At 45.2% G+C, this 72,089-nt stretch overlaps 1 protein-coding gene across 1 annotated transcript; it reads left to right on the plus strand.

The window, feature by feature from the left end:
- Positions 1–52,242: 52,242 nt before the first annotated feature.
- On the plus strand, positions 52,243–53,129 carry LOC112604977 (histone H3.3-like). Its single transcript, XM_025354521.1, has one exon. It carries the CDS (start codon positions 52,441–52,443, stop codon positions 52,783–52,785), a length of 345 nt encoding a protein of 114 aa, XP_025210306.1. The 5' UTR covers positions 52,243–52,440; the 3' UTR covers positions 52,786–53,129.
- Positions 53,130–72,089: the final 18,960 nt, after the last annotated feature.

Consider the following 72,089-nt stretch of genomic DNA (forward strand, 5'->3'; position numbering starts at 1 on the left):
TGCCAACCTGCTGAATCCATAGCCAGCCTACAGTTGTAACTGACAAATGAACGTAGTTCCAACATGAATGTTAACTGATATTTTTTTTTGTACCAACTAGCAAGAAAAAAGTGAAACCAGAAAGACAGATGTTGGAACTTCACTTGTTTTTTTTTAAAGAATGGGTTGCCCAGACCTTGGAGTGCAGTGGAATGATCATAGCTCACTGTAACCTCAGACTCCTGGGCTCAAGAGATCCTCCTGCCTCAGCCAGTGCACACCACGCCCAGCTAACTTTTTTATTTTTTGTAAAGAACTGGTTTAGTTATGTTGCCCAGGCTGGTCTTGGACTCCTGGCCTCGAACAATCCTCCCGCCTGGACCTCCCAAAATGCTGGGATTACAGGCAAAAGCCACTGCACCTGACCAGAACTTCACTTGTTTGTCAATGCTGTTAGCAATTTCTTTACTGAAGCAGAGAATAGTTTTTGAATACTGGAAGAATATTTGCTTCATTTTTCTGTGCCATTCACAATGCAATGGCCATTGGCAAAACATACATTTAAGTTTAACGTGCATTATTAGCATTTTCTCCATAACTTTCTTAAGTCTAGATAGTCAACCAAATAATGAATAAAGCCCTGATTTGTGGTGGTTGCTGCCCATTTCTGTGGTGTAAGTATTCCCACTATGGCTGATTTCAATCCACCAATATGATGTCACTGAATGCAGACTTGGGGAAAAAGCACAGTAACACAATATTATGTAGTATTTCTACAGACATAATAGATGTACATAATCTTAAAAGAATAAAGAATAATAAAATATATAATTATTGCCAGCCATGGTGGCTCATGCCTGTAATCCCAGCACTTTGGGAGACCGAGGTGGGTGGATCACCTGAGGTCGGGAGTTCGAGACCAGCCTGACCTACATGGAGAAACCCTGTCTCTAATAACAATACAAAATTAGCCAGGCATGGTGGTGCATGCCTGTAATTCCAGCTACTTGGGAGGCTGAGGCAGGAGACTCCCTTGGACCCAGGAGGCAGAGGCTGCAGTGAGCCGAGATTGCACCATTGCACTCCAGCCTGGGCAACAAGAATGAAACTCTGTTTCAAAAAAAAAAAAATCATTAGGAAGTGATGGTTTTTGAAAATGTATTATTTTTGCCTTAATATAATTAATTTAATGGTAAGTTTATATAATTTAATTTAAAATTTAGTTTTTCATAATGTCTGGGTTTAACCATTGGTTCACGAAATTCCTGAAGATTTAACAATCAGCTCATAGGAACTGTTATGATCTGTGCACACCTGGATCTGAACCCCGACCCCAGCTCTGCCATGAGCAGGGCCTCAAAAGGCTCTCCAAACACCTGATGGCCCTGCCCAATGTATACTTTTCAGATCTGATCAGCGAAACGGAACTCATTTTCCTTCTCTCCAGTTTGCTCCTTTGTGGGCTGCCACGTTGGTGGAGGGCTTTGCCATTCACCCTGGGGTGGCAAGAGTTGCGGATGAGAACTCTGGACAGGAAGAAGGCTGGGATCAGAGGATGGGGATTTTGGAATTGTTTAGAGCAGAGGTGAAATAGTTTTGGGTAATGACAATGTTGGGTGGGTAAAGAGTCCCTGGGCTGAGGAGGGCACAGAACCGTAAGGCTAGGCTGTTCCTGGAGGTCGGGGCATGGGCTGATGGCACGTTCACACTCCTGTTAAACATCTTCTGTCAACTATCTTCCCTGCAACAAGTTATGTCTGACAGCCCTCCAGAGCTCCTGGGGCAGGGGTCCCAGAGGAGACTGTGAGTCACACGCCTGACAACCTCCCACACTCATACTCTTCTGGGATCGCTCCAGGCTAAGGTTGGATCCTCAGGCAGGAGGAAGGAGGATCAGCCTTGACTAGAGGCACAGAAAGCTACAAAGCCCCTAGCCCCTTCCTTGAAGGGCAGAGCTCCTTCTGAGGACAGAGAAGGGTCTGGAGGGGATGTGGAGGCAGGTGTTTAATGAAGGACTTGACCGTATCTGGGCTTTCCATGGCGGTGATGCCTGGAGGGAGGCCAGAGTGTCCTAGGTGAAGTGGGGGATTCTGAATGGAGCCCACAGAGAACAAGAGCCCAGCCTGCAACCCACCTTTCCTTGCACGTCATCTAACTTCCCATCTGTACTGCTGCCCCTCAGCCTCCCTGCTGGTGCCGCTCCTCCCCCGAGAAGCTTCCCTGCCTCCTCCCATGTACTTCAGGAAATTGGTAAGTTTGGAATGCACCCAGAATTACTTGAGGAAAAGACTGTAGCAAGTACAATTTGAATTTGCCAACAGACTTTACCACCAACTTCACTCGCCTAGGGAGAGAGGCCAAGTCCATGGGTTTCTCCCTGTGGTTCTGTGACTTCACTGGGAAAATGTAGGCCTTGCTGAGCCATGGAGGAAAAAGGAGTGGAGTGTGACGGAGACAGGAGACAGAAGTCCCTCACAGTGCCCAGCGTGCTGAATGACGGGCCTCATGGCCACGTGAGTGGAAGGCCGGGCAGAGCTGCTTGTTTCATGTTCCCTACTCTTTCCCCCGTGGTCAGTGAATTTGCTTTGGCTGAACCAGGGACGATTTCTACATGGCCTTGAGGCCACAGGCATATGTAGGCAACTGCACACCTCAGGGTGCAAGGGGTTACACCTGTCCCTTGCTCAAAAGTCATGGGAAGTTGCTAAACAGACCAAAAGAAGAACCAGCACGCTTACTGCTCTCCGTCCTCCCCTTTCCCACCCCACCCTCAGCTGTTAGCTCACAGAGGGTCAAAACAAGCAAGATAAAATCTGTCCAACTCACAGCTTCAAAGGAACACAAGTTAGACATGTGACCCAACCGCACCCAGCCTTGTCCCTCCCAGGTGTGTGGCTCTGGAAGACCCAACCCTCCGGCCGCGTGGCCCATGTAGACGCCGGGTGGGCAAAGGCTTTCATTCCAGACCCAGTGCTGCCCTCCCACAAGATCCCAGTCTGAGTTTGGTCTTCCTGTGGTTCTCCTTGGAAGCCAGGCCCAGCTCCACAGTGCCTCCTCCTCAACCTCACCTGGCTCCCTCCAATTCGATCTGGGGCAGGAGGTGATGCGGACCGCAGTCTTCATGGCAACTTCAACCCTGAGGGCCCAGAGTCAGTGCTGGAGCCACCTACCAGGAGTCACTTCCACAGCCCTTGAGGCTGAATGAGAGCCTTTGGGTTCCTGGATAGCGGAGAACACAACCCAGACATGGCCCTGGGTATGAAACAAATCCTTTCTGAACCTGACACCAGACTTTTCCCCAGAGGTGATTTTTAAAAATTAATTTTTGAATGTTTTCCAGATTTGAGTGAATGAATGAATGGGTGACAATGACCCTAAGTCATGGCCTTCAAGGCCTGTACACTTGTGGGTTAAGAAAGCCCCTTCCCAGCCTGGCATCGCTGGCCCCCTCCCTCTCCCCCTCCAGGCACAGAGTGTCCTGGAAGGGATAATGGCACAATACGGCCTCTCCACGCCTTATTCCCACCATCTCCCATCGCTGTGCCCCCATCAAAGCACAGAGTCCCAAATCAGACCAACCTATAGGAACAGAGTGCCCCCCACAAAACACACACACTCATACACTGAGGAGATACAGATTGGGCAAAAATGGGACAGGCAAGGTGACTCATGCCTGTAATTCCAGCACTTTGGGAGGCCGTGGCAAGTGGATCGCCTGAGGTCAGGAGTTTGAGACTAGCCTGGCCAACATGGTGAAACCCTGTCTCTACTAAAAATACAAAACTTGACCGGGCATGGTGGCGCACACCTGTAGTCCCAGCAACTCGGGAGGCTGAGGCAGGAGAATCATTTGAATACGGGAGGAGGAGGTTGCAGTGAGCAGAGATCAAGCCACTTCACTCCAGCCTGGGCTACAGAGTGAGACTCTGTCTCAAAAAAAAAAAAAAAAAAAAGGAAAAAAAAAGGGGCAAAAATGTAGAAATTTAGTTTTACTGAACTTTTTTGTAAAATTATGGGAATTCCCAGTGTCTCAAAAGAAAATGACAACCTCCAGACAAGCACATTTAAGTAAACAACGTAAAGGCACTGGCAGCCACTGTGGGTGGGAAGTCATCAGCAGCGGGAGCCCTGCCCCCTCAGGGTTCCGCCATTGTTTTGCAGGTGTGATTCCTGCTTCCTCCACCATTCTGTAAGTTGTGTAAGATGCTGTTGAAAGAGCACGGGACTGAAAGGCAGGAACCTCACGTTCCAAACCCAAGACTGGCCAGGTAGCTGCGTGACCTTGGGCGAGGTCCTCTACATCTCTGGGTTATCATGTCTCCATCTGTAAAATGAAGGTTGACCTTCTTGTATAATTTCATGTCTTGGGTTTCTACTGTACTCTCACTCTACCTGGCCCATTACCACCTAGGAGGGGCCTAATAAATACAAATGAAAAGTGGCGCCAAATGATTTTTTAGTCAATATAACCCCAAATCTGGTTTCAGCTAAGATTTGGATACAGAAAGTACCATTTCCCCACGAGTTCAATCGGAAAGTTGGGTGGAATGCATCTTTGCAGGGCCACAAGGTGGAAATTAAAAGAGTAACTCTAGAGGAGGGAGTGAAGAAAAGGAGGTGACAAGGTGGCCAGTGGGACCTGTTGGTGTCACCCTGAGTTGTATCATTCCAGGCTGTCTGGCCCGTCCTCTAGGTCATGAGCCCCAGAAGTGGGTCCCTGCCCTTGGGTGGTGAATGACAAGTGTGGGTATGGATCCCCCAGACACTAAATTCAAACTCAGATATCCCTTACCCTGCCCCAGCCCATAAAGGAAGCAGGCTGGGGCTCCATGGGCTTCCTTTGCACAAATGCAACTGGCCAGGTGCCTGTTTCTGGCTACAACTCTCTGCAGGGCGGGCATGCTGGCAGTCTTGGGCCTTAAGGCCAGCCAGTGATCCCAGCACTCTGAGAAATGCTTGCTCCAGCTCCCAGAGAAGCCTCTTCCCCAGGGGCTCTGTGCTCTCCCAACACTCTCTCCACCCCTCCAGGCCTCTGGGGGAGTCTCCTTGGGGAAAGTTTTCTCAGGCTGGTTCTGAGCATGGTCACACACTCATCCCTGGATAGTTGCCCCACAGAGGGGACACAACCCGGAGGGCCAGGGAGCTCAGTCTGAGAATGGGACCAGCACTGCCTCACCCACCAGGCCACCGTGGGAAAACAACTTTGGGCCCCATTTTCCCCTTCATAAAATGAAAACAACAAGCGCAGCCCATCAAGCAGTTATGTGGATTAAAGGAGATAACGCATCAGGGCCTTAGGTCAAACCCAGAGCTAGCTCCCATTCACCCTGATGATTAGGCAGAGCTACAAAAGCCCTCACAGATTACACCAACCACAGGCCACAGCAAGGCATGACAAGGTTAAGAAAGCCCTTTCCCAGCTTGACATGGGTGAGGGTGTCCTGGTGAGGCAGTGACTGGGAAAGGCCCCGAACACCGGAAGCAAACCTCGCGCCCTCCAAGGTGGTAGCAGCCCGTGGACAGGAGAGCCGGGCTGCTTCAGAGGTCATAGAACCTTCCCCTTCATTGCACAACTGAGTAAACTCCTAGACGATGAGTGACTTCTCAGAGGCCACACGGCAGGTCTGTGCCATTTGGACAAGAGGCTGTATCTTCTTCGTATTTCTTCTCTGTGTGGCCAGATTATTTCCTTGGATACTCATGTGTGTTTCAATGGTTGCATTTTTCCTCCTCCTCCCATTCCAAGGTGGTCTTGGACCTGTCCTCTTTTGGGTGTCCCTGCTGCAGGAGACATGTTGTTTGTTTGTTTTTGTTTTTTTGAGGCAGAGGCTCATTCTGTCACCAGGCTGGAGTGCAGTGGTGCGATCTCACCTCACTGCAACCTCTGCCTCCCAGATTCAAGTGATTCTCCTGCCTCAGCCTCCTGAGTAGCTGGGACTACATGTGCGCACCACCATACCCAGTTAATTTTTGTATTTTTAGTAGAGATGGGGTTTCACCATGTTGGCCAGGATGGTCTCAATCTCCTGACGTCATGATCCACCTGTCTCAGCCTCCCAAAGTGCTGGGATTATAGGCGTGAGCCACCGCACCCAGCCAGGGATGTTTGAGTTTCAGGACCAGGTAGAAGCCACCCCAGGCCCTTCTCTCCTTTGCCTCTTTGTTCCAGTATCTGGGCTCCTTGTAGACTCTCAGGGAAGAGTCTTGGGAGAAAATGAGAATGCAGAGGGGAGGAGGAACTGGGGACTGGGAAGAGGGCAGAGGCCTGTACTATGTCTCTCTGGGAGGGGCAGGACACAGAGGTGAGGAGGCCAGCCCTGGACATGGGACCCCCCTCAAACTGGGCACAAAGGCCCCCAAAATGGCCTGGGGCCAGAGTCTCAGCCTCATGAGGCCCTTGAGACTGACAGGCCCCTTGTCTGCCCACATTTCTGGGCAGCCTCCTGGATTCTGGGGTGACCCTCACTGGATGGGGCCTAATAATGACCAAGATGAAGTTTCCGCCTCCTCAGGCACCATGGGAGCTCAGAGTTGGAACTGAGTTGATTTCAGGAACGTTTCCTGCCACCTGGGTTGGTGGACTGAGCTCCACGCTCTCCATATGAGGCATTGCTCGGTCCCCTTCACCACACTGCTCTCTACAACACCATCACCCACTTGTACGATGCTTTACACGGTGACTTCACGACCATCCATCCAGTACCTGAACAGGCCTAAATTGTGCCCGTTTAATGGATGAAAAAACTAGGGCTCAGAATAGAATGAGTTTTCTCCCTGCCACTGGCCTGCCGTAGCGAGCAGGGAGCCTCATTGTGAGTTCCACCGCCCTGGGCAGGCCTCCGAGGGAGAAACCAAGTCTGTACAGGGAGCACGTGGGCAGCCTGCCTTCCCCCATGGCCCCTTCAGTGACTTAGTAGGATGCAGTACCAGTCACAGCTTCTAGATGCTCACCTGACTCTGGCTGTGTGTCACCTTGAGTGGAAGCTAAAGATCTAAACACTGACAAAAATTCCTGTAGGTGATTGAGAAATCAAAAACAAAGAAAACCGACTGGCTACCAAACAGATGAAAAAATCCGTAAACTCATTAGCAATGAATTAATGCCCACTAAAGTCACATTGTTATTATCGCTGTTTCTCTTTTAAGTTGGCAAAGTCTTTTTCTCATCCCCTGCAATCAATGCTATTTGTGGGAATATACATTTATAATTTTCATGTATACATGAACACACATACATACATATGTGTGTATGTGTGTATTTATCTAAGAAGCCTCACAAATATTCACACCCTAAATACAACATGCTATCTTGGAATGTATCCCAGAACAGTAAAGGACATTCATGGAAAAAAAATCAGTGAAATCCCAAAATATCTGGAGTTTACTTAACAGTATCATACCAATATTAGTTTATTAGTTTTAGCAAATGTACCCTGGTTAGGTAAGACAGGAACGTTAGAGGAAGCTGGATAAAAGATATATGGGAACTCTCTCTACTATCTTTGCAACTTTCTATAAATCTAAAATTATTTTATTTATTTACTTATTTAAGACGGAGTTTCGCTCTTGTCGCCCAGGCCGGAGTGCAATGGAGATATCTCAGCTCACTGCAATCTCCCCTTCCTGGATTCAAGTGATTCTCCAGCCTCAGCCTCCTGAGTAGTTGGGATTACAGGCACCCGCCACCACACCCAGCTAATTTTTGTATTTTTGGTAGAGATGGGGTTTCTCCATTTTGGCCAGGCTGGTCTCAAACTCCTGACTTCAGATGATCTGCCCACCTTGGCCTTCCAGAGTGCTGGGATTACAAGCGTGAGCCATTGCACCTGGCCTAAAATTATTTTAAAATAAAAAGTTGTTTTTAAAGTTCACATTCTTTTACCCAGAATTTCACTTCTCAGATTTTATCTAAAACTTATCAGAGAAATAGATCAGAGAAAGGCCATCCTTTACTTACAAGGATATTGCACCACTTGTGATAATCACAAAAAAGTATGAAAATTATCTACATGTCCAAGAACAGTAAGTAGATTAAATAAATTATGCTGTATCTAATCATGATAGAATGTGACCAGAAAGTATTATATTATAATATTTATTGATGTGGCAAATGCTTACAATAGAAGGTTAAGTGAAATAATTAGGACACAAAACTAGATACACTTTAAGCTCAATAAAAATTTTTTAAACTATGTACTATATATTAATAGTTACAAATGGATCATATAATTAGAGTGAATCATATTTTCTTCTAAATGCATTTATACATTTTTACACAAAGAAATATGTTTTTAATCAGGAAAAAATGGTGTTTGTTTATTTTGAGATGGAGTCTTGCTCTGTTACCCAGGCTGGAGTGCAGTGGCGTGATCTCAGCTCACTGCAACCTCCGCCTCCTGGGTTCAAGCCTCGGCCTTGAGTAGCTGGGTTTACAGGCACATGCCACAATGCTCGGCTAATTATTTTGTATTTTTAGTAGAGATGAGGTTTCATCATGTTGGCCAGGCTGGTCTTGAACTCCTGACCTTAAGTGATCTTCCCGCCTTGGTCTCTCAAAGTGCTAGGATTACAGGCGTGAACCACCATGCCTGGCTATTTGCTCTACTTTTAAATGATGCACAGGTTGGTAGAGCCCAGTTGCCTGTACCCCCAGAGCCAGGTCTATGTAGGCAGAGCAGGTGGCCATCTGCAAGACGGAAGGGGCCCTGAGGAAGTGATCATAACTGCAAATCTCTCCCTGTGAGTACCTTCCTCTCTCCCTCCCTCTCATCTATCCATCCATCCATCCATCCATCCATCCATCCATCCATCCATCCCTTAGGGACAAGAGCTGCAATGATCAGGAGGCCTTACAACAGGGATCTACTCTTCAGAGCTACCCTTTGAAGTGGACACTCTGTGATTAAATCTCTTTTATTGAGGCTAAGCATGGTGGCTCACGCCTGTAAAGGAGGATCATTTGAGCCCAGGCGTTTGAGACCAGCCTGGGCAAGAGAGAGAGACCTCATCCCTACTAAAAATTAAAAAAATTTAAAAAAAAATAGCCAGGCCCCTTGGCACATGCCTGTTGACCCAGCTACTTGGGAGGCTGAGGTGAGAGGATCACTCAAGCCCAGAAGTTCAAGGCTGGAATGAGTTGTGATCCAGTCATTGCATTCCAGCCTGGGTGACAGAGCAAGACCCTGTCTCAAAAAATAAGTTTTCTAAGATTTTTAAATTGACCACTTATGTGGAAATTAATTGATCAGAGCTTTCTAGCCATATGGGTAGCTGAAAGGGGAGGAGGCACAGGAGGTACCAGCTTTACTAAAGAAAAGAGAAAGGGAGAGGTTGGCAGCAAGCAGCGCCTCATGGAACAGATGCATCTGGGTGAGGACAGGAGGACACTGGACACTAGGAGTCATCAAGCAGAGCAGGGAAGACAGAGTCATGCAGGCTGGGCAGTCCTGGGGGCTGCTTCCCCCACTTCTCAGGCCTGCAGCTGGTCACCACGAAACCTCAGGCCTCTGAAGTGTGGCCCCTCAGACCTGAAAGCCCTTTAAGATGCCCTGAGCAGATGCCATCGCTGTGTCAGAACCCTGGAGCAGAAAGGGCTGGCAAGGCTGGCAGGTGGACCCCTCTCCTCACCCTGTGGGGGCCTCTGGAACCCTCAGCATTTCTTTATTTTTTTGAGATGGAGTCTTGCCCTGTCACCCAGGCTGGAGTGCAGTGGTGTGATCTTGGCTCACTGCAACCTCCATCTCCCAGGTTCAAGTGATTCTCCTGCTCCAGCCTCTCAAGTAGCTGGGATTACAGGTGTGCACCACCACACCTGGCTAATTCTTGTATCTTTAGTAGAGACAGGGTTTCACCATGTTGGCCAGGTCGGTCTTGAACTCCTGAGCTCAGGCAATCTGCCCACTGCGGCCTCCCAAAGTGCTGGGATTCCAGGCATGAGCCACCGTGCCTGGCTGGAACCCTGGGTATTTCTGTCTTCCTCTCATTGGAGCCTCTTGTACTCAATGCTGAAGGTCTCCTAGTGGCCTCCCCATGAACACATTTTTGCAGGATTTGGCCAAGAGCGAAGTAAAAAGAAGAGCTGGTTTTGAAAAGGCAGAAGTAGGAAGAAGCAAATGGGGATTTCAGCACTGGCCTGAGTTCTGTTTCCTAGGGCATAGGGAATTCTGTGAAGAGCAGGTGAGGATTTGGCCTGGGATTCTCAGGGAGGGACCAGAAGGCAGGAGGCCTCAGAGCAGGGCAACCCTTTGGGCAAAGCTGCCACCTCCTGCTCAGGCCCGGCTAGGCTGGGCTGGGCTGGGTGCGGCAGGCAGGGAGATGGTGTGTTGAAATTAAAATTGGTGGAGGAATTTGAGGAATGGGGGAGGGTGGGGGAACAGTAATTACACAGTTCTGTGCATGAGGGCTGACCTGGAGGGCCTAATCAGGCACTGGCGTGGAGGTGGGAAGGTGGGGGATTCTCATGTGCGGTGGTCAACGGTTATGCTTGTCCAGCAACTTCTGCTTCCCTTCTTCTGGACAGCACCTCACTTTTCTGAGGGGGAACTACATCTCCCGCAGTTCCATCATGGTCCCGGTGGGGCTGTCAGCACAGGATCCCAGCCAGCCAGTAAGACTGTCTGAGAGATTTGAACCTGGAGGTCACACAAGGAGGCTGGCACCACATCTGCCCAGTGGCAGTCTTCCTATTCCTGAAACCCCAGTCCCTCCTTTCCCAGCATTCCTGAGGTCTTGGGATTCAACCCCAACTCTATGAACTAGGAAGTTTTATTTTCATTTTTATTTTTATTTGAGACGGAGTCTCACACTCTGTTGCCCACCACTGGAGTGCAGTGGTGCAATCTCAGCTCACTGAAACTTCCACCTTCCAGGTTTAAGCAATTCTCCTGCCTTAGCCTCCTGAGTAGCTGGGATTACAGGCGTGCACCACCACACCCAGCTAATTTTTGTATTTTTAGTAGAGACAAGGTTTCACCCTGTTGGCCAGGCTGGTCTCAAATTCCTGACCTCAGGTGATCTACCTGCCTGAGCTTCCCAAAGTGGTGGGATTACAGGCGTGAGCCACCATGCCCGGCCAGAAGTTTTCAAATAAATGCTCTTTTTGGCTTAAGTTCATTAAATCCAAACTGACACCTCATGCAAAACCTGAGCTATGGTAACAATAATCCCCATTATTTGCAGCATGAATACACTAAGTGAGTTCTACCCTGTGCCGAGAATAGTGTGGGACACATCATATACATTAATCTGATCCTTCTTGTACAGATGCAGCGACTAGGACATAGAGATAGAGATCGTGTCTAGAGAGCCACATTTAAAAGAGATAGAAAGGGGATTCAGGTCCAGCTTTTTTTTTTTTTTTTTTTTTTTTTGAGATGGAGTCTTGCCCTGTCATCCAGGCTAGAGTGCAATGGTGCAATCTTGGCTCACTGCAACCTCCGCCTCCCAGGTTCAAGTGATTCTCCTGCCTCAGCCTCCCAAGCAGCTGGGATTGCTGGCGCCCACCACCACACCCAGCTAATTTTTTGTATCTTTAGTAGAGACGGGTCTTCACCTTGTTGGCCAGGCTGGTCTCGAACTCCTGTCAGGTCCAGCTTTATCTAGCTTCCAAACCTACGCTCTCTTTCTTTCTTTTCTTTGCTCTTCCCTCTCTTCCTTCCTTCCTTCTCTCCTTCCCTTCTTTCCTTCCTTCCCTTTTTTCTCTTTCTTTTGGAATCAGACCTCAGGGACAGATTTCTGAGTTAGCCACACTCCTCATTTCCTGGCACCTGATCGCCATTGGTTCACGCCAAGTCCTTTCCTTGTTTCATGATGCACATTCTTCCCATCTCACCAAACCCCCTTCCCATGGCCCCATGATCATGGCTCACATGTGATGGGGCCTGGCCTTTCACCAACAGGCACTCCAGATACTTGGTTGAGTCAAGCCTTTGGGTTTCTTTGTGTCCTTGGGGATCAAAATCCACTTTTGACTTAGGAAACTTTTCAGCAGTCCCATCCATTGGCCAACCCATCAGCCCTGTTATGGGCTCACCTCCAGGCTGGGCTGAGATATAGAATTGGTAAGAAAGGGAAACTTCAAGAAGTTTAAAATTCCTTCCATTCAACAAATGCATATGGGCCACTGACTTCCTGTGCAGGTCCGGGATAGAAAGATGAATACAACTTTCTGGCCCCTGAAAGCCACGAACCTAGTAGACAATTAAGCAATTACTACCTTGGGTCACAGACTGCTGTAGACAAGGTGGTCGAGATCTCAGACAGACATGGAACCCAGCCCTGGACATGAAGCAGATGGCAGTGTTAGCCGCAGAAATCAGAAAGAACCATGCACCTACATAAGCACAACTGTTTCTGCTCACCCGTCTCGGCATTGTGCAATCACAGTGGGCAGACTGCTCATCAAATTTGGAGGGGAAATTTGGAATGGCCAGACTTAAAACACAGACTATGTGGCAAGCAGTAATAAAAACTCACCGTCGGGACCAGGGGAATACCTCAGAGAAGGAAGCAGTCATCCTTGACCTATGGAGACTCAGAGTAGGGGGCCTGGCAGACTGTCAAGTGGGACACAGATGTCCCCATCCATAGATGCCTGCCCAGGAGCAAGCAAGGCATTTAACATGAATCCCAATCAAAAGACAAGTGCAGAAAGCTCTGCCCTCAGGTAGATTCATAGCTGAGCCTGCTTCCTGCACGGGCAACTCTATCTACATGAGGCCCAGGACATGTGGCGGTGGGTAGTTTAGCTAATGGGGGGAACGGTCCTCCCCAGCAGCCCCTCTGCTCAGCAGCTGAGAAGGCAGCAGTGAGCACTCCCCTCACCCAGAGACACATAAGTGTGCCCAGAACGGAATCTGCTCATGAGGGGCTGCCCTCTGGGGTAGGTCAAGGCATCCCAAACCAGCACATCCACGTGGCGACACCTACAAAGGCTCTATAACTCAGGTCTGTGTCCCCAGCCCAGCAGGGCTGAGCAGGAGGGAGCCCACACTGGAAGTGGAATGACAACTTCCCAGACCCTCAGCCATGAAGCAGACCACAGGCGCTGCCCTGAGTTCTGATAGCAGTCCCAGTTCCTCTTCAGGACCTGGGGACCCTTTAATCCAGATGGTGGGGGGCAAGAGAACCTTAAGATCCCTTTCTGGGGGGCCCTCACTGCTACCTTGCTGGGCCAGGCATCACCTTGATGTGTCTGATTTGATCACACCCACTGGGACACCATTTGGGGTTCCAGCTGTGCACACCTCTCACGGTGCGCCAGGAGAGTGGCAGAGGACTGGGAGGCCACTTAGTGGGCAGACTCTCAGCCTGCTCTGGCTGGAGCTGAAGAGGCATCCTGTCGCACAGTACACAGCACATACTGTGCAATGCTGTCCACCCCACCCTTGCCTTGTGGGGTCTGAGGCCTGGCAGAGAGGGGGCTTAGAACTGTGGAGAAAGCCCTGCAGAGGATGTGCACCTTCCTCTGGGCTTTGAGAAATGAGCCACCTTGGGTTAGGAAGAAAGGAGAAGAAGTAGGAATGCTGCTCCTGGGGACGGGATCAGGGAATAGCCGGAACGAAGATGCAGGGGTGGGAATGGGTGAGAAGTCTGGCCTGAGTGAGGAGAAGGCACTGGGAGGAGGAGTTCTGAAACACAGCAAACCCCTAGGCCAATTGCCAGCCCCTCCTGGTTCCTTCACTGCAGCACCAGGCACAGAAGCCGCGATGTTCCCCAAGGCTATGTCCTTCTCAACATCTCCTGTCTCCCTTCCCCTATCCCTCACCCCTGGTCCAAGTAGCCAAGCCCCAGGATCACAGGAAACCCACGGTGGGCTGTCCTTGGCCCCTGACACTTCAGTCCCATTCTTCTGGGCCTCTTGACTCTTATCTTTGCCCTGGATGGACTTTTACATTCGGCTCGGGGTGGTGGCTCACATCTGTAATCCCAGGGCTTTGGGAGGCCAAGGCAGGAGGATCACTTGAGGCCAGGAGCTCTAGACCAGCGTGGGCAACAAAGTGAGATCTCATCTCTACCAAAAAAAAAAAAAATTTAGCCAGGCGGCATATGCCTGTAGTCCCAGCTACTTGGGAGGCTGAGGTGGGAAGATCACTTGAGCCCAGGAGTTCGAGGCTATAGTGAGCTATGATCTTGCCACTGCACTCCAGCCTGCACCACAGTGAAACCCTGTTTCAATAAATAAATAAGTAACAAATAAATGGTTGTCTCAGAGCTGAACAGGGACTGGAATGGGAAGGTCTTGGGACCCCGTGTAGGTAGGACACTTACTGACTGGGTGCCACCTTCAGGTAGCAGAGTTCCCAGGTACAGCTGCTCTGAGGCCAAGGCCTCCCATTCATTCATCCAACAAATACTTATCAAGCACCTACAATGTGCCAGGCACTGCCCTAGTCTCTGGGGGTACACTATGACGAAGAGATTTAAAACTTCTGCCACACTGGGGAGAATGTGGAGAAACTGGAACCTGTGTGCATTGCCAGTGGGTATGTAAAGTGGTATACAGCCACTGTGGAAAATGATATGGTGGTTCCCCAAGAAGTTAAACATAGAATTACCATATGATGCAGCAATTTCACTTATTTAGGTATAGACCCAAAAGAACTGCAAGCAGGGATTCAAACAAATATTTGCACACCCATGTTCACAGCAGCATTATTGGTTTGCAGTAGCTGAAAGGAAGAAACAACCCAAGCGCCCACGCATGGCTGAACAGATGAACATGTGGTACAGTTACACAATGGAATGCTATTCAGCCGTAAAAAGGAATGAAGTTCTGACACATGCTACAACATGGATGAATCTTGAAAACATTATGCTAAGTGAAAGAACTAGACATAAAAGGACAAATACTCTATGATTCTACTTACATAAGGTATCTAGAGTAGTTAAGTTCATAGAGACAGAAAGTAGAGTGGTGGTTGCCAGAGGTGCAGGGAGGGAAATGTTTAGTGGGTAGTGGGAGTTAGTGTTTAGTGGGTAGAGGGTTTCAGTTTGGGAAGATGAAGAAGTTCTGAAGAGGAATGGTGTTGATGGTTACATGATGTTGTAAATATACTTAATGTCACTGAATTATACACTCAAAAACCGTTAAAATAGTCAATTTTATGTTATATATATTTTACCACAATTAGAAACAAATAAAAACCTTCCCCATGGAACTTATGTTCTTCTGAGTTGCCCCAGATAAGAGCTTATAATGAAGAGTGGTGTTAACTCTGCCACCTCAAAGCAGGGGTCAACATGGGGTTCTGCAGAATAGTCTGGAGTAGGGTGGGAGGGGTCAGGAAGCCTGAGGTCACAAACAGGTTCCTCTCACTCTCTGTACCCAGAACAGCTCTCCTGTTACCAATTTTGAACGTATTCTGATAAAATTTTATTTGAAAAAAATGCTGCCACCACTAAAGAACTTTTTTTTTTCCTAAACCATTGCCTTCCTTCTCTAAAACAACCACTGACTGAGAGATGCTTCCATGAAGAGTGAGCAGGCAGGGGCCACTTTGCAAGAATCTGCATGGGCAGGGGATAGGGCCCAGAGGGCAGGGCTCTCACAGCCCTGCCACCCTTCCTCTGGGCTGCAGGGTCAGTTATCAGATTTCTGGCTCCATCTCCTCCTGGAGGGCAGGGTTCTCGGCTGACTCACCTCTGGTCTTGCCCAGGGTGGTGTATGGAAACGGCACCTGATTTTGGCATTGGAAACCTTGGCTCCAAGTCCTGGCTGGGCCTTTTATAAGACATTTAATGTCCCAGCCTGTTTTCTTAGCTGTAAAATGAGAATAACCCTGACACCACCCATCTCCCAGGATCAGACACAACACCACAGCACACCACAACACGGTGCTTGGCACAGAGGGGGTGCATGTACACGGGGGGCCTCAGTGTTCAGGCCCTAAGGCCCAGGAATGGGGGGCTGTGGGCCCCAGCTGTGCCCAGGAGGCCCTGGGGTGGGTCCCTGAGCCCTTGGAACTGCCCAGCCAGCCCTGCCAGTCCTGGCCAGTCCCGGCGCTCATTTGGGGCGTGGAGGGGGCACTGAGTGCACAGCCGCCCCCAGAGTAAACAGCCTGATGAGCACGGGACAAGAAGATGCTGAAATGCTTCTGAGCCACGTCATGGTTTCAGAGGCCCTGGCCTGCCACCCCTGGGAGCCTTCCTGGGTCCCACCCAGGTGATGTGACCACACCCTGTGCTGCCCCTAACCTATCTCTGCATGTGACAATTCTGTGCCTTCTACGCTGGGCCATGACTTCTGGAAGGTGGGGACCCACCCTACTGGTCTTTACTCCCCTGGCACATAGACCGGGTTCAGTAACTGCATTTTGAATCGGCGGTGATGATGATGATGGTGACAATGACAGTTGCAGCAACTATTCAGCACATGGCCCTTGCCATGGGTGTGGCCACAGTGCTAAGAAACTTCATTTAACTCTTTTAACCTTCACGGAAATCCTCACAGGTGTGTCCTGTTGCCATGATCCTCATTTTTAATGAAGGCACTGAGGTGCAGAGAGCTTAAGTACCTTGCCAAAGGTCACACAAAGTGACAGAGGCAGGGCTTGAACCCCAGTGTCTTGGTTTGCCCTCTTTATTTTTGTTTTTATTTTTATTTTTTTGAAACGGAGTCTCACTCTATTGTCCAGGCTGGAGCGCAATGGCAAGATCTTGGCTCACTGCAACCTCCACCTCCTGGGTTCAAGTGATTCTCATTCCTCAGCCTCCCAAGTAGCTGGGATTACAGGCCCCTGCCACCATGCCCAGCTAATTTTTGTATTTATATTAGAGACAGGGTTTCACCATGTTGGCCTGGCTGATCTTGAACTCCTGACCTCAAATGATCCACCCACCTCAGCCTCCCAAAGTGCTTGGATTACAGGCGTGAGCCACTGTGCCCAGCCTGTTTATTTACGTAGAGACAGGGTCTCACTCTGTGGCCCAGGCTGGAGTGCAGTGGTGTGATCAGGGCTTACTGTAGCCTTGACATCCAGGGCTCATGTGATCCTCCCACCTGAGCCTCCTGCCACACTTGGCTAATTTTTTTTTAAATGTTTTTGTAGAGATGAGGTCTTACTATGTTGCCCAGGCTGGTCTCTAACTCCTGGACTCAAGCCATCTTCCCTGCCTTGGCCTCCCAAAGTTCAGGGATTACAGGTGTGAGCCACCATACCTGGCCTCCCTTTTAACCACTCCTCCCAGCTGTCTGGACAAGGGAACTTTCTCTCCTACTGACTCCTCATCCATGGCAATCATCAACATCTTGGGAAGGGACATTAGAAGGCCTCGGGCCACCTTCCTACGCAGCCTCTAAGATCCCTTCTGAGGTGTACCCTGGCAGAGGGGCTGTCTTGAGACTATGTAGACCCTCCTTTGGCAGGGAACTCCCCACCACACCGGCACTCATCTCAGATGGGACCCCAGTCAGCCTCCTCGAACGTGGCCTGCTGGACATAAAGAATGGTCCCCCCTCACCCTTGGTGGCTCTTCAGCTATATAAATTCACCTCTCCTCTAGCTAACAGCCCCTGCCTCGTCACCACTGCTCTGTCCCCAGACCCCCTCCCTCCTGGTGACCTGCCTGGGGAATTCCTACTTGGTTGGGATCCGAGAGCTGCACCCCACACACGGGCATTTGGCCCAAGGAACGGGGATAGAGAAGGGATACGGCTCTCCCTGTGCCAGGTCCTTGCCTCCCATGTGTAGGGGGCTCTCCTGATTTTCACACTCTTGGTCCACAAGGAGCCCATGGAAAACCAGTCCCCTTGGGCCCTCAGGCTCCTCCACTATGTATTTGAATGAATCATTTTAGTGAACCCAAATATAAAATGTTACATTTTCCCTTGTAAAAATGTCTTCTTTTTTTCACTCTGACAGAACTATTTTGAGTCATGACTTTGTTACCCCAAAGTCATTTATTGTCCCTCCAGGGGCTGGGTCACCTGCAGCCCAGAGAAGTCTCCCTTCAGGGGCTTTATTTATTTTTTAGAGATGGAGTCTTGCTCTTGTTGCCCAGGCTGGAGTGCAATGGCGCAATCTTGGCTCACCGCAATCTCTGCCTCCCGGGTTCAAGCAATTCTCCTGCCTTAGTCTTCCGAGTAGCTGGGATTACAGGCATGTGCCACCAGGCCTGGCTAATTTTGCATCTTTAGTAGAGAGGGGGTTTCAATATGTTGGCCAGGCTGGTCTTGAACTCCCGACTTCAGGCAGTCTGCCCACCCTGGCCTCCCAAAGTGCTGGGATTACAGGCGTGAGCCACTGCAGGGATTAAAAAAAAAAAAAAAAACAAAAAAAAACATTGCTGATCAAGTTTCTCTTCTCTGTCTTGAAATCTAGGACTAATAAATGGATTTGTCTCTGGTCATGCCACCTCTCCCCAGAAGTGCTGCTTTGGGGGCTCTGGCCAACCTGGATGACCACCCGTGGGGAACGTGACCACCTGCGGGGAATGTAACCACCTATGGGGAACGTGACAAGTGGGTTGTTTTCTAGGATAGAGTTGAGGGAGCTCTATTTTACATTTTCTCTACTGTTAGGGGCTTCATTTCACTCTTAATGATCTTTGTTCCACCTTTTTTTTTCCTCCCAGTGTGAGGACTATTCTCAAGGGAGGTACAGTTAGAAACAAAATGGGAACTGGGTACTTATTGTTCTCTCTACTCTGCATCTTCCCCTAGCCGAGGGGAGTCGCTGCCTTGTCCATCCTCTTGCTCCAAACAGACCAATAAGGAAGCAAACAAACAACTTTGGTGCTGACCAGGATTCCTTTAAAATCGCTGCTAATTCTAGACTTTGGTCCTTCTGGACATTCTGACACACCCGAGGTATATCACAGCCAAGGCATCAAGCAGTGTGAAACCCCAGCAGGTTCACTGAAAACCTACACTCATCTGTCCTCCTTGGCTGCTGCCTGCCCCCTTCCTCCCCATTAAAATCATTCGCGATTTCATCATCAGAATCTAATTTCCACTCGGTGGAATGCTTATGCCTGGCAGGTTTTCCTCTACTCCTCACATTATTCTAATCCCACTGAAAAAAGAATTCCTTTAGGGAGCTTGTTGAGACCACCACTTTGATCAAGCCCTACTTCACTCTGGCCTTGGGGACATGTCACAGAGTGGCTTGTCTAAAATCTTTTCCTAGAACTTTGATATTGTTATTTTAGGTTATTATTGTGATTTCATGTTATTCTCCCCGCTTTGGGAGAAATTGTTTCATCATTTTGTAATTAAATTAGATTTGCAAAATGTCAACAATAGGATGTGCAATGCATTACACATGCATAACGTAGTAATCTATTGTCAAGACAGAGACCTCCTGGTGAGGTGACAGAGTCCCGGGCCCCCCTGCCTTCTACTAGACCGTTACTTTCTCAGATGGTGAGGAATAAGTCATCCTTATCTAAGAATCCTTATCTAAGAAATACCTGGCTTTTCTTTGAGATCCCCTCACTGATTGAAGCACCCCTGCAATCACCCAGGGTGATTCACAGAAGCAGATCTGGGGACCACATGGCCAGGGAGCGGGGAAGAATCAGGCTACCAAAGACACAGACACTGGGCGCAGCCTGCCTCAGCGAGTGGGCTGCCCTGGCTTGGGCCATGTAGTGAAGAGGGCAGAATTTGTCCTTAAGCCCATGCCAGCCTACGCCTCCACCACTGCTCCCCAAACTGCACCCCTAGCCCAAATCTGAGTTGCTGTGTCCTGTCCCATGGCTATTTAGGCCATCCCACCAGGCCTGCCATTCCCAGGGAGTGTCCAGCTCAGAGTCCTCTCTCCATACCTGTCTCCAAGTATCAGCAAGCTTTCAGACTGGAAAGGATTTATTCACAAACTCATGCAGGTGAACAAAGGGGTCCAACAGTAAGGGAGACATTTTCAGCTGTGAAGCCAACTAGGGCTGTGTGGAGAGGACTTGCACCCTGAACCTGAAATCACAGTGGCCTCAGTCTCCAAGGTCCTGTGAGAAGCACGGCCGGCCCGAGTCAGAGCCACTCAACAGCATCTTATTCATCCAGAGTCACTGAGGTTCCCATCAATTACATTTTCTGAAAATGAAACTTGAATTGCCAAAACACTATTTTAACCACTATGAAAAGAAAAATCTTCCTAAAAGGGGGCCCATAGTCCCTAAACCTTAAACCTTAAACCTCTCCTTTTCCCACTGAAGTGGTCATCGTTATCCCTATGGAATGGGACAATAATGTGATTGTGTTTCTATGTGCTGTTTAATTACAGCCTTCCTTACAGCCTTCACTTTCCTGTTTTCTACAAGTCTCTCTCTAAAAACCACTTTCCACCAGCCACCCTTCCAGGCTGTTTCTTTTGCAGAGAGCTGGAAAATCAGACAGCACTCCTGTTAGGACAGTGTGCTCCACAGATGTCAGCGAAGCTTGAGGCCCACAGAGAAATAAGGCACTTGGTTCAAACGCAGGGATTTTGATTTAGCTATTTCTTAGGGTCTTGTTTCCAATACATTCCAGTTCACGGCTAAAATCCAAAGGCAGATGGGGCCAAGACTCACTTGCACATGGAATGCTCCTTGAATCTATTTCTCATGGTCCTCTGATTGGTAAGATGTTTCTGTCGTCATGACACTATCAGGCAGGAGCTCCAGGGCTTGCTCTGCTTCTATTTGTTATGTGTAGCCCTGCTAGATGAGCAGCGTTGTGAGACCCCTAGACCTGAGAGGTCCCATTAAGAGGAATGAGATCAAGAGAGATGAGATGTGCAGCCTGTGTCCCTGACCCTGACCTGGCATCCTTCTCTTTGGTGTCTTGTGTGTTCTATAGATTTCAATCTCCTGACACAGGTTCCGTGGCCATGGCCATTTTACAGCATGACCAATGGAGCAGTGAGAGTCTGTGAAAAGAGCAGGGCCCCTCAGGGAGACCACCTGGATGAGCTAGCTCATGTGCTAGCTCTTCAAGGAACCCAGGGTGCAGCGTGTGGGCAGTACAGTAACGGGCATCCTGGGCTGTGTTTGGAGCTGCTCTGAGTCAGGCAGGGCTGGCTGTCACAGCTGGGGCGAAGATGCAGCCAGGGTCTCACTCTGTATTGCTCACTCAGTGGGTTGTGGCTTGCTACTGGGTCATGAAATCAATTTAGTGGGTCACAACCAGCCTTTCTCTTTAAAAAATAAACAGAATAGGACAGGGGTGGTGGCTCAAGCCTATAATCCCAGCACTTTGGGAGGCGGGCAGATCACGAGGTCAGGAGATCAAGACCATCCTGACTAACATGGTGAAACCCCATCTCTATTAAAGATACAAAAAAAAATTAGCCGGGCATGGTGGCGGGCACCTGTAGTCCCAGCTACTTGGGAGGCTGAGGCAGGAGAATGGTGTGAACCTGGGAGGCGGGGCTTGCTTGAGCCAAGATGGTGCCACTGCACTCCAGCCTGGGCAACAGAGTGAGACGGAAATAAATAAATAAATAAATAAATAAATAAAATAAACAGAATATCCAAGTGCATCACATGTAGTCAGGGTGAATATTATTTTGACAAAACTTTTGCAGCTGGGCACAGTGGCTCACACCTATAATCCCAGCACTTTTGGAGGCCGAGGCGGGCGGATCACGAGGTCAGGAGATCGAGACCATCCTGGCTAACACAGTGAAACCCCATCTCTACTAAAAATACAAAAAAAAAATTAGCCGGGCGTGGTGGCGGGCGCCTGTAGTCCCAGCTACTCGGGAGGCTGAGGCAGGAGAATGGTGTGAACCGGGAGGCAGAGCTTGCAGTGAGCCGAGATTGTGCCACTGCACTCCAGCCTGGGTGACAGAGTGAGACTCCGTCTCAAAAAAAAAAAAAAACTTTTGCTTCAGTGTTATGTATCCATACATTGAGGTGTGTCCTGGTTGGGACAGGAGATATCTTTCTCACCATGAGCAGTGGTCAAAGAAGTCAGAAACACAGTGGTTACATGCACATCCATCCTGCAGCTGATCTTCCTGAGACCCATCCCTGCCACCTCACCCCCAGCTGGGAAGCCAAATGGAATTTGTTCAGGGCCCTAGAATTAGCCTCACCTGGAAGGGACAGAGGAGTCTGGGAAGCCTTCTTGGAGGAGGTGGGGCTTGCTGTGGTGGGAGCAGGGAGAGGGACGCAGGGCAGAAGGGAGGACAGGAACAATGGTCCCAAGGTGGGAAGAGCTGGAAGAAGGAAGCCTGGAAAGGCCTGGGAGGAGCAGTACTGGACACCGCCTTCTCACGCAGGCAGAATGAGGGCTGAGGCCAGGGTTGGAAGGGAGAAAGAAAGCTCATTTGGTTTCAATGTGGAAACAGCCAAGTAATCTTCTACTTGATGCCTGCTTTTGTAGATGGTTAGAATCATCCTTAGTTAAGAACCAAGGCCTCCTCCTCCTTTATTCCAAATCCCTCTGGGGAGCACTTGGTAGTGAGGCAGTCAGGTGGGGTATCAGGCCTAACATCCCTAGCTCTTACCGACCCAAAGAATACAACTTCATAGTGCCAGCTTTCCATTTTTCAGTTTAAATTACAATTTTAAGGTGGGATGTAGAGGTTCACCCCTGTAATCCCAGCACTTTGGGATGCCAAGGAAGGATCACTTGAGCCCAGGAGTTTGAGATCAGCCTGGGCAATATAGGGAGACCCCCGTCTCTCAAAAAAAAAAAAAAAAAAAAAATTAGCTAGGTGTGGTGGCACACACCTGTGGTCCCAGCTACGTGGGAGAATTACGTGAGCCCAGGAGGTCAAAGCTGCAATGAGCCATGATCACAGCACTGCACTCCAGTGTGGATGACAGAGTAAGACCTTGTCTCAAAAAAAAAAATCAATTTTAATTCATTAAAATGAAAAAATCCAGTTCTTCAGTCACACTGGACACATCTCAAATGTTCAATAGCCACATGTGGCCAGCAGTTACTGCATGGAACAGCACAGAGAACACTACTATCATCATGGAAAATTCTAGTGGGCAATGATGTTCTAGAACAAGGAAATAAATAATTTATTCATTCCCTCAGGAATGCAACATCTTTCGTTATTTCTATGACACCTGAAATTCTAAATGCAAATGCTTCTGAGAGAGGCACTGGAATGACTTAAGTTCTTACCAAATAGTAACTGGTTGATATCAAGGGTCCAAAGAAAGCCACCATCTAAGGAAACCATCCACCTGAGGCTGACAGTATGGGGGGTGCAGGGATGTCAGACGGTCAGACACTGTCCCTAACCAGAGATGCTGTCCAAGAATGCTGATGGATAGGGTTTAAGCACCTCCATCAAGGAGTGTGGAAAACTGTGTGACCTGTGAAGAAAGAAAATGACCCAAAGTTAGTATTCATCTTCAGATGAGGGGACAGTTTATTTTCCAACAGTCCTCAGCAGAGGTTATTACATGAGAAACAAGCTCTTCTCTATTTCTAGGTAAGGCAGAATAAGAAGTGGACACACAAAAAAGCTGGGTGTGGGGCTCATACCTATAGTTCCAACACTTTGGAAAGTTAAGGCAGAAGGATGGCTTGAGCCCAGAAGTTGAAAGCTACAGTGAGCTATGATCACACCACTGCACTCTAGCCTGGGTGACAGAGCAAGACCCAGTCTATTTAAAAAAAAAAAAAAAAAAAGGATGCAGGCCTTTGCAGAGGAGGATGCTTGTGAACTTGGCTCTCCTCTGCCCTCCACATTTTACTCAAAGACCAAGCCCATGGCTTTATCCATCTCCTCCACACCAACACCTCCCAGAACCATAGTACTGACCTAGGCCTAGAGATCTAAATACTAACTTATCCTCACCAGGAGCCCAAAAGCAATTGTGACAATCTCTGTGCCCTGCCCCCACCACTTCTCTTCCTGTAGTCCCTACCCTGGCTCATGCTCCACCACCCTCATCCAAGTCAGCACCTGTGAGTCACCCTGGGCTTCTCCTCCTCCTCCCTCCCCTGTGCAAAGTCACGTCTTGGCCACCTCTCCCATCTGCCTCAAGTCAGCCCTGCTCTCCTTCTCACCAGCCCTGCCCCACCTGTGGCCTCCTCCTGCCACACCTGCTCTCTGGCAGGAGCCGCCTGCTGACTTCACTGCTTCCAGTCATGGCCACCTCCAGCCCGGTGGCACTGAACCACAGATGAGCAACAGAATGACCTGGGGAGGCGCTTAAAATCTAGATCCTGACTCAGTTATCTGGCTGGGTCAAGCGTGTGTATTTTTGCAAAAGTGCCCCAGGTGATTCTGACACATACTCCTAGTTAAGAACCACGGCTACAGCCGCCTCTTCCTCATTGTTATTAGTTAACAAGAGAAACAACAATTGACATTTTTTTGTGCACTTACGTGCACTGCCTCATGTAATCTTTATGACAACTCTATGAGGCAGGAGCTGTCTTCTACTCCCATTTTACAGTTGTTGAAACTGAGGCATAGAAAGTCCCATGGCTAGTGAAGGGCAGGACCAGCTCATGACCAGCCTGACTTCTAACCGCTGTGCTCTCCATACCCCTTCATAAAGCTGAAATTCATACATGGCTCCCCTCCTCACACCATTTCCTGATAGTTCTAGGAAAAAAAAAAGCAGTTTGGGGACACATTTATGATTTCCCTCTCCACCCAACCTCGCACCAATAGCTTCTTAACGCTAAAAGAAGTCTCTTGATCAGGGTCGTGGGGATACAGTGAATATCTATGTAAAAATTCACTGAGATGTATGCTTAGGATTTGTGACTTCATGTTTGTTATTCCCCAATGACAAAAGGCCTTTAAAAAGTCACTTAAAAAAGAACCTAGCAAATCTGAAACAGAGAAAAATATGCATCCGCTAAAGAAACTGGGAAAAGGCCATAAAAATACTAGCAACTGTGAAGAATTCTTTCTGGCAATAACACAGGTAAGAATAGGCTAGGAAAAGATCCCCAGAGCTAACCCACAGGAAATGCTCGAAAGAAATCAGTCTGGGAGAGGACACTGACTGGAGGCAGGGCCCTGGGCACAACTGACAGGAAACCCCAACACAGTGGGCTTGACGGCAGTCAGGCACAGGTCAGAAGCCACAGCAGTAACAGCAGCAGCAACACAGGGACTCTGAGGGCCCACAGGACTGTCTTTGGGCCAGGGGCTGGGGGCTGCCCCAGGTGGAGGTCAATGACAGTGAGTTAACTCCTTAACTTTCACAATTCACAAAAATACTACAGATTCCATCTAGATTAATATTTATTTTATTTTTTGGAAACAGGGTTTCACCTAGCCCAGGCTGGAGTGCAGTGGCTAGTCACAGGTGCAATCGCGATGCACTACAGCCTTCAGCTCCTAGGCTCAAGCATTCCTCCTGCCTCAGCCTCCCAGGTAGCTGAGACTCTAGGTGCACACCACTGTGCCTAGCTACATTAAGATTTAAATTTAAAAAAAATAAAACACTAAAGTATTGAGATAGTTTGTGTGAATATATTAATATAAATTCTGTAGCAGAAGAAGTATCCCTGAAACTGACATAAAGACAGAAACAATGCCTGTAATCCCAGCACTTTGGGAGGCCAAGGAGGGCAGATCACTTGAGCTCAGGAGTTCAACACAAGTCTGGCCAACATGGTGAAACCTCGTCTCTACTACAAAACTACGAAAACTAGCCGGTGTGGTAGAGCATGCCTGTAATCCCGGCTACTCAGCAGGCTAAGGCAGGAGAATCGCTTGAACTCAGGAGGCAGAGGTTTCAGTGAGCTGAAATCGTGCCACTGCACTCCAGCCTGGGAGAGAGAGAGAGACTCTGTCTCCCAAAAAAAAAAAAAAAGACAGAAACCAGCCCAGTCCTAGTGATCCAAATACCAGTGACCTATCCGGCCAGGAGCCTCCACGCAACAATGCCAAAGGGAATTGTCACGATTTCTGCACCCCACCCCCACCACTCCCCTTCCTGTAGTCCCAATCCTGGCTCATCCTCCACCTGCTCACTCTCTGCCCTCCTCCAGGTCAGCACCTGTGAGTCACTCAAGGCTCCTTCTCTTCCTTCCTCCCTCCCCCACCCAAGGTCACCACATCTTGGTCACCTCTCTCATCTGCCTCCAATTGGCCCTGCTTGCCTCTTCTCTAGCCCTGCCCCACCTTCGGCCTCATCCTGCCACACGTGCACTCTGGCAGGGGCCGCCTCCCTGCTGGCCTCCCTGCTTCCAGTCATGGCCACCTCCAGCCTCACGATTTGTAAAGCCTATATAGACTACCTTGATACATGGACATTTTAGATTCATGAATGCTTTAAACATGAACAAGACTAAATGACAAGTGACAATCTAGGATAAAATATTTGTAATACATGATAATTGGGCAAGGTGGCTCACACCTGTAATCCCAGCGACTAGGTAGGCTAAGGCAGGAGCATAACATGAGGCCAGATGTTTGAGGCCAGCCTCGGCAACATAGTGAAACTCTCATCTCCAAATAAAAAAAAAAAAAAACCCACACACACACACACACACACACACACACATATATACATATATGACAGACAAGGAGTTAATAGCCTGAATACATCTTTGTATAAGAAAAAAATAATATACCACACTAAATACTAACAACAAACTGCACAAATGAAGTAGGAAAAATGGAGAAATATATCAATAGAAAACAGATAACTGACTGGGCTCGGTGGCTCACACCTGTAATCCCAGCACTTTGGGAGGCCGAGGTCGGCGGACTGCTTGGGCTCAGGAACTTAAACCAGCCTAGCCAATATGGTGAAACCCTGTCTCTACTTAAAATATCTGGGTGTGGTGGGGGGCACCTGTAGTCCCAGTTACTCGGGAAGCTGAGGTGGGGGATCACCTGAGCCCAGGAAGTTGAGACTGCAGTGAACTGTGATCATGCCACTGCACTCCAGCCTGGGCAACAAAGCAAGACCCTGCCTCAAAAAAAAAAGAAAAAAAAAAAAAGAAAAGAAAACTAGATAAAGCACACAAGCAGATAATTCATCAGAAAGAATTACCAACGGTTGGCCTGTAAAAGAGTCCAAGTAATAAAAAGAAAAAAGGAAAAGGAAAGCAAACTAAAGCAACAATGATATACTATTTGTTTTTGTTTATCAAATTTGCAAAATTTCCAAAAATGCTAATCCCCAGTGTTGGGAAGGATGTAGTGAAGGAGGCACTCTCATAGGATTGGTGACAACAGCCTAAGTTGATACATCCTTCCTGGAAGGCGATTTGACAATACATACTAAATCCTTCAAAGTATGCATACTCCTTGATCTACTCTACTTCACTTTAAAAAAAAAAACACTAAAGTATTGAGATAGTTTGTGTGAATATATTAATACAAATTCTGTAGGAGAAGAAAGTTTCTTTCTGAAACTGACATAAAGATAGAAACCATGCCTATAATCCCAGCACTTTGGGAGGCTGAGGAGGATGAATCACTTGAGCTCAGGAGTTTAAGACAAGACTGACCACATGGTGAAACCCCGTCTCTACTAAAAAAATACAAAAGTTAGCCGAAGTGGTGGTGCATGCCTGTAATCCCAGCTACTTGGGAGGCTAAGGCAGTAGATCCCCTTCTACTTAAGTGGATCAAAATAAGGATGTGGCTGGGTTTGGTGGCTCACACCTATAATTCCAGCACTTTGGGAGGCCAAGGCAGGTGGATCACCTGAGGTTAGGAGTTCAAGACCAGCCTGACCAACATGGTGACACCCTGTCTCTACTAAAAATACAAAAACATTAGCCAGGCATGGTGGCACATGCCTGTAACTCTGGCTACTCGGGAGGCTGAGGCAGGAGGATCACTTGAGCTCGGGAGGTGGAGGCTGCAGTGAACCGAGATCTCACCATTGCACCCCAGCCTGAGCAGCAAGAGCGAAACTCCGTCTCATAAAAATAATAATGATAATAATAATAAGGATGTGCACAGAGTCAGAATTACATATAATGGCCACAACTGTTAATAACCTAAAATGGCAATAAGAAGGGATTAGTTAAATCATGGTAAATTCGTAGTGAAATATAAGCGATCCATAAAAATTTCATTGACAAGAAAAAATGTTCACAACGTACTGCTGAGTATAAAAAGCAAGTCATAGAACAGACATACAGTATAAACCTATTTATGTAATAAAATATATAGGTATAGAAAAAATATCTTAAAGGATATAACCAAAACCATAGCAATGTGTATCTCTGACAAATATTAGCATGATTTTTAATTTTCTTTTTCTGTTTCCTACTTCTCTTGTAAGAAACATGGCAATGTGCACTGGCAGAAACCCTGCAGGTAATGCAGACCCCACCATACCCCCACCATTCCATCTACCTGGTGGGGGTCCCTGTCCAGAGCTGCCCTGTGGCTCTGAGCATTCGTACCCTTTGTATGAGACATAAATGCTATTTCTTTGTGCTGCCGTTTAACTTTTCAAGCTTAATTTTGCCTCCTCGATTTGCTGTGGTAAGACTGTGGGTAAGGTTTGTGTCTCACATTTCTTGTGTGTTCCTCTCACTGCCTACTACATAGCAAGTTCACAGCAAATAGCCTAAGCAAAAATGTGTCACTTCTGTGCCCAAGATCCTGTGGCATCTGAAAGAACCCAGTTCTAGGCCAGCTTGAGGCTGTATGTTGTGGGCTACCTGTCAATCTAGTTCTATGAAGATGCCTATTATGCTGCTAATTACTGTAGAGTGATGGGGCTGTTTGTTTAAAGCATAGGTTATTGCCCTCACACCCAGAGGCAAAGCCAATCCTGTGGCATCCTGTAATTAATGAGCCCATAGTATTTCTTCCTGCCTCTAGTGCAAAGTTGGCTTTGATCCAAGGGAGTGCTTCCCCTCCATCTACAACTTCACATCTTTGCTGTTGGAGGCCTCTTCTGAGAAAGTACTTCCTTTCCTAAACTGGGGGCCTGGTCAGAATAGCCCTATGTCCCTGGTGTTCCAAGTCAGCTTCACCAGCTCTCCCTGGTCCTTCTGAGTGACAGAGTATGCTCTTAAGTCCAGGCAAATCTACTACCCAAGCAGCTCAGTTTATAGGCCCAGAGACCAGAAGAACCCTAGAGACCACTGCAGGGGTGACAGAGGGTTCGTTCATTCAAATTCAACAAGTAAATGTTTATAGCTGTCGGTAATCTCTGCAATCAGCACTCACTTCAGTTAAATCCTCTGTAGAAAAATGAGTTAAATTCTCTGGAGAAGGAGTCAGAATCAGGGAGAGGCCAGACAACTGCCTCTTTTTCTCCTTGTGTATGTGTGAATGTGTCTGGTGTTCACAAGGTTCTTGAAGGAGTGGACGGAGGAGAGAAGTCCTGAAGCCTTTGCCATGAGCACATGTGAGAGGCTTTCTGGAGGCCAAGCCCAGACTTCCATCATGGGGACCTTGGCCACGGTACTTCACAGCTCTGTGCCTCAGCTTCCTCATCTGTAAAACGGGATGATCATAGAGCACCTGCCTCACAGAGTGGTTGTTAATGAATGTTAAGCAGTTAGAACAGTGCCCAGCCCAAGGTGAACAGGATACAAGTGTTTGCCACTATTAACAAAAGCAGAGGGAGCTTTTTGAAAATATCATCTTTTGAGTCCCCTAAACACTCTCTTGCTCCTCTCTGTGAAGAAAGATTCCACACAGCCTGGCATGAGAGCAAACTCCCTTCCCAGGAGCTTTAGAAGCCAAAGAAGTGGCCGCAGATGAGTTGGAAGACAGCTACTGGCCACAGAACATTCCTTTGGAAACTCTTCTCTAAGCAGCCCACCAAGGGCCTTGGGTGTTGAGAGAGTCCAGCCAGCCATGATGGCTGCCACAGGCCTAAAACAAGGGTTGTGCTGTAGTTTGAATGTTTCTCCCAGAAAGTATGTATTGGAAACTTAACTTCCAATGCAAGTGCTGGGATGTGGAGCCCGAGAGGTGATCAGGCCATGGGGCAGAGTAAATGAATGCCATTATCATGAGAGTGGGTTCCTCACAAAAGGACAAATTTGGCTCCCTTTTCTCTCTTCCACTCTTTTCGCCTTTCCACCTTCCACCATGGGATGATGCAGCAAAGCCCCTTGATCTTGGACTTCCTAGCCTCCAGTACTGTAGGAAGTAAATCTCTGCTCATTATAAATTGCCCAGTCTGCGATATTCTGTGATAGCAGCACGAAATGGACTAACACAGGGTGTTTGAGAGGAATCCCACACTGGCTTACGGGAGCGCCATCTGCCACAAATGGAGTCTTCTAAGGGCGAGGGCTGGCCAAGGCTCCAATTCTTGGAGGAAAGGTTTCTTTTCTGTAGCCTGAAAGTCTGAGATAGAAAAGCAGAAGAGGAATAGTGACCAACTCCAGATGGAGTCCTTCTTAAGAGGTGGGGTAGGCCGAGCACAGTGGTTCATACCTGTAATCTCAGCACTTTGGGAGGCTGAGGCGGGCAGATCACAAGGTCAGGAGATCCAGACCATCCTGGCCAACATGGCAAAACTCCGTCTCTACTAAAATACAAAAAATTAGCCAGGCATGGTGGTACGCACCTGTAGTCCCAGCTACTTGGGAGGCTGAGGCAGGGGAATCGCTTGAACCTGGGAGGTGGAGGTTGCAGTGAGCCAACATTGCGCCACTGCACTCCAGCCTGGCAACACAGCAAGACTCCGTCTCAAAAAAAAAAAAGAGGTGGGGTAATCCAGTGCTAGTTAGTTAGTTGGTCTCATGGCAGGACACTACTTCAGACACATCAGTATTTGCAAAGAAGATAGACTACACGAGTCATTAAGAAATATTTATGTTCTTATATGGTAGAATCTGTTCTTCCCTCCAAATCTAGACTTTCTGAAAGGAAGTTAAACCTCTTCTCATCTCCTGCTCCATCTCCTCACCTAAGCCTCAGCATTTTCTTGTTCAATCAACAAACATCTTGAGCCAGTCTTGGGCCTTAGGTGAATTGATGTCACTGGTCCCCGTCTGTTGTTATCTGCTCACTAGGGCTCAGAATGCCACTGCCTTTTGTCTATTTTGTTAAATGTTGTACCCCCAGTGTTTAGAATAATGCCTGGCTCACAGTATGTGCTCAGCAAGTAGCTGTTAAATGAATGCATGAATATGCTGCAGTGTCCATCGCCCTCCCTCAAGCCCATGCCACCCTCACACAGAGAGGTTCCACTATGGTTTCTTTTTATTATTATTATTATTATTTTGAGTCAGGGTCTCACTCTGTTTCCCAAGCTGAAGTGCAGTGGCAATTGTAGCTCACTGCAGCCTGGACCTCTAGGGCTCAAGTAATCCTCCCACCTCAGCCTCCTGAGTAACTGGGACTACAGACACAAGCTACTATACTCTGCTAATTTTTAAACTTTTTGTAGAGACGGGGTTTCCCTAAGTTTCCCGGGCTGGTCTTGAACTCCTGGGCTCAGGCAATCTTCCCACCTTGGCCTCCCAAAGTGCTGGGATTACAGGAGTGAGCCACCATGTGCACCCAGACTGTGGTTTCTTTTATCAATGTTTTTTTTCCATTTCTACATCCACTTTTATCTAATTCTGTTGTCTTCCTGACAAGCATACCAAATTGTCAATTTTATTTGTCTTAAGTGTATTTATTAAAGTTACAGATTTTCTTGTTTTCTAATTCATTAACTACTTATTTTATCTTAATTTGTTCCAGTTCCTTCCTGTCAGTTTATTTTTTGTCGTCTTGCTTCTTGAGCGTCCAACTTGCTCAGTTAAATTCTACCTGGTTTAATAATAAAGCATTTAATTCCAAGCATTTTTCTTTGAGAATAGCTGAGCCATATTTAGTAAACTTTGTAGTGTCTTCAACATCCTTAATTTCTCCATAGCTTGTGACTGCATGTAGAGAAAGACAATCTATCCCACTACCCACCCCCAAACTTCACCAGCCATTCTCCTGTTCTTTGAGAGGGAAATTGGTATCTACTCATTGTTTATAAAAAACTTTTTGTAAATATACCTTCAAGCCACTTCCCTTCATCCCAGATACCACCCACCCCTCAGCTCCTGTTACATAGAGACTCAGGAGTCATGGGGGAGAGCCATGTGCTGGGCACTGTCTGCCCTTCAATAGCCCAGGGTTTCTCAGTGTCAGCACTATTAACACTTTGAGCTGGATAACTCTTTGTGGCCAGGCTGTCCTGTGCATTGTAGGATGTTTAACAGCATCCTGGCCTCTTTCTACCCACTAGATGCCAGCAGAATATGCACATGTGCACGTGCACATGCCCCATGTGCGTACACATATATACACCCCAAGTTGTGACGACTAAAAATATCTCCAGACATTGCCAGATGTCCTGTCCTGGGGCTGGCAGGTAAAACTGTCCCTGTTTGAGAACCACTGATACAGTCCTTTAAAAGCCACAGCTATGGAGAAGTCAGGACACACAATCTTACCTCCCACCTCCCCAAAGGTCTGGCAGGATCAAGGCCTGGAGGTCCCACAGTGGGGCCCCCTGTGGTTAGGTGTAGGAGCTGCAAATGAGGCAGCGAAGGGGGCCAATTCTGTTTCCTTAGGTGGGTATAATTTTTCCCTCTTGCAGATGGAAAGAAAATAGGATCTAGGTGGCTTCTAGCTGGGAGGTACCTTCAAACTTAGGAGACCAAGAGGGTACAGGGGCAGGCTTCTCCAGCACCCAGTGGCCTTGGCCTCAGAGGGCATAAGAGGACACCAAGACTCATGGGAGCCCAGTCCAGCCCAGAAGGGAGAGGGCCAGATAGGATTCAGAGCTGAAGCCCTGGCCAAAGCAGATAGAACAGACTTACTTCGTAGAGCCTCAGGGTACAAGAGCATCGGCAGCTCCTCTGTTCTCTGAAAGCAAGTGGGATCTGTACTTGGTCATAAAAAGATGCCCATTACTCTTTACATAAAATAACATCCTAATCATTCAGCGCTATTAACGTGTGAAATGCACATACCTTGACCTAGCAGGTACATTGCTATGAGTGTATTTTATGGATATAACAGCACAAGTGCTCAGGGTCTACAGAGAAGCTGTGGCATACTAATCCAGAGTGCAGCCTTAGGGCCTGGCTGCCTGGGTTCAAGTCCCAGATCTACCACCTACCAGATGTGTGATCTTGGGAGTTATTGACCTCTTTGCAACAGAGTTCCTTCATCATGAAGTACAGGCAGTAAAAGGACCTATTCCTTGGGCTGTTACTAAGATTATATAACTTACCATATTCCAACAACATAGTCTGTGGTCAATAAATGCTAGCTAAAAATCTGGGAATTTAAATGCCAATCATTGGTTAAATACATGTGGCATATTCATTCTGTGAAATACTGGGTAGCCATTAAAAGAAATGAAGTAGAACTATATCTACTTAAGCCGGGCGCAGTGGCTCACACCTGTAATCCCAGCACTTTGGGAGGCTGAGGTGGGTGGATCACCTGAGGTCAGGAGTTCTAGACCAGCCTAACCAACATGGAGAAACCCCGTTTCTACTAAAAAAAAAAATACAAAATGAGCCGGGCATGGTGGCGCATGTCTGTAATCCCAGCTACTTGGGAGGCTGAAGCAGAATTGCTTGAACCCTGGAGATGGAGGTTGCGGTGAGCCAAGATCGCACCATTGCACTCCGGCCTGGGCAACGAAAATGAAACTGTCTCCAAAAAAAAAAAAAAAAAAAAAAAAAAAAACCTATATCTACTTAAATAAGAACTTATTTAACAATAAGTAATAAATAAGAATATATATATAAAATAGAAAAATTGTGCTAAATTTTATAATAAAGATATACATACAGAAAAGTATATCTCATTTGAGGTTATTTGCATATAAAAAGAGCTATGCAGAAATAGCTATGTGAATTTAACTACATAGAAAGTTTCTAGAACCCTCAAGAAGCTCATTATATCTAGGGAGAGGGACTGGAGGACCAAGGAACTTTTGCTTTCTCCTTTGGTACTGTTTGAGTCTCCTACTATTAGCATGTATTTTTATTTATTTACTTAGAGACAAAGAGTCTCACTTTGTTGCCCAGGATGGAGTGCAGTGGTGCAATCTCAGCTCACTGCAACCTCTGCCTCCTGGGTTCATGCAATTCTCATGCCTCAGTCTCTTGAGTAGCTGGGACTACAGGTACGCTCCATCACGCCCAGCTAATTTTTGTATTTTTAGTAGACACAGGGTTTCACTATGTTGGCCAGGCTGGTCTGAACTCCAGACCTCAAGTGATCTGCCCGCCTCAGCCTCCCAAAGTATTGGGATTACAGGCATGAGCCACCGTGCCTGGTCTATTTTAAAAATAATAATAATATTCATCTTTTTGAAAAGAATGAGATAGATTTATCTCATTCTTATTCATTCATTTCCACTGCTGTGGAAAATTTTTCAAGATTTATTAAATTTTTTAAGTGATAGAATATGAGTAATATAATACAAGTCACAGGAACGAATCTCCTTCACAAATCCAAGTGTGCAAGAAATCAAGTTTTAGTCTATAACTGAACTCATTGATTATAGTAAGCTTCAAACTTGACAATAGAAAACTTAATTTCAGGTATGTCTGAAATCTCCAGAATACTGAGAAGTGCCAGGCATGGGGCTGCCGATGAAGTCAGCAGAGGCCAGGTCTGGCAGCCTCTGCTGCTCTGTGCCTCTTGGGGCAGCCAGGAACCTTGGATCAGGTTGCCTGTGTCTTCACAGCCTAGTCCAACCTTGTCCAATCTACAGCCTGTGGGCCACATGCAGCCCAGGACAGCTTTGAATGTGGCCCAATGCAAATTTGTAAACTTTCTTAAAACATTATGAGATTTTGTGATTTTTTTTTTTTCTAGCTCATCAGCTATTGTGTTAGTGTATTTTAGGTGTGGCCCAAGACAATGCTTCTTCTTCCAATGTGGCCCAGGGAAGCCAAAAGACTGGACACCCCTGGCTAGCCTTACCATGTGACTGCCTCTTTCTGGGATTGTAGTCCTGCCCCCAGCCAGACTGGGGAGGACAGGGCTAAAAGGGTTGGGGTCCTTTCCACTCCCAAGGAAATCCTTCTTCCATCGTTTCCAGTCAAGGCATTCAGTCTGTGCAAGAGAATCCTTGTCCTTTGATGAACTACTCAGCAAATCCTGGAGTTGCCCTAAATGCTTAAGCTTTCAGCACACAAAAGCCAGAGATACCTGAAGATTAATTCAGTTTTCTAACCTGAAAAGCTGCTCTGGAGGTAATAAGCTCCATCAATGTGAGGGCAGAAAAAGGGAAAAGTCAGGGGAGAAAAAAATTGATTTCTCAGATACTATCCCAGCCACTCACATGCAAAGCAAAAAGTTTGAACATTTCCACCAAATAATTAACAGTACCTACCTGTATGGTAGGCTTTAGAGAGGTGCAAGGAGAGCATTTATATATTAGTCTATATATTTCCAAACTGTTTGGATTTTTAAATGATGAAGCTGTATTCAGCACTGCTTATATAATTTACTGTTTGTTTGTTTGTTTGTTTATTTATTTTATTTATTTATTTATTTATTTATTTATTTTGAGATGGAGTCTTGCTCTGTCACCCAGGCTGGAGTGCAGTGGCATGATCTTGGCTCACTGCAACCTCTGCCTCCTAGGTTCAAGCGATTCTCCTGCCTCAGCCTCCCAAGTAGCTGGGATTACAGGCATGCACCATCCCGCCCAACTAATTTTTGTATATTTTAGTGGAGGTGGGGTTTACCATGTTGGGCAGGCTGGTCTCAAACTCCTGGCCTCAGGTGATCCGCCTGCCTCGGCCTCCCAAAGTGCTAGGATTACAGGCATGAGCCACCGTGCCCAGCCATAACTTATTATTTTAAATAAATAAATACCCACACATCTTTTGCCTCCAGGGGGACAATGCAGGCCACATCTGTCTAGTAAGCTGGTGGGCAGACCTTTGGGAAGCCTATTTTCATGAGGGGTAGAAGGGTTCTGAAGGAAATAACTCTAAGGGAAGAAGGAAAACAGGCACAACAAGCTGATCCAGAGACAGTTTTGTTCAACAGAAAGAACTGATTCTGGGCTGGACTGGTATTTGTAATTTAGCTGCATCTGTGGGGCAAAGCCCCCCAGCTCTATAAGGCAATGCAGGGACCAGCAGCCCCACAGCACTGCTCCTATAGGAGTGTCCATGACTCCCAGCAGGTATGGGGTACCTGATGGGTGTGGCTGTGTCCAGCAAAACTGATAGCTACATGGGGTGTGGTAGGGGCAAAGGGAAGTCACACAGCTGGAGGAGGGGAAAAGATGGGAAGGTAATGGTAATTGTCTAACCTTGTCCACTAGCACAGGGAAGTCACACACCCTGGTGATGCCTAAAATGCTCATGGGATGAGGGTGTGTGAACTAGACAGGGGTCTAGTTCCTATACTCGCAGGTAGGGGTAAGGGAGACTCACGAGTGGACAAGCTCTAAGTATGTGATAAGGGCACAAGAGTCCAGGTGTGTGTACAGGTGGGGAGAATAAGAGAGGGAGCCACAAAGTCTACAGGGGAGGGACCAGGAAGGTCTCCTCAACAGCTGACGTGGGGTGATTCACAGTTGGACAGATAGGCAGTAGGGATTTGCGTGGCAAGGGTGGAGGGCACAGGGAACTCCATGTGCAAAGGCCTGGAGCTGACAGAGCGAGCAAGCAGCGTTTAGGGGGAACTGAAATCAGTTTGGGCTGATGACAACGAATACAAGGGAGTGGTAGACAACGAGGACACAAAGGTTGTGTTTCATGATAAGGAATTTGGACTTGATCCTGCAGGCAGTGGCGAAGCTCACAAGAGAAGTATTTAACAGGAAATTAGATGATCAAATTTTCCAGTAAAGTTTTTCACCACAACACTCTCATCTCTCTTAGTTAATTCCCACCCAGGCTGCAGTCTGAACGTGAGAGCTGCTTCCTCCAGGAAGTGTTCCCTGAAAACCCTCAGACTCAGCCCTCAGCCAAAACTTCTAGGGGTTCTCAAGCACCTCTGCCATCTTTCCCCACTGCACTGGGTCCTAATGACCTGTGCCCTGTCCTTTTCTCTCTTCCTTCATATGCTGTGAGTGCTGGAGGTCAACACAGTATCTGTTGTGTCCTACCTATGTTGTATTCCCACAGCCTGCAGACAGCCTAGTATGAAAAGTACTCAATACGTATTTATTTAATGAAAAACACATTATCCTTAGTAAACTAATGCAGGAACAGAAAACCAACTACCACATGTTCTCACTTACAAGTGGGAGCTAAATGATGAGAACTCATGAACACAAAGAGAGGAGCAACACACACTGGGACCTCCTTGAGGGTGGAGGGTAGGGAGTTGGGAAAACGGAAAAGAGCAGAAAAAACAACTCCTGGGTACTAGGCTTAGTACCTGGGTAACGAAATAATCTGTACAACAAACCCCCGTGACACGAGTTTAACTATATAACAAATTTGCACATGTACTCCTGAACCTAAATTAAAAGTTAAAAAAAAAAAAAGAAGTGTGAGAAGATCACTCTCGTGGTTTCCAACCAGAACTGTAGAGTACAGGTTGAAAACAGGTGGCAGGCGGCCAGGGAGAAGACCCTTGCAATCGTTCAGGTGAGAAGGGATGAGTGCCTGAGCTGAGGCAGTGGTGGAGGGGCTGGAGAGCAAGGAGAGACTGGGAAAATGTTTAGGCGGCAAACTGATAGGCCAGGTGAGCAGAGGAGGGAAGGAAGGGAGCCAGATAAGGGGAGGAGGACTCCTGGGATTCTGGCTTAAGCAGTTGAACAGATGATGGATTAACCAAGACTGCCTATTCCGGAAGAGGAAGCAATGTGTCGGGGAAGATGAAGAAACCAGTTTAGACATGCTTTGACTTGCCTGTAGAGCATACAGGTGGAAAGGTCTCTGGTGGAACCACAAAACGGGAGCCTGGGACAGACATGTGGATTGAAGATAGAGATTTGGGAGCTATCAGCCTGCAGGTGATGGTTGAAGACCAGGGAGGAAATAAGATCACCCAGGGAGAGGAGGAGGAGACGAAACAACAAGAATGCCAACCCGTAAAGAGTGAGCTGAGGAGGAGCCATGGAGAGAAAGGGAAGCATGAGAGAGGGAGGAAAAGCAGGAGCTGAGAGCAGCATCACTGCTAAAGGAGGAGCAGCTTCGGGGGCCAGCAAACAGAGTCCAACAGTGTGGAGAAACAGAGCCTGCCCAGGCCTCCATTTACAACTGAGGAAAATGAGGCCAAGGGAGGCTGATCAAGGATGCTGGAGGCATGTGCCATTAGTACCCATGGTCATATAGGCCATGGCTCTCAAATTATGATCCCTGGACTCCTGGGTCCCCAAGACCCTTCCTGGGGGATCCAAGAGGTCAACATCATTTTCATAATAATACCAAGAGTTTTTCTGCAGCATTCCCTTTGCGGACATTTGCAGTGATGATGCAAAAGCAATAGTATTTGGTGCCTTCTAGAGCCTTAATCAATGAAGAGGCACCAAACTGCACCAGGAGTCATAGTCTTCACCCCCACGTACTTGCAGTTCAACAGAAAGGCAAACTTCATGTAAGAATGTCCGTGATAGAGTAATAATTATTAATTTTATTAAAACGTATCCCTTGAATACATGTCTTATTAATACTCTGTACACAAAGCACTTCTGCTGAATACCGAAGCACTTGAAGCACTTACCTAATTGTTTGAATTGCAAGCTGACCTACCTGCTTTTTCATAGAACATCATTTATATTACGAAAAAAAAGACTAACAAACTATGATTATTCAGACTTGGGTATCTGGCAAACATTTTCTCAAAAATGAATGAAGTGAACCTGTCACCTCATAGAAAACAACTGACAGTATTTGTTGCCAACTGTAAAATTGGAGCTGCAAGTGAAGATTTAAAATTTTAGAAAATGTGTATCCATGTTGGTAGATACCTTAAGACTTCTTAACATCTCAAGACTTTTCTGATGAAATCAGTGGTAACACTGACAAATATTAGTTTTTGGTATTACAGACTGAAATGTGCCTATATTTAGGAGATGTGTATAATTCACTGAACCATCATTTTCAAAATGACCAATGTATGATGTTACAAAATCAGGCATGAATAAAAGACCCATTCAAAGTGCAAGATAGAGCAATGAAGTTTACTATAGAAAGGTATGAGTTCACTGATATGGATTCAACTAATTTTTTACACATATTACAACTAATTTTTCAGAAACTGCCATTTGTCTAATTTTGATGACATACCAAAGAAGAGTATCCACCATGATCTAAAAAGGTTATTAAAATACTATTTTTTCCAACTCCAAATCTGTATGTAGCGGGATTTCCTTCATCTACTTCATTCAAAACAACATACATAACAGACTGAATACAAAAACAGATATGAGAATCCAGCTGTCTTCTACTACTATTATCTACATTTTTTTTGTTTTAGAGAAGACAGTTGTTTTTATAAAAAGTATGTTGGCTGGGCGCAGTGGCTCATGCCTGTAATCCCAGCACTTTGGGACGCCAAGGTGGGTGGATCACTTGAGGTCTGGAGTTCAAGACTAGTCTGGCCAATATGATGAAACCCCATCTTTACTACAAAATACAAAAACTAGCCGGGTGTGGTGGTGGGCACTCGTAATGGCACATTTTTCCAAAATACTAATTGTAATGTTTATCATATTTTGGATATGGTAAATATTGTTAAAACCACTAAATAAAAGTTATTTGGGGTTGTCTGTAATTTTTAAGAGTGTAAAAGGGCATATCATTGGATTTGTCAATGATTTCTTGAATATAACACCCAAGGCACAGGCAACAGAAGAAAAGTAAATATATTGGACCTCATGAAAATTAAACACTTTTTTGCATCAAACGGCACTTTCAGCAGAGTAAAAAAGGTGATGCACAGAATGGGGGAAAATATTTGAAAAGCACATCTCTAGTATGGTTTAACATGCTAGGATACATAGAGAAATCTAAATATTCCACAACAGAAAAACCAAACAACCCCATTCAAAAAGGGCAAAGGACTTGAACAGACATTTCTCCAAAGAAGATATACAAGCACAATAAGCCCACAAAAAGATGCTCGAAATCGTAAAAAGCATGGGGAAAAAAAAAAAGGAGACATATGGTACTACATCAAACTAAAAAATTTCTGTGCAACAGAGGATACAATCAGGAGTGAAAAGGCAGCCGGGTGCAGTGGCTCACGCCTGTAACCCTAACACTTTGAGAGGCCGAGGCAGACAGTTCACGTGAGCCTACGAGTTCGAGACCAACCTGGGTAACATGGTGAAATCTCATCTCTACAAAAAATACAAAAATTAGCCAGATATGGTGGCATGTGTCTATGGTCCCAGCTATTTGGGAGGCTGAGGTGGGAGGATCCCTTGAGCCAGGGAGGTTGAGACTGCAGTGAGCCACATTCATGCCATTGTACTCCAGGGATGATAGAGCAAGATCCTGTCTCAAAAAAAAAAAAAAAAAAAAAGAGTGAAAAGGCAACCCACAGAATGGGAAAAAATATTTGCAAATCATGTATCTGAAAAGGACTTACTATTCAGAATATATTTTTAAAATTCCTACAACTCAACAACAAAGAGCAAATGCCTTCATTTTTAAAATGGGTAAAGCACTTGAATAGACATTTCTCCTAAGAAGAGACACAAATGGCCAACAATCATATGTAAAGATGTTCAACATCACTAATCATTAGAGAAATGCAAATCAAAACCACAAAGAATTATCACCTCACACCCATTAGGTTGGATACTACCAAAAATTTAAAAACAGAACCAACTATATGTGGCCTATAAAGATTAAATTCACATTTAAGAACACACATAGAATGAAAGTGAAAGGCTCAGGCAAATGGAAACCAAAGAGAGCAGGGGTAGCTATACTTAGATAAAACAGACTCAGTAAAAAACTGTAAAACAAGACAAAGAACATCATTACATAATTATAGAGGATCAATTTATCAAGACAATATAACAACTGTAAATATACAGTTGACCCTTGAACAACACGGGTTTGAACTGCACGGGTCCACTTATATGCAGATTTTTTCCAACCAAATGAGGATCGAAAATACAGTATTCACAGGATGGGAAACCCATGTATATGGAGGGCCAACTTTTCATATACATAGGTTCTGCAGGGTAACTGCGGGACTTGAATGGTGCAGTTTTTGTTATACACAGCGGTACTGGAAAAAATCCCACACCAAGGGACAACTGTAAATACACCCAACATCAAAGCATCTAGATACATAAGGCAAATACCAATACATCTTGAGAGATTATAATACAATAATAGTAGGGAACTTCAGGCCAGGCATAGTGGCTCACACCTGTAATCCCAGCACTTTGGGAGGCTGACGCAGGTGGATCACTGGAGGTCAGGGGTTCAAGACCAGCCTGGCCAACATGGCGAAACCACGTCTCTACTAAAACTACAAAAATTAGCTGGACATGGTGACTCTCACCTGTAATCCCAGCTACTCGGGAGGCTGAGGGAGGAGAATCACTTGAACCCAGGAGGCAGAGGCTGCAGCAAGCCGAGATTTCACCACTGCCCTCCAGCCTAGGTGACAGAGCAGGGCTCCATTTCAATAATAATAATAATAATAGTAGGAGACTTCAATAGTCCACTTTCAATAAAGCCAGAAAATTGAAAAGGAAACATCAAACTTGAACTACACTTTAGACCAAAGGAACCTAATAGACATATAAAGAACATTCCATCCAACAGCAGTAGAAAATACATTCTTCCCAGGTGCACATGGAACATCCTTGAGGACAACTCACATGTTAGGCCACAAAACAAGTCTTAATAAGCTTTAGAAGACTGAAATCATACCAAGTATCTTTTCTGACCACAATGGTATGAAACTAGAAATAATAAAAGGAATTTTGGAAAATTTCACAAATACAAAGAAATTGAACAACATGCTTGTGAACAATAGCCAGACAAGGACACTACAAGAAAAGAAAATTATAGACCAATGGGACTACATCAGCATAGATGCAAAAATCCTCAATAAGGCCAGGAGCAATGTGACTCACACCTGTAATACCAGCACTTTAAAAGACTGAGACAGGAGGATTACTTGAGCCCAGGAGTTTGAGGCTGCAGTAAGCCAAGATTATGCCACTGCACTCCAGCCTGGGTGACAAAGCAAGACCAGCAAACCGAATTCAACAACACATTAAAAAGATCATCCAGGCCAGGCTCGTGTCTGTAATCCCAGCACTTTGGAAAGCCAAGGCAGGTAGACCACTTGAGGTCAGGAGTTTGAGACCAGCTTGGCCAACATGGTGAAGCCCCATCTCTAATGAAAATATAAAAACTAGCAGGGCATGGTGGCAGGTGCCTGTAATCCCAGCTACTCAGGAGGCTGAGGCATAAGAATTGCTTGAACCTACGAGGCAGAGGTTGCAGTGAGCTGAGATCACACCACTGTCCTCCAGCCTGGACGACAGGGCAGCAGAGTGAAACTCTGTCCCCACTAAGGAGAAAAAAAAAACGATCATCCATTATGTTCAATTGGGATTTATTCCTGGAATGCAAGGATGGTTCAACATACACAAATCAATAAATATGATACACCACATTAACAGGAGGAAGGACAAAAGTCCAATGATCATCTCAAATTTTTTTTTTTTTTTTTTTTTTTTAACACGGAGTCTGGCTCTGTCACCCAGGCTGGAGTGCAGTGGCACGATCTCGGATCACTGCAAGCACCACCTCCTGGGTTCACGCCATTCTCCTACCTCAGCCTCCTGAGTAGCTGGGACTACACGCGCCCACCACCACGCCTGGCTAATTTTTTTGTATTTTTAGTAGAGACAGGGTTTCACCATGTTAACCAGGATGGTCTTGATCTCCTGAACTTGTAATCCACCTGCCTCGGCCTCCCAAAGTGCTGGGATTACAGGCATGAGCCACCACGCCCAGCCTGATCATCTCAATTGATGGAGAAAGGTATTCAACAAAATTCAACATCCTTTCATGATTAAAAACTCTCAATAAATTAGGCATAGAAGGAATGGACCTCAACACAATAAGGATCATATACAATAAGCCCACAGCTAACATCATATTGAATAGTGAAAATTGAAAGCTTTCTTCTTAAGATTAATAATAAGACAGGCTGGGCGCGGTGGCTCACACCTGTAATCCCAGCACTTTGTGAGGCTGAGGCGGGCGGATCACGAGGTCAGGAGATCAAGACCATCCTGGCTAACACGGTGAAACCCCATCTCTGCTAAAAATACAAAAAATTAGCCAGGGCTGGTGGCAGGCGCCTGTAGTCCCAGCTACTCGGGAGGCTGAGACAGGAGAATGGTGTGAACCCGGGAGGCGGAGCTTGCAGTGAGCCAAGATCATGCCACTGCACTTCAGCCTGGGTGATGAGCAAGACTCCATCTCAAAAAAAAAAAAAAAAAAAAAAAAAGATTAGTAATAAGACAAGAATGCTTATTCTGGACACTTCTATTCAACATAGTATTGGAAATCCTAGCCAGAACAACTAGGCAAGAGAAAGAAATAAAATTTGTATAAATCGCAAAGGAAAAAGTTAAATTGTGTTTGTTGATGACATGATCTTTAGATAGATAGACAATAGTAAAAACTCACCAAAAAATGTTAGAACTGATAAACATATTCAGTAAAGTTGCAGGATACAAAATCAACATGCATTTGCTTGTCTGATAGTATTTTTTAAAAAAAGAAACAAAAATCAACATGTAAAATTCAGTACTGTTTGTATACAATAACAATAAACTATCAAAAAAATGAAGAAAACAATCTCATTTACAATAGCTATTTTAAAATACTTAGGAATAGGCTGGGTGCAGTGGCTAACGCCTGTAATCCCAACACTTTGGGAGGCCAAGGTGGGAGGATTGCCTGAGCTCAGGAATTTGAGACCACACTGGGCAACATGGTGAAAACCCCATCTCTACTAAAATACAAAAAATGAGCCAGGTGTGGTGGTGTGTACCTGTTTAGGAGGCTGAGGCACGAGAATCACTTGAGCCCGGGAGGCGGAAGCTGCAGTGAGCTGAGATCACGCCACTCCAGCTTGGACAACAGAGTGAAACTCCATCTCAAAAAAGAAAATAATAATAATAATAAAAAATAAATAAATAAATAAATAAATAATACTTAGGAATAAATGTAATCAAAGAAATGAAAGATCTGTACACAGAAAACACCATTGAAACACTGATGAAAGAAACTGAAGAGGACACACACAAAACATGGAAAGATATGCTGTGTCCATGGATTGGAAGAATTAACATTAAAATGCCCATACTACCCAAAATGATCTACAGATTCAATGCGATCTCTATCAAAATACTAATAAAATTCTTCACAAAAATAGAAAAAACAACTCTGAAATTCCTATAGAACCACAAAAGACCCCAAATAGCCAAAGCAATCTGGAGAAAAAAGAACAAGGCTAGAGGTATCATACTATCTGTCTCCAAAATATACTACAAAGCTGTAGTAACCAAAACAGCATGGTACCACCAAAAAACAGACACATAGACTAATGGAACAAAATAAAGAACCCAGAAATAAATCCATATATTTACAGTCAACTGATTTTCAACAAAGGTCCCAAGAACATACACTGGGGAGAGGACAGCCTACTCAATAAATGGTGCTGGAAAAACCGGATATTCAAATACAGAAGAATGAAATTAGATGTTCATTTCACACCATATACAAAAATCAAAAGTGGATTAAAGACAAACATAAGACCTGAAACTGTAAAACTACTAGAAGAAAGCATAGGGTAGAAGCTTCATGACATTAGTCTGGGCAAAAATTTTGGATATGACTCCAAAAGCTCAGGCAACAAAAGCAAAAATTGACAAATAGGATTACATCAAACTGAAACTCTTCTGCACAGCAAAGGAAACAATATAGTGAAGAGACAACTTACAGAGTGAGAGAATACATTTGCAAACCATGTATCTGAGAAGGGGTTATGATCTAAAGTGTATATAAGAAACTCAAACAACTCAGTAGGAAGAAAACAAATAACTAGAGTTTTTAAATGATCAAAGGACTTGAACAGACATTTCCCAAAAGAAGACATACAAATGGCCAACAGGAATCTGAAAAGGTGCTCAACTGCACTAATCACCAGAGAAATGCAATTCAAAACAATGACGTATCACCTCACTCTTGTTAGCATGGCTATTACAAAAAAGAAGAAAGATGACAAGTATTGGCAAGGACGTTGAGAAAAGGAAACCCTTGCACATTACTGATGGAAATGTGAATTAGTACAGCCATTATGAAAAACACTATGGTGATTCCTCAAAAATTTAAAAGTAGAACTACCATATGATCCAGCAATATCACTACTGGGTATAAATCTAAGGGAAATGAAATCAGTATGTTGAAGAGATATTCACACTCCCATGTTCATTACAGCATTATTCACAATAGCCAAGATATAAAATCAATGCAAGGGTCCATCAGCAGATGAATGAAGAAAATGTGATACATACACACAATGGAGTACCATTCATCCTTTAAAAAGAAGAAAATCCTGTCATTTGTGACAACATGGACGAACCTGGAAGATATTATGTCAAGTGAAATAAGCCAGGTACAGAAAGACCTCACTTATATATGGAGTATAAAATAGTTGAACTCATAGAAATAGAGAGTAAAATGGTGGTTACCAGAGGGTGGGGGGTGAGGAGATTGGAAAGATGTCAAAGGACACAAAATTTGTTAGACAGGAGGAACAAGTTCAAGAGAGCGACTGTATGTCATGCTGACTACAGTAAGTAACAATACATTGTATATTTGAAAATTGCTAAGAGAATTAAGTGGTCTTATCACAAAAAATGGGAAGTATATGAGGCAATGCATATGTTCAATAGGTTAATTTAGCCATTCCACAATGTGTGTGTGTGTATATATATACACATATATCAAAACATCATGTTGTATACCATAAATCCATATAATTTTTACTTGTCAAAACACACATTTTTAAAAAATCAAAAATAACAAGTGCTGGCAACGATATGGAGAAATTGAACCCCTAATGTAGTGTTACTGGGAATACAAAATGGTGCAGCTGCTGGAGAAAACAACATGGCAGTTCCTCAAATAATTAAAAATAGAATTACCATATGATCTAGCAATTCTACTTCTGGTTATATATCCAACTGAATTGAAAGCACAGTCCTGAAGAGGTATTTATCCACTCATATTTGTCGCAGTATTATCACAATAGCAAGCAAGGTATAAGCAACCCAAAATGTCTATCAGTGATGAATGGATGGACAAAATGTGGTGTATACATACAATGGAATGTTGTTCAGCCATAAGAAGGAAGTTCTGAAACATGCTACAATATAAACATTTAAGACATTGTGGGCCAGGCACGGTGGCTCACGCCTGTGATCCCACCACATTGGGAGGCAGAGGCGGGCGGATCATCTGAGGTCAGGAGTTTTGACTAGCCTGGCTAACATGGTGAAACCCCGTTTCTACTAAAAATACAAAAAATTACCCGGGGTGATGGAATACACCTGTAATCCCAGCTACTTGGGAGGCTGAGGCAGGAGAATCACTTGAACCTGGGAGGCGGAGGCTACAGTGAGCTGAGATCATGCCATTGCACTCAAGCTTGGGCAAAAAAAAAAGACATTGTGCAGGGTGATGTAAGCCACACAGGGAGATGTACTATATGATTCCACTTACTTGGGGTGCCTAATCAGATTCATGGAGAACAGAGGATACTGGTGGTGATCAGGGGTTGAGGGAGGGAAGAATAGGGAGTTTTCATTTAATATGGATAGAGTTTCAATTTTCAAGATGAAAAGAGTTCTAGAGATAAAGAGTGGTGATGCTTGCACAATATAAATGTACTCAATACAACTGAACTGCATACTTAAAAATGTTGTGTGTATTTTACCACAGCTTTTTAAATTTTTTAATTATATAATAGAAGCTGTATGTCCATTGAAAAATGCTCCCCATTGCTCCCTCCCCCAGTCCCTGGTGGTCACCATTCTATTCTTATGTATGTGGAATATGCATCATATAGGTAGAATCACATGGTGTTTTTCCTCCTGTAACTGGCTTGTTTCATTTGGCACAGTATTCTCTAGGTTTATCCATGTTGTTACAGATAGCAAGATTTCCTTCTTTTTTAAAGTTGTATAGTATTCCATCATGTGTACATAACGTTTTTTTCATCCATTCTTTTGTATGCAAGATGAATAAATTCTTTTTTTTTTTTTCTTTTGAGACAGAGTCTTGCTCTGTCGCCCAGGCTGGAGTGCAGTGGCGTGATCTCAGCTCACTGCAAGCTCCGCCTTCCAGGTTCATGCCATTCTCCTGCCTCAGCCTCCCCAGCAGCTGGGACTACAGGCGCACACCGCCATGCCTGGCTAATTTTTTGTATTTTTAGTAGAGACGGGGTTTCACCGTGTTAGCCAGGATGGTCTCAATCTCCTGACCTCATGATCGGCCCGCCTCAGCCTCCCAAAGTGCTGGGATTACAGGCATGAGCCACCTTGCCTGGCCAAGATGAATAAATTCTAGATATCTGCTGTACAATATAGTACCTATAGTTAACGATAAGGTATTGGGCACTTTAAAATACGTTAAGAGAATACATGTTATCTTTTTTTTTTTTTTTTTGAGACAGAGTCTCACTCTGTCGCCAGGCTGGAGTGCAGTGGCACTATCTCGGCTCACTGCAACCTCCGCCTCCCGGGTTTAAGCGATTCTCCTGCCTCAGCCTCCCCAGCAGCTGGGACTACAGGCGCACACCACCATGCCCGGCTAATTTTTTTGTATTTTTAGTAGAGACGGGGTTTCACTGTGTTAGCCAGGATGGTCTCGATCTCCTGACCTCATGATCGCCCGCCCTGGCCTCCCAAAGTGCTGGGATTACAGGCGTGAGCTACCACGCCCGGCCCAATACATGTTATCGTAAGTCTTCTTACCAAAACACACACACACACACGCGCGCATGAACACAAGCAGGCCAAGCACAGTGGCTCATGCCTGTAATCCCAGCACTTTGGGAGGCCATGGCAGGAGGATCACTTGAGTCTGGGATATTGAGACCAGCCTGGGCAACATAGTACGACCTCAACTTTACAAAAGACAAAAAAAAAAAAAATGAGTAGGGCATGATGGCACATGCAGTGAGCTGAGATCGCACCACTGCACTGCAGCCTGGGGAGTGAGACCCTGTTTCAAAAAAAAAAAAAAAAAAAAAGAAGAGATTCCAAGATGGCTGAATAGGAACAGCTCCAGTCTCCAGCTCCCAGCGTGAGCGACACAGAAGACGGGTGATTTCTGCATTTCCAACTGAGGTACTGGGTTCATCTCACTGGGGCGTGTCAGACAGTGGGTGCAGGACAGTGGGTGCAGCCCACCAAACAAGAGCCGAAGCAGGGCGAGGCATCGCCTCACCTGGGAAGTGCAAAGGGTAAGGGAATTTCCTTTCATAGTCAAGGGAAACCGTGACACACAGCACCAGGAAAATGGGGTCACTCCCACCCTAATACTATGCTTTTCCAACAGTCTTAGCAAAGGGCACACCAGGTGATTATATCCTGCACCTGGTTTGGAGGGTCCCACGCACACTGGGCCTCCCTCATTGCTAGCACAACATTCTGAGATCTAACTGCAAGGTGACAGCGAGGCTGGGGGAGGGGCGCCTGCCATTGCTGAGGCTTGAGTAGGTAAATAAAGCGGCTGGTCCAGGTAAGCTGGAACTGGGTGGAGCCCACCAAAGTTCAAGGAGGCCTGCCTGCCTCTGCAGACTCCACCTCTAAGGACGTGGCATACGCAAACAAAAGGCAGCAGAAACCTCTGCAGATTTAAATGTCCCTGTCTGACAGCTTTGAAGAGAGTAGTGGTTCTCCCAGCATGGAGTTTGAGATCCGAGAATGGACAGACTGCCTCCTCAAGTGGGTCTCTGACCCCCAAGTAGCCTAACTGGGAGGCACCCCCTAGTAGGGGCAGACTGACACCTCACACAGCCGGGTACCCCTCTGAGACAAAGCTTCCAGAGAAACGATCACACAGAAACATTTGCTGTTCAGCAATATTCACTCTTCTGCAGCCTCTGCTGCTGATACCCAGACAAACAGGGTCTGGAGTGGACCTCCAGCGAACTCCAACAGACCTGCAGCTGAGGGTCCTGACTGTTAAAAGGAAAACTAACAAACAGAAAGGACATCCACACCAAAACCCCATCTGTACATCACCATCATCAAAGACTAAAGGTGGATACAACCACAAAGATGGGGAAAAAACAGCAGAAAAGCTGAAAATTCTACAAGTCAGAGCGCCTCTCCCCCTCCAAAGGAACACAGCTCCTCGCCAGCAACGGAATAAAGCTGGACGGAGAATGACTTTGACGAGTTGAGAGAAGGCTTCAGACGATCAAACTTCTCCAAGCTAAAGGAGGAAGTTTGAATCCATCGCAAAGAAGACAAAAACCTTGAAAAAAGATGAGACGAATGGCTAACTAGAATAAGCAATGTAGAGAAGTCCTTAAATGACCTGATAGAGCTGAAAACCATGGCACAAGAACTACGTGACAAATGCACAAGCTTCAGTAACCGATTCAATCAACTGGAAGAAAGGCTATCAGTGATTGAAGATCAAATGAATGAAATGAAGCGAGAAGAGAAGTTTAGAGAAAAAAGAGTAAAAAGAAATGAACAAAGCCTCCAAGAAATATGGGACTATGTGAAAAGACCAAATCTACATCTGATTAGTGTACCTGAAAGTGACGGGGAGAATGGAATCAAGCTGGAAAACACTCTGCAGGATATTATCCAGGAGAACTTTCCCAATCTAGCAAGGCAGGCCAACATTCAAATTCAGAAAATACAGAGAACGCCACAAAGATACTCCTCAAGAAGAGCAACTCCAAGACACATAATTGTCAGATTCACCAAAGCTGAAATGAAGGAAAAAATGTTACGGGCAGCCAGAGAGAAAGGTCGGGTTACACACAAAGGGAAGCCCATCAGACTAATGGCAGTTCTCTCAGCAGAAACTCTACAAGCCAGAAGAGAGTGGGGGCCAATATTCAACATTCTTAAAGAAAAGAATTTTCAACCCAGAATTTCATATCCAGCCAAACTAAGTTTCATAAGTGAAGGAGAAATAAAATCCTTTACAGACAAGCAAATGTTGAGAGATTCTGTCACCACCAGGCCTGCCCTACAAGAGATCCTGAAGGAAGCATTAAACATGGAAAGGAACAACAGGTACCAGCCATTGCAAAAACATGCCAAAATGTAACAACCATAGATGCTAGGAAGAAACTGCATCAACTAACGAGCAAAATAACCAAGCTAACATCATAATGACAGGATCAAATTCACACATAACAATATTAACCTTAAATGTAAATGGACTAAATGCTCCCATTAAAAGACACAGACTGGCAAACTGGATAAAGACTCAAGACCCATCAGTGTGCTATATTCAGGAGACCCATCTCACACGCAGAGACACATATAGGCTCAAAATAAAGGGATGGAGGAAGATCTACCAAGCAAATGGAAAACAAAAAAAAAAGGCAGGGGTTGCAATTCTAGTCTCTGATAAAACAGACTTTAAACCAACAAAGATCAAAAGAGACAAAGAAGGCCATTACATAATGGTAAAGGGATCAATTCAACAAGAAGAGCTAACTATCCTAAATACATATGCACCCAATACAGGAGCACCCAGATTCATAAAGCAAGTCCTTAGAGACTTACAAAGAGACTTAGACTCTCACACAATAATATTGGGAGACTTTAACACCCCACTGTCAACATTAGACAGATCAACGAGACAGAAAGTTAACAAGGATATCCGGGAACTGAACTCAGCTCTGCACCAAGTAGACCTAATAGATATCTACAGAACTCTCCATCCCAAATCAATAGAATATACATTCCTCTCAGCACATCGCACTTATTCCAAAATTGACCACATAGTTTGAAGTAAAGCACTCCTCAGCAAACATAAAAGAACAGAAATTATAACAAACTGTCTCTCAGACCACAGCGCAATCAAACTAGAACTCAGGATTAAGAAACCCACTCAAAACTGCTCAACTACATGGAAACTGAACAACCTACTAATGAATGACTACTGAGTACATAACGACATGAAGGCAGAAATAAAGATGTTCTTTGAAACCAATGAGAACACAGATACAATAAAGATACAAACAACACATTTAAAGCAGTGTGTAGAGGGAAATTTATAGCACTAAATGCCCACAAGAGAAAGCAGGAAAGATCTAAAATTGACACCCTAACATCACAATTAAAAGAACTAGAGAAGCAAGAGCAAACACATTCAAAAGCTAGCAGAAGGCAAGAAATAACTAAGATCAGAGCAGAACTGAAGGAGACAGAGACACAAAAAACCCTCTAAAAAATCAATGAATCCAGGAGCTGGTTTTTTGAAAAGATCGACAAAATTGATAGACCACTAGCAAGACTAATAAAGAAGAAAAGAGAGACGAATCAAATAGATGCAATAAAAAATGATAAAGGGGATATCACCACCAACCCTACAGAAATACAAATTACCATCAGATAATACTATAAACACCTCTACGCAAATAAACAAGAAAACCTAGAAGAAATGGATAAATTCCTGGACACATACACTCTCCCAAGACTAAACCAGGAAGAAGTTGAATCCCTGAATAGACCAATAACAGGCTCTGAAATTGAGGCAATAATTAATAGCCTACCAACCAAAAAAAGTCCAGGGCCAGACAGATTCACAGCCGAATTCTACCAGAGGTACAAGGAGGAGCTGGTACCATTCCTTCTGAAACTATTCCAATCAATGGAAAAAGAGGGAATCCTCCCTAACTCATTTTATGAGGCCAACGTCATCCTGATACCAAAGTCTGGCAGAGACACAACAAAAAAAGAGAATTTTAGACCAATATCCCTGATGAACATCGATGCAAAAATCCTCAACGAAATACTGGCAAACCGAATCCAGCAGCACATCAAAAAGCTTATCCACCATGATCAAGGGGGCTTCATCCCTGGGATGCAAGGCCGATTCAACACAGGCAAATCAATAAACGTAATCCAGCATATAAACAGAACCAAAGACAAAAACTACATGATTATCTCAATAGATGCAGAAAAGGCCTTTGACAAAATTCAACAGCCCTTCATGCTAAAAACTCTCAATAAATTCGGTATTGATGGAATGTATCTCAAAATAGTAAGAGCTATTTATGACAAACCCACAGCCAATATCATACTGAATGGGCAAAAACTGGAAGCATTCCCTTTGAAAACTGGCATAAGACAGGGATGCCCTCTCTCACCACTCCTATCCAACATAGTGTTGGAAGTTCTGGGCAGGGCAATCAGGCAGGAGAAAGAAAGAAAGGGTATTCAATTAGGAAAAAGAGGAAGTCAGCAGAGCGGTTTGGTCATTCATTGGGCTAGTGTCGGTTCTTTGCTCCGCGACTGCGGCTCTTCCTCGGGCAGCGGAAGCGGCGCAGCAGTCGGAGAAGTGACCTAAAACTTCGGCATTGGGTGAAAGAAAATGGCCTGACCTAAGCTCGTAAATCCACCAGTGGGAAAGTGCCCGGCAAACAGCTGGACATGAAAGCCGCCAGGAAAAGCGCCCCCTCTACCGGCAGGGTGAAGAAGCCTCATTGCTATAGGCCCAGGACCCTGGCGCTTCCAGAGATGCGTCCCTATCAGAAGTCGACCCAGCTGCTCATCCGGAAGCTGCCCTTCCAGAGGTTGGTGAGGGAGATCGCGCAGGATTTCAAAATCGACCTGAGGTTTCAGAGCCCGGCCATCCGTGCGCTGCAGGAGGCTAACAAAGCGTACCTGGTGGGTCTGTTCGAAGATACTAATCTGTGTATCATCCACGCTAAGGGAGTCACCATCATGCCCAAAGGAATCCAGTTGGCTCGCCGGATCTGGGGAGAGAGAGCTTAAGTGAAGGCAGTTTTTATGGCGTTTTGTAGTAAATTCTGTAAAATACTTTGGTTTAATTTGTGACTTTTTTTCTAAGAAATTGTTTATAATATGTTGCATTTGTACTTAAGTCATTCCATCTTTCACTCAGGATGAATGCGAAAAGTGACTGTTCACAGACCTCAGTGATGTGAGCACTGTTGCTCAGGATTGACAAGTTGCTAATATGCAGAAGGGATGGGTGATATTTCTTGCTTCTAATGATGCATGTTTCTGTATGTTAATGACTTGTTGGGTAGCTATTAAGGTATTAGAATTGATAAATGTGTACAGGGTCCTTTTGCAATAAAACTGGTTATGACTTGAAAAAAAAAAGGAAAAACAGGAAGTTAAAGTGTCCCTGTTTGCAGATGACATGATTGTATATTTAGAAAACCCCATCATCTCCAGCCCAAAATCTCAAGCTGATAAGCAACTTCAGCAAAGTCTCAGGATACAAAATCAACATGCAAAAATCGCAAGCATTCTTATATACCAGTAACAGACAAACAGAGAGCCAAATAATGAGTGAACTCCCATTCACAATTGCTTCAAAGAGAATAAAATACCTAGGAATCCAACTTACAAGGGATGTGAAGGATCTCTTCAAGGAGAACTACAAACCACTGCTCAATGAAATAAAAGAGGACACAAACAAATGGAAGAATATTCCACGCTCATGGATAGGAAGAATCAATATCGTGAAAACAGCCATACTCCCCAAGGTAATTTATAGATTCAATGCCATCCCCGTTAAGCTACCAATGACTTTCTTCACAGAATTGGAAAAATCTACTTTAAAGTTCATATGGAACCAAAAAAGAGCTCGCATTGCCAAGACAATCCTAAGCCAAAAGAACAAAGCTGGAGGCATCATGCTACCTGACTTCAAACTATACTACAAGGCTACAGTAACCAAAACAGCACAGTACTGGTACCAAAACAGACATACAGACCAATAGAAAAGAACAGAGCCCTCAGAAGTAATACCACACACATCTACAACCATCTGATCTTTGACAAACCTGACAAAAACAAGAAATGGGGAAAGGATTCCCTATTTAATAAATGGTGCTGGGAAAATTGGCTAGCCATATGTAGAAAGCGGAAACTGGATCCCTTCCTTATACCTTATACAAAAATTAATTCAAGATGGATTAGAGACTTAAATGTTAGACCTAAAACCATAAAAACCCTAGAAGAAAACCTAGGCAATACCATTCAGGACATACGCATGGGCAAGGACTTCATGTCTAAAACACCAAAAGCAATGGCAACAAAAGCCAAAATTGACAAATGGGATCTAATTAAACTAAAGAGCTTCTGCACGGCAAAAGAAACTACCATCAGAGTGAACAGGCAACCTACAGAATGGCAGAAAATGTTTGCAATCTACTCATCTGACAAAGGGCTAATATCCAGAACCTACAAAGAACTCAAACAAATTTACAAGAAAAAAACAAACAACCCCATCAAAAAGTGGGCAAAGGATATGAACAGACACTTCTCAAAAGAAGACATTTATGCAGCCAACAGACACATGAAAAAATGCTCTCATCACTCACCATCAGAGAAATGCAAATCAAAACCACAATGAGATACCATCTCACACCAGTCAGAATGGTGATCATTAAAAAGTCAGGAAACAACAGTTGCTGGAGAAGATGTGGAGAAATAGGAACAGTCTTACACCGTTGGTGGGACTGTAAACTCAACCATTGTGGAAGACAGTGTGGCGATTCCTCAAGGATCTAGAAATAGAAATACCATTTGACCCAGTCATCCCATTACTGGGATATACCCAAAGGATTGTCAATCATGCTGCTATAAAGACACATGCACACGTATGTTTATTGCAGCACTATCCACAATACAAAGACCTAGAACCAACCCAAATGTCCATCAATGAGAGACTGGATTAAGAAAATGTGGCATATATATACCATGGAATACTATGCAGCCATTAAAAAGGATGAATTCATGTCCTTTGTAGGGACATGGATGCAGCTGGGAACCATCATTCTCAGCAAACTATCACAAGAACAGAAAACCAAATACCGCATATTCTCACTCATAGGTGGGAATTGAACAATGAGAACACTTGGACACAGCAAGGGAAACATCACACACGGGGGCCTGTTGTGGGGAGGGGGTATGGGGGAGGGATAGCATTAGGAGATATACCTAATGTAAATGACGAGTTAATGGGTGCAGCACACCAACATGGCACATGTATACATATGTAACAAACCTGCACATTATGCACATGTACCCTAGAACTTAAAATATAATAAAAAAACAAAAATTAAAAAAAAAGAACACAAGCAATTTTTTGGAGGTAATGGGTAAGTTTAGCATTGTGGTTGTGGAGATGGTCTCATGGGTGTATGCACATGTTCAAACTCGCCAAGATGTATACTCCTCAAGACATATAAATCAAATGTGTGCTATTTTTTGTGTATCAATTATAACTCAATAAAGCTAAAAAAAAATGAAGAAGGAAGAAGGGTATAAAAGGGTCCTGAGACCAAAGCACTTGAGAACTGCTGATACAGGACATCCATTTCTGCCTCCTGGTTTTTAGGCCCAGTTTCCAACACACCTTCCCCTCCCATGCTTCTCCACAGAATACAGAATTATAAAATCCTAAAAGCAAAATCAAAATCAAAACTGAAGAAGAGATAAGACAGAAAGCACAGTGAGCTAGAGAGAGAATAATATCCCCTCTTTCTTTTCAAAACAATTTTCCTTTAAGGGAAGGGCCTGCTAAGTAGTCCCGCCAGAACAGGCTGGTTTCATCTACAACCCCTCCCTGCTGCTACATGTGGCAAAAGAAAGATGGGGGGCGAGGGCCTAAGCAGGAGTTCAGGTGTCTTGTCTTCTTCACATTCTGAATCTGATGTGCTACAACAGCCAATTAGGCAAGGCAGGTGGGGACATTTTTTATTAGTCACGATTTGCAGGGGAGAGAAGAGAGGTCTATGCCTTGCTTATTACTAGTAAATAAAAGACAGGGCTGAGAGCAGGGCAACCTCCTGGCTGTAGTCCAGGGTTCCCCCCATTAGGCACTCTCTCTCTGCAGTAGACGCCTCTCTGAAGATGCCTCTCTTCTCCACTCAGGCCTAGAGGTCCACCATTAAAAGATGCATTGTTGGCCGGGCATGGTGGCGCACTCCTGTGATCTCAGCTACTTGGGAGGCTGAGGCACAAGAATCACTTGAACCCCAAGAGGCAGAGGTTGCAGTGAGCCAAGACTGCAGCACTGTACTCCAGCCTGGGCAACAGAGAAGACTCTGTCTCAAAAAAAAAAAAAAAATGCATGGTTGTACTTGCTAATAAAGTATTTTCTTGCATCTATAAACCATGTAGATTTCTTTTTTAAAAGTCCTTTTTTCTATTACTTTGGGTTGTTGATCTTTTCATAATAGTTTGGAAGAGAAAGTGACTCATTGTATTACTTTTCCATTGCAAAATTAGTTTTTAAATAATTAGAAAGAAAAAGTTAATGAAATAGAAGACAAACAATAGAGATGACAAAATGGGTCCTTAAAGAAAAGACAGACCACTAGTAAAACAGATCATAAAAAAAGGCTGAGGCCAGGCACAGTAGCTCACCCCTGTAATCCTAGCACTTTGGGAGGCGAAGACAGGAGGACTGCTTGAGGCCAAGAGTTCAAGACCAACCTGGCCAACATAGCAAAACCCTGTCACTATTAAAAAAAAAAAAAAAAAAAAGACTGAAATATTAAATAATATTGGGATGAAAAATGGAAGATAAAATCGAGCTTTAAAATATAGTAAGACTATGAAAAATTTACTCCAATAATTTTAAAACTTTTTAAAGAAAAAAATAAAAATTACCAAAATTGACTGGAAGAGAAGTAGTAGTAATATAGTTTGGGTAATACTTAATAACGGCAGCAGAAGTGATATGCTAAGATCTCCTCATAAAGTGCAAACCCGTCAAGGCAGTCAGTAATAGTAAGTCGTTCATCAGTTGCAGTCTTCTGTGACAAAAGAGATGGGTCTTTCGAGCCTGGGACTATCAGTCTGGTTTGGAAGGAAAGGAGATGCTGAGAGAACAGAGAGGGGCTGGTACTGCCCCGTGGAGTCAGATTACTCCAGGGCTGGGCCAGGATACCAAGAAATCTCCTACTTGCCTCCCCAAGGGGCAGCACCCCTGTCAATCTGGCTCAGCCCCAAGGTTGCCCTGCCCACAATCCCCTCCTCACTAACCCTCTTCCTCCTTCCCTCCTCTCCTCACTTCTTCTCCCTCTTTCTCAACCCTCTTCTTTCCTTTCCCTGCCTCCTCTTACCTCCCCTGTTTTCTGTTGGAAGACAGCTGTAGCTCCAGGTATGACTGGTGTCATCGGGTGCCACACCACTTCTCCCCACATCTCACCCCCTCCCTACCCCAGACAGAGGAGTTGCAGCAAATAGGTGGAGTTCTAAGGCCCAACCCTCAGCCTGTCTTGGCCCACTCCCCAAACTCATTCCTAAGGCTGATCTTATGGACACAGAAGAGGTCTAGGAAGGGAAGGGTATGCAGTAAGGGGTGACTGATGTCATAGCTCTGAGCCCTGGTACTAGAGTTAATGCAAAAGATCCACCTTTTGAACCCTGCACTGTCTGTAGCTCAAATATATGTCCCACATATATAAACACTATTGTGTCTCAAATTTGTCAATGTGATTGGATGTACAAAAATTAAATATACTTAAATTTGTCATTCTTTTCATACCAGCTTATAACCACTTGTATTATCTCAACAGACACTAGACACTAGAAGCACCACCATTATAACACACATACATGCATGCATGTGAATATGCGTGTTGGGGATTAGAAATGCATTAAATATTTTAATGATAGAGTGATCTCCTTCAGGAAAAGCATGGAGCAGGACATGGTGGCTCATGCTTGTAGTTCCAGCTACTCAGGAGGCTTAGGCAGGAGAGCCACTTGATCTCAGGAGTTCAAGGCCAGCCTGAGCAACACAGCAAGACTCCATCTCCAAAGGAAAAAAAGAGAGAAAAGAAGGAGGAGGAGGAGGAAGAGTGAGGAGGAGGAGAGAGGAGAGAGGAGAAGGAGAGAAAAGAAAAGGATGGAGATGACCAGTGTACCCAACATTGCTGTGGTCGAGTTCTGATGTCTCCTTATGGTCCTATCCATGGGGTGGGAGGAAAGGAGGCCACAACAGAGTTGGGTTTATGTAGAAAGGATTCCTTTGTGGACTGTGCCGATGATTTACTCCTGGACTGATGCTAGCCCTTAGCAGCCCCTCAGGCAGATGCTTTGGTAAACCATCTACCTTGCTCAAAGCCTGGAAGGTGGGATGAGATTTGGAGAGCAGATATTCTCTATGAACTCCAGCTTCTGCTGACACAAATGGTCTGGAGTAGCCTGACTATCCAGATACACAGAAACTGATGCTGCAATGGCTGTGACCATACCAAAGGCCAGGACACTTGACCAGGCACGTCCAAGTGCATTAATTGACACAATGGGTTGAAAGAATTAAAATATGGACCATACCAGAAGTTTGTGCTCCTTACCAAAGTCAGCCTCTGGTGAGAATACGGATTGGAATCCAGCATCAGAGAACTAAAAACCTATAAGGATGAGAAAGAGATGCCACATTATGGGCACTTCCCAGTCTTCCTCTAAGATACAGAACAAGAGCCAGGCACAGTGGCTCATGACTATAATCCCAGCACGTGGGGAGGCCAAGGTGGGTGGATTACCTGAAGTCAGGAATTCAAGACCAGCCTGACTAACATGGTGAAACCCTGTCTCCACTAAAAATACAAAAATTAGGTATGATGGCACATGTCTGTAATCCCAGCTACTTGGGAGGCTGAGGCAGGAGAATCGCTTGAACCCAGGAAGCGTAGGTTGCAGTGAGCCGAGATAGCACCACTGCACTCCAGCCTGCGCAACAAGAGTGAAACTCTGTCTCAAAAAATATATATTTTATATATATATATGGAACAAGAAAAGGATGCTCACTTTCACTACCTTTATTTAACATAGACCTGGAAGTCCTAGCCAGAGCGATCAGAAAAAAAAGAAAGAAAGGGCATCCAGATTGGAAAGGAAGAAGTCAAATTATCCTTGTTTGCAGACAACCTAAAAACCTAAAGACTCCACCAAAAAACTGTTAGAAGTCAATAAACAAATTCAGCAAAGTTGCAGGATACAAAATCAACATACAAAAATCAGTAGCGTTTCTGTATAACAGCAAAGAATCACAAAAAGAAATTGAGAAAGGAATTCCACTGACAATAGTGAAAAAAAAAATACTTAGGTACAAATTTAACCAAAGTAAAAAATCTCTACAATAAAAACTATAAAACAAGATGAAAGAAATTTAAGAGGATACAAAAAAATGAAAAGATATCTCATGCTCATAGATTGGAAAAATTTATACTGTTAAAATGGCCGTATTACCCAAAGCAATCTACAGATTCAATGCAATCTCTATCAAAATACCAATGACATTCTTCACAGAAATCGAAAAAACAACCCTAACATTCCTAGGGAACCACAAAAGACCCCAAATAGTCAAAGCAATCCCGAGCAAAAAGAAGAAAACTAGAGGCATCGCACTACCTGACTTCAAAACATACTACAAAGCTATAGCAGGCTGGGAGTAGAGGCTTACTCCTATAATCCCAGCACTTTGGGAGGCTGAGGCAGGAGGACTGCTTGCATCCAGGATTTTGAGACCAGCTGGAAAACACAGTGAGATCCTGTCTCTACAAAAAATTTAAAAATTAAAAAATTAGCTGGGCGTGATGATGTACACCTGCAGTCCCAGCTACTCAGGAGGCTGAGGTGGGAGGACCACTTGAGCCTGGGAGGTCCAGGCTGCCGTAAGCCAAGATCATGCCACTGCACTCAGCCTGGGCGACAGAGCAAGACCCTATCTCTCAAAACAAGCGGGGGTGGAGCAGGATGTAAATTAGTACAGCCACTGTGGAAAGTAATATGAAAGTTCCTCAAAAAACTAAAAATATATCTACCATATGATCCAGTAATCCTACTGCTAGGTATAATACATATAAAAGAAAGGAAATCAGTATATTGAAGAGATATCTGCACTCCCATGTTTTACTGCAGCAGCAGTCACAATAGCCAACCTAAGAGTTTATCAACAGAAGAATGTATTAAAATGTAGTATATATACAAATACAGTCATAAAAAAGGATGAAATTCTGTCATTCGCAGTAACACGGATAAAACCAAAGCCATTATGTTAATTGAAATAAGCAAAGCACAAAAAAGGTGATCTCATGGAAGTAGAGAGTAGAATGGTGGTTACTACAGGCCGGGAAGGGTGGGAGAGAGACTGATGAGAGGTTGGTTAATGGTTACAAAAATACAGTTAGATAAAAGGAATAAGTTCTAGTATTCAATGGCACACAAGGGTGACTATAGTTAATAATTTGTTATATGTTTCTAAATAACTAGAAAATTTAGCATGTTACCAACACAAAGGAATGACAAGTGTTTGAGGTGATGGATATGCTAATTAACCTGATTTGGTCATTGTACATTGTATGTATCAGAATATCACATGTACCCCCATAAGTATGTTCAATTATTATGTATCCAAAAAAACCCTACAGGATAAGAAAGAGGTGCCACATCATGGGCACTTCCCAGTCCAGGGTACTGTGATTAAAGCTCCCCAAGGAAGGTCCTCAGATCCTCCAACATATCTAGTGAAAAGATGCCTAAAACCCATAATTAGAACTCTCGCTTCCTTTCACTGCAATTCTACTAGGTTGGGTCGCACTGGGGGAGGCTGGGTGGAGCTAGAACCAGTATTATTCTGAGCTGTTGGCACTCTTTTCCACTCCAGTACAGTTGAAGATACTGAGAATGGAGTGTGATGGGGTAGATGTGGAAATAGATGGAAGTAATGACGAGAAGACAACTTTCTAATATTAGCCACAACTGATTCATTTCAGGTCTCTCTCCCATGAACCCCACTGAACTTATTTGCGTTGACTCTTTGGAAATTAGTGAACATCTGCTTCAAAGTACTCACCTCTCCATGCCACCTAAGACCTAGGAAATAGGGTGCTTTCTGCATGGGCTCTCTGCCGGCTCAAGGGCTATAAATTATGAAGTGATTAACTCAAAACCTTCCTCTTTGGGTGCCTCTGGAGGTGACATAGTAGGAAGCCTGGTGCTGTAGTTTGAATGCATCCACCAAAGTTCACGTGTCGGAAACTTAATCCCCAATGCATCAGTGTTGAAAGGTAGGATCTTTAAGAGGTGATTAGGTCATGAGGGCTGTGCTCTCATAAATAGATTCATGTCATAGTCACAAGACTGGGTTCCTGATAAAAGGATAAATCTGGCCCCCTTCCTCCCTTGCGCATGTATACTTTCTTGCCCTTCTACATTCCACCATGGGATGATGCAACAAAAAATAGCCGGGTGTGGTGGCACAAGCCTGTAGTCCCAGCTACTCGGGAGGCTGAGGCAGAATCGCTTGAACTCAGGAGGCGGAGGTTGCAGTGAGCCGAGATGGCGCCACCACACTCCAGTCTGGGAGACAGACAGACTCTGTCTCCAAAAAAATAAATAAAATAAATTCTCCTTCCCAAAATATCAACCCTGACACCTAAACTTCCGCGACCACCAGAGAGGCCCTAAAGTTACTCAATGGGTCTCTGTTAAAATACAAATATCCCTCAACTCAGAGTAGGGGGTAGGGGACTGGTGTGATGTCATTCAACAGCAAACCCATTGTAACCCTGGAATTTCTATATCTGGGGCTGAGTGGCAGCAATCCAACAGGAAGAGGATTGGGGCAGGGAAGTGGGAGATAATTATATTGAATATTTATTTGGAATAACTTTGGCCAAGGGACTGACAGAAATTTAGAATGCTAAAGACATATAAGCAACACCCTGACTACCATTCCAGCAAGAGAAACAAGCTGAGTGCAAAGACATTGGCAATAAAAAAATAGGAGTTCGGCCGGGCGCGGTGGCTCACACCTGTAATCCTAGCACTTTCGGAGGCCAAGGTGGGCAGATCACAAGGTCACGAGATTGAGACTATTCTGGCCAACATGGTGAAACCCCATCTCTACTAAAACACAAAAAATGAGCCGGGCGCGGTGGAGCACACCTGCAGTCCCAGCTACTCAGGAGGCTGAAGCAGGGGAATCACTTGAACCCAGGAGGCAGAAGCTGCAGTGAGCCAAGATGGTGCCACTGCACTCCAGCCTGGCGACAGAACAAGACTCCGTCTCAAAAACAAAACAAAACAAAATAGGAGTCCTGGACTTAGTGGAGGACATCAAATTCAACTCCCTCCCCTACTTAGCCACTTTGCTTGTCAGAAGCAGGTAAGCACACCAAGGCTGAGCTAAGAAATATCCACAAGGGGTCTTGTGTCCTCAGAATTCTTATCAAGGACCCCTCCCCAGAGGAGGCTGAGGAGGGAGTGCAGGTCCTTGGGCCACAAATCATGGGAGAAGGGCACAGTGAATTGTCAGCTGTCTTATCCAGTCATAAGAAGCAATCTCACTGCCTCTTGTCAGATGATCTTTTTCTCCTTCCTCCTCTGGTCTCTCCCTCTCCACCCTTCCCCTCCGTTTGCTCTGTTTTAAAGATTTGGTTAAAATAGATGCAAACTCTAGTCTTTTCTATTTTTAATACCTAGCCATTACATAATCCACACCGTAATTGCTGACTTGAAAAACTATTGGCAACAGTAGAAAATCCCCAGAGTTTTAAACAGGAAAAGGATTATTACAGCACAAAAGCCTTTGGTAGTTTTACTGACTAGTAAACCATTGGTAATCATCACTTGCCAGTGGAAGTCACATGGGCCCTGGGAAATACTCCCCCATCTCAGGGAAAGCAGGCTAGGGGAAGGGATGAAATGCAGCCTCAGCTGGGAGGAGGAGGGTGCTGGTGGGGTGGTGTGCTGAGCTCTGAGTGGGGCTCGAACAACAAGGGAGCTCCAGCCAAAAGTGCTGAGGGAGTGAGCTTCAGGTTGTCCTCAGGCCACCTTTAACTGCTTTTGTTTCTTGTTAGGAGTGAGTGAAGTCTCCAGAGGCCCAGTCCTTTCCCTCTCAGTTTCCCACCTTCCTACAGCCTCCAGCACATTCCTATAAGAGCCTGAGGGAGGGTGGACTACTCCAGTTAAATAGGTGATTTTATAAAGACACAGAAGCAGGGAAGGCTGCCTGTTTATCACAAAGACCTGATCCACTCCTCTGCAAGGCTTTCCAGACATTAGGCCAGAACCACACTATTTAATTCAATAAAATGATCCAATGAAAGTTTAAGAACCAGTGGTTTGGTTTACAACCAAGAAGTTAATTATCTAATTGAGACAAATTCTCTGTATATGTGTATGTGTTGGGAGTGTGGGCAGTGTATTAGATGCAGAGGGGACAGAGACTACTCTAATTTTGCCACTTCTGCCACAATCCTAACCCCAATCAAGGAGGATCCGAGTAACCACATGGCCATTCATTCAATAAACGTATGCTGAATGCCACATACCAGACTAGGTGCAGGGGATGCAACACTGAGCAAAATCACTGCCCTGCTAGAACTGCTAGGTCAGTGAAGGAGAGAGACATTAATCAAAATTATTACATAAACACACCATTACAATCATAATGAAGGGTTATGAGAAGGTACAGGGCACTAGGAGCATTTAGAATGGGGGTACCGGATTGGGTCTGAGGGTTCCTAGATTATCCTAAGGACTTCAGGGTTCTTTTAACTCAGTACCCCTTCTTCTTCCCCTCACCCTCCTCCTTCCTTGCTTCCTGTAGTTAATATTTACTGGTTTTTTTCTACATGGAGGATAATAGCAGGTTCTTCACATGCATGATCTCATGTGATTCTCATGACAAACTTACAATTCAGCACTTTAAGACAAAAGATCTGTTGAGAAAGGCTGATCCACATTTTGTAAGGAGAACTATATAAAATTTATGGCACTGATTAGTTAAAACTCTTTTGGCTGCAAGTGGCAAAATTCCAAATCAAATTTTCAAAAGGAGGGGTAAAAAAAGGGAAAACCTGGGCCCATGTAAATGAAATGTCCAGGGTTAGACTAGCTTAAGACACAGTTAGATCCAGGTGCTCCAAAGATGTCATGTGGCCTTCATCTCGCTCCATCTCACAGCTCAGCTTTCATCTATGTTGGTTTCACTCTCAGGCAGCGTTCCCCTCGGGGTGGCAAGATGGCCCCCGGCAGCATGAGGCTTACATTTTACAGGCTTGGGAACCCCGCTGGAAAAGAAATGAGTTCACTTTCTTAATAGTTCCAACAGAAATCCAGAGTCACGATTGGCCTGGATTTGGAACCATGCCCATGTCAACTGCTATTCTCTGACTGCAGTCATGTGTCCTCCAAGGGATTTATCCCACCAGAATCTGGTCTGAGAGTGGGGAAGGATGTGGTCCCCCAAAGGAAAATCAAAGTGTTCTTACCTAAGAATGAAGACTGCATGCTGGGCAGTCAAAGCCCACTGATCTCTATTGTCCTCAAAGTTTGGAATTATAGTGAATGTTAAGACTATAAGATAGATTCCTCTATCAACCAGGTTCTCCTCCCTAAGGAATGAACAAGAGTATTTTGTTTGGTGTGGCACTAGCTGCATTCACTCTGGTCCTCCCTCAGCTGCTCAGACACCTTGGCTTAGGATAGTGATTGGAGTTAATATTTGCTTAAGACCAAGTGTGGTGGCTCACAATTATAATCTCAGCATTTTGGGAGGCTAACATGGGAGGACTGCTTGAGCACCAGAAGTTCAAGATCAGCCAAAGCAACCTGGCGAGACTTGGTCTCTACAAAAAAAAAATCTGGGCATGGTGGTGTGCACCTGTAGTCCCAGCCACTCAAGAGGCTGAGGCAGGAGGATTGCCTGAGCCCAGGAGGTCAAGACTACAGTGAGCCATGATTGCACTACTGCACTTCAGCCTGGGTGACAGAGTGAGATCCTATCTCAAAAAAATTTATTTTGCTTAGGTCCTTGCTCAGAGCAGTCTTCAAGTTCCAAGACTTTGTGTAAGACTTTGCCCAACCTCTTTACCCCTAATGATATATCCTTCTCAGCAATGGTGTGGCTGAGGAGACTGAAGCTCTCCGACTCTTTTAACTAGCATCCTCAGGTTCTGTGTAACTCATAAGGTGGGAAGAGTATAACAAAGTCCTTTGTTGGGAAGTTTGCTGTTCCTCTTTGGAGTCTGAATAGAGAGACGAATAACATGATGGTTCCTGAAGCATCAACAGGATCTTGGGGACCACTGTTAAACACTGTATGAGTTACACAGCACTACAGCAATCAGATGTCAGCTACAACCACCCTATCCTTGGGCATGTTTTAAAAACTCCCTGAACCTCCCTATCCCAAGTTCTATGGCCTTCCCAGAATTTCTGCAAATCAGGAGCTAATGCTCTTCATAGTCTCTTTGGCTCTGACTCCATTTCTTGCTGGACTTCTTATCTCACTTACTTCTCACTTCCTGAGGTGGATCTCTTCCTCTGCTCTAAGCTGTTCCAGATATAGGACTCAGTCCCGCTTTTCCATGCTTTATCAAACAGAAAAAAACAAAAACAAAAAACAAAAAAAAAACACATATATGCACTCACTCAACACACTGTGTGCCCATCAGACTTTCCTGAAGGTATGAAAAGACTGAGGGGTTATTACCACACTGCTTGGCCCCTTTATCCTCTTCAAATGCTTCTCACATTGTGTTTGTGTATTGGGGCGGGAGAGAAATCCCCCTTATATTATTCAGAACAACTTAGCTCTCCACTCCCTTTTCTCTGACTTCCATTGACCCATAGCTGGAGCCACCCACAGTATAAACTATCCACTTCAGCTTCTACCCTTGATCAGCACCGAGGAACAAAAAGAAGTTTTGAACTTTCACTCACCACTACCATTCTGTAGTGGTAAAGGGAATGGAATAATTTTTTCCCCTATGTATATGAATTAAGCCACCCCTCTTTAGGAAAAGAGCTGGCCACAGCCATTTTTTTGTTTTAAATAAGTTTCTATTATATCTCTCTATATAAACTCTCCAGCTCTAAGTAAAGCCTATGTAACAAGTCTGAAACAATTCCCATACACTCATTGACAGTCTTCTGACACTGAGGATGTGATTAAGGAAAGCAATGCTTCTGTCCCTAAGACACTGCCTACATTTTATTTTTTTCAGATGGAGTTTCGCTCTTGTTCCCAGGCTGGAGTGCAATGGCGTGATCTCAGCTCACTGCAACCCCTGCCTCCCGGATTCAAGCGATTCTCCAGCCTCCTGAGTAGCTAGGACTACAGGCGTGTGCCACCACACCCAGCTAATTTTTGTATTTTAGGCTGGTCTCAAACTCCTGACCTCAAGAGATCCGCCCGCCTCAGCCTCCTAAAGTGCTGGGATTATAAACGTGAGCCACGCGCCCAGCCAACGCTGTCTATCTTTAAAAGAGAAAAGACTTGCTGTCCCTGGGCCACCTTATGATAGAATCCCTGTTGCTTCTAGGCTGTAGCTTTGAAGCCTCAAATCCCAGTGAAATAGGCAGAACCAGAGCGAGCTTAAAGTACTCCATTCACCTAGGTTGATGAGGGTCTGAGACCAAGATTAAAACCAGCTGAGGGGCCTCTCCAAAAGAGAGGCAAGGACAAATGCAAGGGACAGGTTTCCTCCAATGATTGAGGCCAGCTCTAAGCCTTGCCTTCCTGGGTCACTCAGGTTTATCTTTCCTTTTGAAGAGGATGAAGCAAGCAAGGCCTCCTATGCAGAGGCCCCAGCCCCTCCAACTGCATCAGAGGCAGGGGCAGAGAGGTTCTTGCATGGCTGTACATACCAAAAGTGAGCAAATTCCAGGAAAGAAGAATCCTGAACTTTGAATTCCATTATTCATCATATCAAAAAGTGCAACTGCAGACATCATGGCCCAGCAGCCTACTCAGGAATCCTTTTAGGCTAGGCACAATGGCTTATGCCTGTAAACCCAGTTCTTTGGGAGGCTGAGGCAGGAGGACTGCTCGAGCTCAGGAACTGGGAGACCAATCTGAGCAACACAGTGAGACCTCGTCTCTATGAAAGGTTTTAAAATTAGCTTAGTTGGGCATGGTGTTGTGCACTTGGAATTCCAGCTACTCTGGAGGCTGAGGCAAGAGGATCACAAGAGCCTGGGAGGTTGAGGCTGCAGTGAGCCATGAGCATACCACTGCAATCCAGTCTGGGCAAGAGAACAAGAAAGACTTTGTCTCAAAAAAATAAAAATAAAAATGAAAATAAAAATTAAGATTTTTAAAAAAGGAATCCTTTTAGTCCCTGGGAACAGAAGGGTAGTGAGAGTTCTCTAAATCTTTTCCAAGGGCTAGAATTTATAATACCAGATTAAACTAAAAAAGAAAGAAAGAAGGTGAGGATGCAAGGATGGGGAATAAGTCTTTTTTCTTACATTAAAAAAAAAGCAAAGGTTAACATTTCATTCATTAAGATAATAATTAGAAAAACACAGCCTTGTCCAGGTGCAGTGGCTCACACCTGTAATCCCAGCACTTTGGGAGGCAGAGGTGGATGGATCACCTGAGGAGTTCCAAGACCAGTGTGGCCAACATGGCAAAACTCTGTCTCTACCAAAAATACAAAAAATCAGCTGGGGGTGGTTGTGGGTGCCTGTAATCTCAGCTACTTGGGAGGCTGAGGTGGGAGAATTGCTTGAACCTGGGATGCAGAGGTTGTAGTGAGCCGAGATTGCGCCATTGCACTCCAGCCTGGGTGACAGAGTAAGACTCTGTCTCAAAGAAAGAACACAGCCTTAAATTTTAACCTAAAAGCACCCACAAATAAAATTTAAAACAGGGGCCAGGCACGGTGGCTAACACCTGTAATCCCAGCACTTTGGGAGGCTGAGGCAGGAGGATCACTTGAGGTCAAGAGTTTGAGACCAGCCTGGCCAACATGGTGAAACCCCAACTCTACTAAAAATATAAAATTAGCCAGGCGTAGTGGCAGGCACCTGTAATCCCAGCTACGCGGGAAGCTGAGGCAGGAGAATCACTTGAACCCGGGAGGCGGAGCTTGCAGTGAGCTGAGATTGCGCCATTGCACTCCACCTAGGCGACAAGAGCAAAACTCCATCTCAAAAAAAGAAAAAACAAAAAAAAAGCTAAAATTTAAAACAGGTTATATGCTTTTGCTACTTTTTTTTTTTTTTTTTTTGAGACGGGGTCTGGCTCTGTTGCCCAGGCTGGAGTGCAGTCATATGATCTCAGCTCACTGCAACCTCTGCCTCCTAAGATCAAGCTATCCTCCCACATCAGTTGGCTCAGTAGTAGAGACATGGTCTCTACTGCCCAGGCTGGTCTTGAACTCCTGAGCTCAAAAGATCCACCCACCTCAGCCTCCCAAAGTGCTAGGATTACAGGGATAAGCCACAGTGCCCAGCCAATATACACATTCTAAATCAAATAATTATAAAATTTTTTTAAATAAATGGGTGCCAGACAAGATGGCTAATGTCTGTAACCTCAGCACTTTGGGATGCTGAGGCAGGAGAACTGATTGAGTTCAAGACCACCCTGAGCAACATAGTATGACCTCATCTCCACTAAAAATAAAAATAAATTAGCCAGGCATGATGATGTGAGCCTGCAGTCCCAGCTACTCAGGAAGCTGAGGCAGGAAGATCACTTGAGCCTGGGAGATCAAGGCTGCAGCGAGCTATGATTGAGCCACTGCACTCCAACCTGGGATACAGAGGACGACCCTGTCTCAATCAATCAATCAATCTATCCATCAATGGGGACCATGAATGGTGGCTCATGCCTGTAATTCCAAATTGTGGGATTACACTTTGAGAGGCAGAGATAGGAGGATTGCTTGAAGCCAGTAGCTAGAGGCTGCAGTGTGCTATGCCGGCACCACCGTACTCTAGCCTGAATGAAAAAGCAAGATGTTGTCTCTAAAAAGAAATTTAAGCCAGGCACGGTGGCTCATGCCTATAATCCCAGCACGTTGGGAGGCCAAGGCAGGTGGATCACTTGCGGTCAGGAGTTCAAGACCAGTCTGGCCAACATGGAGAAACCCCATCTCTACTAAAAATACAAAAATTAGCTGGGCTTGGTGGCACATGCATGTAGTTCTAGCTACTCAACAGGCTGAGGCTGGAGAATTGCTTGAACCCAGGAGGCAGAAGTTGAGCCAAGATCACACCATTGTACTCCAGGCTGGGCAACAGCAAGACTCCGTCTCAAAAAATAAAATTAAATTTAAAAATAAAAAATAAGGCTGGGCACAGTGGCTCACACCTGTAATCCCAGCACTTTGGGAGGCCGAGGCAGTTGGATCATGAGGTCAGGAGATCAAGACCATCCCTGGTTAACATGGTGAAACCCCGTCTCTATTAAAAAAAATACAAAAAATATTAGCTGGGCATGGCAGCGGGCGCCTGTAGTCCCAGCTACTCGGGAGGCTGAGGCAGGAGATGGCGTGAACCCGGGAAGCGGAGCTTGCAGTGAGCCGAGATCGTGCCACTGCACTTCAGCCTGGGTAACAGAGCGAGACTCTGTCTCAAAAAAACAAAAAATAAATAAAAAATAAATGAGAACATTCTATCCATACTGTTCCTCATTCGCTTTTTTCACTGATATAGAAACCTACTTCTATCCTTTTTTTTTTTTTTGAGACAGTGTCTAGCTCTGTCGCCCAGGCTGGAGTGCAGTGGCCGGATCTCAGCTCACTGCAAGCTCTGCCTCCCAGGTTCACGCCATTCTCCTGCCTCAGCCTCCTGAGTACAGCCTCCTGAGTAGCTGGGACTACAGGCGCCCGCCACCTCGCCCGGCTAGTTGTTTGTATTTTTTAGTAGAGACGGGGTTTCACCGTGTTAGCCAGGATGGTCTCGATCTCCTGACCTCATGATCCACCCGTCTCGGCCTCCCAAAGTGCTGGGATTACAGGTACTTCCATCTTTTAACAGCCACATAGTACTTCATACTACCCCTACTTGTGGATATTTACCACTGCAATAAACATCCTTGTCTAGAGAACTCTGTGCTCAAGGGTAAGCACTTCTTTGTATTCTCTGCCCGTTTCCTACCAGGGTTTGTCTTTTTCTTATTGATTTGTAGAAACTCTTTATAGATATTAGCCCATTGTCTATTACATATATTGCAAAATTTTTCTGCCAACCTATTGGCTGTCTTCTAACTTCGTTTATAATGACTTTTGCCAGACAGAAGTTTTTCATTTTTATGTAGCAAAACCCATTACAAACTAAAAGTACAGAGACGGCCAGGCGTGGTGGCTCATACCTGTAATCCTAGCACTTTGGGAGCCTGAGGTCAGGAGTTCAAGACCAGCCTGGTCAACATAGTGAAACCCCATCTCTACTAAAAATACAAAAATTAGCTGGGTGTGGTGGTGAACACCTGTAGTCCCAGCTACTTGGGAGGCTAAGACAGGAGAATTGCTCGAACCTGGGAGACGGAGGTTGCAGTGAGCTGAGATTTGTGCCAGCGCACTCCAGCCTGGGTGACAGAGTGAGACTCCCTCTCAAAGAAAAAAAAAAAAAAAGTAGTATAGAGACAGGAGCAGTGCACCCCAAGCTCTGATCCAAACAGCCTCTTCTGCTTAGGCTCCTGTGGTGAAATGGCTGGTTAGGCAATCATTTTCTGAGCTGTTCACATCTGGTTTTATAGCCAGAATGGTGGTGAAAATGGGTCAAGGTAAAAAGGGGCAAAAAGAATTGTGAAGATTTTAATGTATTTGTTTGAGTTATTTGGAAGTTGCTTTTTAAATGCTTGCGGTCATGAACTAACAATGTTGAAAGAATCCTGAACCACTGAAAATTCAAAAACATCTATATGAACAATTATCTGAGTATTTCCAGACTCTTCCAAATTATGTGGACTTTTTAGGGCATTTTCTGCTGTCACTGTGAAGCAGATGACTGAACATAGCTCAAGAAAAATAAATTTCAGACTCCAAAGGAACAGAAAGGCTCAAGAGTCCATTGACTCCTAGAGTTTTAAGTAAGAAACCTTTTTAAAAGCTTCCATTCAGCCTCTCACAGATGATTAGCACTGGCTCAGCTCAATCTGATCCTAAACAGTTAAAAAATCCTAGCGGCCAAATGGGATTTTGCCTGCAAGAGGGCCACAGGCTTTTCCCCCAAGAATTAATGGCGCCTGTTACCTGCAAAGGAAGATCCAGGACTTTGTGGAGCTTGTCCTACTTGGCCAGAACACCCTAGGCCCCATTAAGACTCTGCATTACTTAGGCAGGCAGTACAGAAAGCAAGACTGAAAGGTGGTCCTAGCCACCTTCCCTCTAGCTGAAACTTGATACTCATTTAGGAACTTGCTTTCTGGGAAATGAAAGTCATGCCATGAAATCATTCTTCAGTACCTAGCAATACTAGGAGGAGAAGCCCTGGAGTTCAGGGCTCCAGTGAACTAAGATTGTGCCAAGCCTCGGAGACACAGCAAGACCCTGTCCAAAAAAAAAACAAAAAACAAAACAAACAAAAAAAAGACACCCCACAAGGAGAAACAGACATTCGCCTCAAAGATACTTTTTTCTTTTCTTTTTCTTTTTTTTTTTTTTTTTGAGATGGAGTCTTGTTCCGTCATTCAGGTTGGAGTGCTGTGGTGCAATCTCGGCTCACTGCAACCTCCACCTCCTGGGTTCAAGCAATTCGCCTGCCTCAGCTGGGATTACAGGCACGTGCCATCACACCCAGCTAATTTATGTATTTTTAGTAGAGACGGGGTTTCACCATGTTGGCCAGGCTGGTCTCGAACTCCTGACCTCAAGTGATCTGCCCACCTCAGCCTCCCAAAGTGCTGGGATGACAGGCATGGGCCACCACGCCCAGCCTCAGTGCTACTCTGAAGCCACTATTCCTACAAAAAAATCCTTCCTTTCATGAGGCTCATGCCAAACAACTACACTCTTCCTCACTGCTATCATCTGCAGACCTTCCGGTTATCAAGGACTTTGGCCTCTGAGGCACAGTATGCCTTTCACCTCAAGTCACACCCTTTGCCTGGTCATGGCTTTCTATATTTCTGCATCTCCTTGTTTTTACTTCTACAGCTTCTGTTCTTCAACTTCATTGGGATTTCCAGCCCCTTGACAACCCCACTCTCTATCATATGCCACCTATCACTCCTCTCTTGGGTTCATTTCTTTCTCTAGCCAGCTAGAGGCCACTTTCCTACCAATACCCTAGACCCCTCTATTCCATGTCTTCCATTTGCCCCACAAAACACAGCTACT

Source organism: Theropithecus gelada, chromosome 13 (genome assembly GCF_003255815.1).
Source record: "Theropithecus gelada isolate Dixy chromosome 13, Tgel_1.0, whole genome shotgun sequence".
Taxonomy (NCBI): domain Eukaryota; kingdom Metazoa; phylum Chordata; class Mammalia; order Primates; family Cercopithecidae; genus Theropithecus; species Theropithecus gelada.

Excerpts from the sequence above, each read along its gene's own strand:
- LOC112604977 (XM_025354521.1), top strand. The coding sequence starts at position 52,441 with ATGAAAGCCGCCAGGAAAAGCGCCCCCTCTACCGGCAGGGTGAAGAAG.